General features: G+C 39.6%; 2 protein-coding genes across 2 annotated transcripts; both read right to left on the reverse strand.

Annotated features, from left to right (window-relative positions):
• Positions 1-8934: 8934 nt before the first annotated feature.
• Positions 8935-12455, reverse strand: LOC138146638 (kelch repeat and BTB domain-containing protein 7-like). The gene has a single exon (XM_069068642.1). It carries the CDS (start codon positions 12258-12260, stop codon positions 10290-10292), a length of 1971 nt encoding a protein of 656 aa, XP_068924743.1. The 5' UTR covers positions 12261-12455; the 3' UTR covers positions 8935-10289.
• Positions 12456-23504: 11049 nt separating this feature from the next.
• MTRF1 (mitochondrial translation release factor 1) lies at positions 23505-56651 on the reverse strand. Its single transcript, XM_069068644.1, has 10 exons — positions 56563-56651; positions 54134-54553; positions 48968-49059; positions 47259-47340; positions 44498-44605; positions 41672-41844; positions 31271-31388; positions 29099-29235; positions 27404-27502; positions 23505-23665 (listed from the first exon to the last, which is right to left on the reverse strand). The coding sequence occupies exons 2-10, from the start codon at positions 54543-54545 to the stop codon at positions 23552-23554; spliced, it is 1335 nt and encodes a 444-aa protein (XP_068924745.1). The 5' UTR covers positions 54546-54553; positions 56563-56651; the 3' UTR covers positions 23505-23551.
• Positions 56652-66253: the final 9602 nt, after the last annotated feature.

Below are 66253 nucleotides of genomic sequence, written 5' to 3' on the forward strand. Positions count from 1 at the left end.
TGAAGAACAGTCAGATTGGTAGGAGGAACAAATAGAAAATAATAAAACAATCTCTCTCTCCTCCTCCTCTCTCTCCCTCCCTCCCGCTCTCTCTCCCTGTCTCTCTCTCTCTCTCTCTCTTTTTCTCTCTCTCTCTCTCTCTCTCTCTCTCTCTCTCTCTCTCTCTCTCTGTCTCTGTCTCTGTCTCTGTCTCTGTCTCTGTCTCTGTCTCTGTCTCTGTCTCTCTCTCTCTCTCTCTCTCTCACACACACACACACACACACACACACACACCACCAAATCCAAACCCAAACCTAAAACCAAACCAAACAACTTAGAGGAGAGAACATACAGATATCCAGGAGAGTGTGGTCAATAACGTCATAAGAAGCTGAGACGTCTATAAAGAGGAAGATTGAGAATATCCCATTAGATCTGGCAATTAAGAAATTCCTGATTCTTTTTTCCTATGGCATCCATGTGTGAAGGACTCATTTACTCCTACCGTGTTTCCCCGATAATAACACACTGTCTTATTATTTTTTTGGACAGAAAAACACCAGAGGGCTTATTTTCAGGGGAGGGCTTATTTTAATGAACATTGACAGCAATTTTAATAAACAGGTAAATGTGAACAAAAAAATGTACCTTTATCCAATAAGCAAATCACTGGGGAAGAACAGGATGACGCGCTCACTGCTGCAGCTCTGATTGGATGCAGTTCGGAGCGCAGTGTGCATTTCCGGGGGGGGGGGGGAAGGGGGGAGACGGTGCATATAGAGGGTACCATAATGTAGCGTGTAGCGCAGGGGATCACCTTCACTACAGTAGCAATCTCAATAGGGCTTATTTTCAGGGGAGGGCTTATTTTAGAGTAATCTTACACAGTAAGGGGAGGGATTATTTTCGGGATAGGTCTTATTATTGGGGAAACACGATGGTAAACACATCACAAAGTCAGTAAGTGAAGAAGGGCCTGAGGGCCACCTTTCCTTCCCTTAGACTATGTGGTCACAGGAAATGGTCTTGGAATTTATTTTTTTTTTTTTAAGAACATACCAGGGTGAAGCCATTTATTTTTGTTGTTCTTGTTGTTTTACAAGGGGGAAGGGAGGGCAATTAAGGTTAAGTGACTTGCCCAAGGTCACACAGCTAGTAAGTGTTAAGTGTGTCTGAGGTCACATGTGAACTCATGTCCTCCTGATTCCAGGGTTGGTGCTCTATTCACTTTGCTACCTAGCTGCCCTGGTCTTAGAATTTAGATCTTGTTTTTTCCTTTTCAGGAATGGGGAATGAAATACCTGGCCTGGGAATTTGAGTAACTCAGACCTCAGAGCCAAGGATTCTGGACTGGATGTTGTAGCCAAACTAGCAATCCTTGAGAAGCCAGGGTGCCAGGAAGCAAACTCAGTTTGGGGGAGGAGGTCTTTGTATTTGGAGCTCTAAAAAACTAATGCTATATAAATCCAGAGCTAAACTATGAACCTAATCTCCCTTCCCTCCCCAAATACCTAGGTAAGAAGGGGATCAGAGGAAGGGGAATTTTACTTAATGACCTAAATGAGACAGAAAAAAAAGAAGAAAGATTAGATCATTTGATAAAAGGAAGAAATTAAAAGGAACTATTAGGTTAAGCAAAACTCAAAAACTAAGGAAAGGGATAGCAAATGGGAGCAAAGGAGTTTGAAGCTGAGGGTAACAGAGATGTTGGGAATAGGATTGCTTTAAAGTATATTTATCTAACATAAATGAAGAGACAAAGTGCTATCTTCAGAGAGGAAAAGAAAAAAAAAAACAAATAAAAAACACAATAGTGAGGGCAAATAGAAGAAAATACAAACCTAATTCTCATAACCTTAAATGTGAATGGATTAAACAGTCCAGTAAAATGTAAAACAGTGACAGACTGAAGAAAACAAATTTCCACAATGTGTTGCTTATAAGAAACAAATCCTAAAAACAAAGACATACAGAATAAAAATGAGGGACTGGAAAAACATTTACTATACATCAGATGAATCAAAAAAATCGGGAATTGCAATCTTGTTAGCAAAGCATAAACAAAAATTACCACCATAAAGAGACAAACGAGGAAACTACACCTGGTTCAAAGGAATCATAGACAACAAACCAGTAACAATATTAAACTTCTATATTCCAAATGCATTAGTATAAAAACTTATAAAGGAAAAATTATCTTAATTATAAGAAGACATAGTAATACAATCATAGCAGTAGATTTCAGTGTCTCAGTTTTGGACAAATTAAACAAAGATAAAAAGGGAACATAAATAATTAAACAAATTGCTAAAGGAACTATGTATGTGCTGGTAAATGCTTAACAACTAAGGGAAAGGAATATAATTTGGACACACTTTTAAGTTTTGTGCATTGTTAACACTTCGTAGCTTTTGCTGATTTCTGCAGGGTAAATGATCACACTAAAAATTTAACCATCAGATCTCTAGCTTTAGCACACTCCTGAAGGAGGGTAGTAAGGCAGTTACTTAGAGGAGTAGAAGAAGGTCAGGATGTGAAGGACTTTAAAAGCTGAACAAAAAGAAGATTTTATATTTGATCCTGGAGGTAATAAGGAGCCACTGTATTTTATTGAATAAGGGGTGACATGATTAAACCTGCTTTAGGAAGATCCCATTGATAGCTCAGTAGAGGACACACTGGAGTGGGAAGACTTCAGGTTGGGAGACCAACCAAAAACGTACAACAGCCCAACTGAAGTGATGAGGGACCACACTAGGGTAGGGGCAATGTCAAAGGAGAGAAGGAAGTTATAAAGGAGACATGAAACAACAGGCATTGGCAAGTGATTGAATATGGGCAGTGTGAGTGAGAAGATGAAGACAAATTTAGGAAGAGGGGTGAGATCTCTGGGAAAAGATAATGACTTCAGTTCATAGTTTTATGAATTCAATTAATGTTTCTTTCACTACAGATAGAAAATCATGATGGAAAAAAAAATCAGGAAAAAAACATCCATTCATGCATTACCACATACTCTGTAAGCAATACATTCGCTTTTTAATTGTTCTGGATTTTATTTTATGTGATCCTATATTAGCACGTGTAAAGAAGTGTCAGCTTATAACTCATCCGTCCAAAATGGAATGTATTTTATTTGTTTGACTTCCTAGGGAAGGATCTGTTGTGCCTCACCAATTAGTCAGCATTTTAAAACTGTGCATTCACTGTTAATAAGTTCCATGAAAAAGTTACAAAATTACTTTGCAATGTTATGGTTTGCCTTGTCTCCAGTTCTGGAACTATGAGCAAATAAACTCTAACACAGATTCTACATAAAGTGTGTCATTTTTCCCTCTCCCTCCAGCCTCCTCCTTTCCTTTCCCTCTCCTACCTCCACCCCCCACGATCTCACTTTCCTTCCCAGTAGCTTTTATTTTTGTTACAATTCAAATTCTGAACTGTCTCCTTTCCTCTCTCCCCACCCCAAACTAGGGAAGACCACAATTTGACACAGTACAGTACTCTGTGTGTGTGTGTGTGTGTGTGTGTGTGGTGTTTGTCTTTTGTTCTCAGAGAGGACCATGACATCAGGGAGATGATATGACTTGCAATTGACTGTGATTTGAGTGAGGGAGGGCTGTGCAAAGTCACCAGCCTCATTTTCTCCTCCAGAGACATCTGGAACCAGTGTCCAGTAACATTATAAAGCAGAGTGCCCCATCCTGGTCATCACTATCCAAATTTGGTTTTCCCCACTATTTTAGAATGACAGCTTGAGGGCAGAACTTATCTTACTTGCTGGAATTTATGTCCCCAGCTTGGTACAATGCCTGGCACTTAGTAGTAAATAAATGCTTTTTCCCCCCTTCTTGCATTCAAAAATTTGACCTTCTGATTTCATGTCTTACATCAAAAACCATAAAGCCACCCTTCTGTAAAATATTTTAGTAAATGGTATTTGCTTAAAAAAAAAAACAATAAATTTGCTTTTTCAATTAGCATTGGACCAGAGACAGGGACATTTTGGCCTTTTCTTTGAGAACTACACAGATTATTATCTAAGTATTATAATTTAGCCATGTGGGTTTTATAGATTTTCCAACTCTTTTGACTCAAAATCTGTCAAGAACTTGACCAGATAAAATCCCACCTTCTACAGGAAGAACGTCTACCTTAATTCTGGTCTTTTCCCTCCGATAATTATCTCTAATTCATCCTGTATATAGATAGTTTCTTTGTACATAGTGGTTTGCATGTTCTCTCCCCCATACAACTCTGAGCTCCTTGAGGGCAGGAACTGTCTTTTGCCTTTCCTTGTACTCCCCAGCACTTAGCCCAGAGCCTGGCACATACAGGTGCTTGATAAATATTTATTGACTGACTGACCAGTTGTCCTTCCTAAACCATAATTTGATACAAAGTTGACCAAGTAACATTGTACTGATTCATCAAAGTTTTCCTAGGCTCCTTTTCAATCTTCACCTCCATTTTCTCTTCTGAGGCTAACAATTTTCCTGTACCTCTCTCTATGACCCTTCACTAAAGAGGAGTTCTTATTATTTCACAGGCAGGAGGTAGCATGGTATAGTAGAACACCGTCCTCGGTCAAGAGGACCTGGGTTCAGATTTTGCATCAGCTATTAGCTATGTTACCTTGGAGAAGTCATTTGAAAATGAGGAGTTTGAACTTGGCCCCTAAAGTTTTCCCTTCTGTCTCTGACTCTATAGTCCTTCTATTTTTCTGTTTGCATTGTAACAACAAATTATAGTACTGTTCAATATGATGCTTTAGTTTTAATGCTTGTTTCTTTCCTTTCTCCTCTTTCAAATTTTTTTTTTTGAGGGCAGTTGGGGTTAAGCGACTTGCCCAAGGTCACATAGCTAGTAAGTGTTAAGGGTCTGAGGCTGGATTTGAACTCAGATCCTCCTGACTCTAGGGCCGGTGCTCTATTCACTGCACCACCTCATTGCCCCTCCTCTTTCAATCTCTAGTAGATTGTAAAGCAGTTGTGCTTTTGGGATTGTGCATATCCCTAGAGTAGGATTTCATGTCATGGACCCCTTTTCAGAATTTTTTTTTCAAGTTCATAACTGAAGGAAATGATACATTTTAGTGAGAAGTTAGTGAAAATAAATTTGCTTACTTATTTTTTGCCATCCAACCTCACAAACCCCGCCCCCTCCAAGTTCTATTTATAGATTCCTTTACTGGGCTGCATGAATACAGTCTGCCCTACCTCTAATCATACCCCACTGCAAAACTCCTCTGGTTCTGATGCTTTTTCCATTTACTTCCCACAGTCACCTATTTTTTACTGGTATATATCAGATCTTCTGTGCCTGCTACTTCTTGCCATCTCAACTACTGCCCCTACTTCTACTCTTGACCTTTCTCTCCTTTATCCCCCCATCTCTCTCCTTTCTTCCTCAATTCTCCATTGCATGGGGAGTTTGGCTTTCATAGCACTTGCCAACCAATAAGAATATTGGTTTTTTGGGGGTGGCTCGGTGGCCTAGTGAATAGAGCACCGGCCCTGGTGTCAGGAGGACCTGAGTTCAAATGTGACCTCAGATACTTAACACTTACTAGTCGTGTGACCTTGGGCAAGTCACTTAACCCCAATTGCCCTTCCAAAAAAAAGAATATTGGTTTTCATTTGGGGTGAAGGTTCATCAGCCAGTCCACAAGTCATACAGAATCTTTAGGCCTTATGCTTTCATCTGTCATTGTTTCTTGCTTAGACTCTTTTTGGTTTCTGTATTTAGCTATTCTATAGGATCAAAGTTGCCAGAAGCCTAGGCACCAAAAAGGTGGACCTTTTAATATACAGTAATCTCTTTGGGAAGAAAAGAAGCACCCCAGCCCACCTGCCCCAGAGATAAACAGCCTATATTGCTTTCATTCATTACTTGCTACACGATAGTGATGCTATCATTAGTTTGTATTTTTTGTCTGGTCTCATCAAAACTCTGTTTTGGATTAACAGATCTAGTTAATCTAATCTCTGTAAGAGTGATAAAAAGTGTGACTGCCAAAATTGCAGGGGAAGGAGTGACAAATGCCAATTTTTTTTAATGTACATAATATTTTTTTAATTTTTTTTTTTTGCAGGGGGTAAGGCTAGGCAATTGGGGTTAAGTGACTTGCCCAAGGTCACAGGGCCAGTAAGTGTTAAGTGTCTGAGGCCTGATTTGAACTCAGGTCCTCCTGCCTCCAGGGCTAGTGCTCTATTCACTTCGTCACCTAGCCACCCTATTTTACCTTTTCCAGTTACATGTAAAGACCACTTCTTTTTTTTAAGGAAGTAACATTCCACATATAACTATTTTCACATTAATTTTGAGTTAAGGAATAATGTTCCTATTTAATGGATAACATAACTTGATATAATCACTCACAAAAACAGGTCCTTGCAGGCCCATGATGGAGCACTGGTTGGATAGCATCTTTCTTTCCAAGTGTTGTAAGAATTTTATAAAAAATTTGTCTTGAGGTGCGGCTAGGTGGCACAGTGAGTAGGAGTGCCAGCCCCGGAGTCAGGAGGACCAGGATCCAGTTCAGGCCTCAGATACTTAACACCCACACAAGAATAACTGGCTCTGTAACCTTGGGCAAGTTACTTAACCCCAATTGCTTTAAAAAAAAAAAGTCTTGATAGGAAAAAGTGGAGCCATTATTACAATAATGTACTTAGATAAATTAGCAAAGACCTTTCATAGAGGTAAGTAATCCAGGTACTACTTAATTCCAAATTACAGATGATGACCTGGGGTCAGAGTTAACAGATTCTAAAGGAATGGCATTACCCCCTAAGGCTCAGACTTTTTCTTTTGCTGCCTTTAACAAGTCAGCAGATACAGAGATTCTTACAATCTAGAAACCACACAGTTATTCCTTTGGAAAATTCAATGCCCTTTATCTTCAGAGTTGAAAATTCTTGTTAGAAATTAAATTCTTTACCTCTTCAGACCAAACACATCACATACATCCATAGGACAATTAACATTGGATTAAATTCAAGGAATGGTGGCAATCACCATTCCTTAAGATCAGATGGGTCATATACCTGATCTGAAAGATGTCAATTTAATCTTACTACCTGGAAATTAGACCAAGGATGTTTTCCTGTCACCAAAAACCAAAAACAAACTCCTCTGCCAGTTTTGTTACTAAGTGAGCAAGAAGAAGGTTTTCAAACGGAATTTTGGATGGGGAATCAAGGAACTTGGGATCTACAAACAATTTTTATTAGTAAGCTTTTATTGTCTTTAGGCAAATCATGTTACTGTAAAATCTCTTATCTCAAGGGAATTTTAAAAATAAATTAATTTAAGCTTCTTTCAGAGAACTTCATTAAAAAATAAAGGTCTTAACCTTTATTTTTTTTAAATGGTGGGTATTGTGTATTTGTAAGGATTTTCCTCCAGGAACTGATATAGTTGCTCATTTATCCTTGCAAATAACTAAGCTGGGCACATAGGGGTCTGGTCATAATCACTATCTTTTGACTACACTGGCTTTTTAATTTTATGTTTCAACATTCAAAAACAAAGGCTAGACCTGGCTGGAAGCAAATTTCTTGCCAAAAATATACTTGCACTGCTGAAAAATCATTTCCTGTGGGAGTTTAATCTCAATTCAGTGGCAGACTTAACAAATAAAGGCTATAAGATTGGTGTGGTTGGTTGGTTGTCCTTCCTTCTTGAAGAGGAACTTGTGAGGTGAAATGGATTTGAGTAAGGAAGAGCTGCCCAAAGCCATCAATACCAGTACTGTGAACAATCTCCTTTACCAAGGGGCAGCCAGGTGGCGCAATGACCTGGGATCGAATCCATGCTCAGATACTTAGCACCACACCCAGAAATAACTGCAACCTTGTAAGCCATGTAACCTTGAGCAAGTTACTTAACCCCAATTGCTTATAAAAAAAAATCTTTAACTACAAATTTCTTTCAAAAAAGAGCATGTGGTAGAGTTGCCAAGATTTCAAATTCCATTTAGGATGCGGAAGTTTTTAACTTGGCTTTGGTGAACTGGTTTTTAAAAAGTATTCTGGGGGCATTTAGGTGGTGCAGTGAGTAGAGCACCGGCCCTGGAGTTAGAAAGACCTGAGTTCAAATCTGCCTTCAGACACTTAATACTTACTAGCTGTGTGACCTTGGGCAAGTTACTTAACACCAATTGCCCTGCCTCCCCCCCTCCAAAAAAGCAAAAAAAAAAATTCTGATACATCTATTTCATTATAATTGGCCTTTTTTGTAATCTTATGTATTTTACTTTAAGCATTTAAGAAGACATTAATCTAGGGCGGCCAGGTGGCTCAGTGAGTAAGAGCACCAGTCCCAGAGTTGGGATGACCTGGGATCAAATCCGGGCTCTGATACTTAGCATTACACCCATAAATAACTGGCCCTGTAACCTTGAGCAAGTTCCTCAACCCCAATTGCTTTAAAAAAAAAAAAAGACATTATTCTGATTATGGGTCCTTAAGTTTGGTTAAGAACCTCAGGTCAGGTCCTGGATCCAGGCAAAAGTTAGTATTACATTCTTACCTCAGGCAGGCAGAGAAACCAAAGACCACCCTAGGTCAAATACTACAATGTTTTTGAGAAGAGGGTAATTATTTATACGTAACATTTATTCAATGTATAATTTATATTAAAATGTTGTATCAACTAAATTAGAGAAAAGCCCTCAGAATACAAGTAGCAACTACACTTTGGTCGTCTATTCAGAAGAGGGAGTTTCTTGCAGTTCTGAAAGAAGTCTATCCTTTGGAGTTTCTCTTACATTATTGTTTCCAGAAGAATAAAAGAAGAAAGGGGTGCATGGTTCACAGAATTAACATAAAACAAGTCCATATGCTCTAATAAAAACCAAAACATGCAATCTTTGGGAGGTTAAACCTTGAGAGTCTGCAAGGGAATACTTAAATGGAAAAATATGGATCAAAAAAAACCCCCATCATCCAGTTTGTGTTCTTAAATTGTCAACTTTTAATAGAAAAATAGCTCATAGCTGATAATCAAGAACTTTTATAGTATTTTTACAAACTTGGTAGAGTATTTTTCTCAATGCTACACGAAAACAGGCCTTATACACAGCATTTTTAAAATGTTCATATTTGCTGGCACTTGATGTTATAGTCAATAGACACAATTACTACTAAATTCAATAAAATACTTAAGTTTATACACACCTTCACATTCAATATTCTCTGACATTAACCATAAAGTAACAATCCATCTCCCACTGAAAAGCTCTCTAAAACCATCACCAAAATTGTATATCCAAAGTCTCTTGGGGAAGTAATTCAAGAAATGACCACTGCAATAAAATTCAAAATAGCCTAAATATTGTCTTGTGAAAAAGTTGTTGATATGATTCGAATATATATATAGATATATATAAGTATAGCATATAGTTCAAAATATCAAGGTTTAACAAGGCAAATTAATTTTTGGTTTAGGAAGGTTTTTTTTTTTAAATGATCTCTTGACATTAATGGAAAGGAATGTCATTTTAAAGAAGGCAAGTGTCATTTGGCAAATTCACAAACTTTCACATTTCACAACTGATCCTTGAATTGCTTTTCAAACAAATAGTGGAGTCCTGATTTTTTCCTTAGGCTAGTAAGAGATCTATTCTAAACTTTGTGGCAAATAAAATCACCTTTTTGTAGCCTAAATTTTGGGGATTAATCTAAGATTTCAAATATTGTATTTCACTTTAAAATATGTAAGAAAAAATTACATTGGTACTTTGGATAATCCACTATTTTCATTATCTGAAGGAAAAAGTATACTTTTAAACATTTTTTCCATCAAATCCTATTTCCACCAAGTTCCTAATATAAAATCACAATTCAATCTTTCAAAAGTTACAATGCTTATGGCAATTCACAGTTTTAAAATGAACAGCAAGCTAAATTCAAGCTTATCAAAGCATAAACATACTAACAAAAATCTAATCAATCCGTCAGTGCAACGGATGATTAAATACTGAGAAAACAGAGAGCCTTTTTAAATTACCATCTAGCTTATTTTGCATAGCATTTTACTATTAAAGGTAAACCCTGGACTTCTTTCTTTAGCACAGTAAATTAGTAAATAGGTTGCATTTCTTTGATCTGTAATGTTCTTTAAATATTTATGCTTAAATCTTGTAATAATGCAATACATTAATATTTCCAAACACTGTTCCCTACTAAACCAAATCATCAGTTTCAACTTGTTTTTTAATTGGGCGGTAGAGGGAAAAAATGATGGGTGGGGGAACTATTGAAATACATTCCATACCAATAAACTATTCTTCCCAATCAACATCTTTATAATGAACCCTGCTGCATAAATGCATTCCCTCTGGGAGCCACTTGGACCCAGACTTCATCTTCTGAGAAGGAGCTGGAACTCCCTGATTCTGAGTCGAGTTCACTGAGTCCTTCTAAGTCCCAGTCGGCACTGGATTCACTGCGAACATCATCTTCCTCTGTGATGAAACTCTGTCCTGGCTCAAGGCAGGAGGGGTAGACCCGAGCAGAGAGGCAGATGAAGCCCGAGTCATACTGCAGAAGTCCCAGCATAGTCCCTATGTTGACCCAGCGGTCATCACTGGGTTCATATTCATGGACCGTGACCCTGTTCTTCTTCCACTGCGGGGTAGTGGAGGTGATGAGCAGTAACTTCTGCCCATGCCGGACAATCTGGTAGTTGTGGGTATCTGCATCCAGGGGAATGTTGCTGATGCGCCTCCACTCTCCCCGGGCTGGGTTGTAGACCTTCATGACCGGAATGTCACATATGCAGTAGATCTCCTCGTTGAAGACACAAGCCTCCTGGAAGTCGCTGCGCTTGAGGGAGGCACAGTTCAGCCACTGGTTGCGGCTGGGGTCATAGCAGAGCATCCGTTTGTTATTGACAGCGTACAGGTAGTCGTGAACCATGATTAGTTCAAAGGAATAGAAGGAATGTGGCACCGGGGCCACCAAAACCCACTGGTTCCTCTGGATACTGTAGCATTCTACTTCCTTCAATTTCACTCCTGTCACTGGGTCTCGACCTCCCAAGATGTAAATGTAGCCATTGAGGTAGGCTAAGTCCATGCCCTCTCGGCACATGAGGCGGTCAGCCAGCTGTTGCCAACTGTTCTGGGCCGGATTATAGACCCAGAGCTGCTTCTTGGGCTGGGCGGCCAGGTAGATGTCATTGTCTGGGGACACACAGACTGCTGAGGAAGTGATGGTCTTATTGTGAGCAAGACTGGTCAAAGGCGATGGCATGGTGTAGATGTCTCCCGAGTAAGGGTCATAGCACAAGAAGGGGTCCTTGGGGTGTCCGAAAAAGATGACCATCTCTTTAGCCATCATGCCTATTCGGCGGGCTGGGCTCTCGGCCACAGGGCCGGTGGCGCTGCTAGGGGCTGGCAGGGCGGGCTGTGGAGTCTTGACCATCGCATCCCCAAAGCGGGTGCGCAGCGCAGACTCGATGAGCCCTGGGCAGTAGCGCTTGACGAAGGGTTTGGAACGCAGCCCCTCCAGGTAGGCACGGTCGCGGTCTCCAAAGTGCAGCCAGCGCACGCAGCGCAGCACCTCAGGGGCGCTAGGGCCGCGCTCCAAGGGGGCAGCCTCCAGCCACTGCACAGCCACGGTGCACACGATGCGCTCGCTGTCCACGTCCAGGCTGTCCAAGCGCAGCACCTCCTGCAGCTGAGCCAGGCTCAGCTCTGCCAGGGACTCCTCACCGCCAGGGCGAGGCGCCCCACTGAGCTGGGAGAAATTGCGGGCCACAAAGGCCAAGGCCTTGGCGCGCAGCTGCGGGTGGTCGAATGCATCCGCGAACTTGAGGATGGAGGCACAGTTGGCCACGTCTAGGCGGCGGGCCAGGAAGGCAGCGCAGGCCTCACGCACATACTCGAGCTGCAGCATGTCCGCCGCAGCGTAGAGCCGCTGCACGTTGGTCTCGCTCACCGACACGCGACCTGTGTAGCAGTAGTCCAGCAGCAGCGCCAATGACTCAGCGTCCACGTCGTGCATGGTCACACGTGGTTGCTGGCTCTCGAACAGTCCTCCAGTGAACATGCTCTTAAAGTAGGGGCACGCGGCCGCCAGCACGTTGCGATTGCATGCGAAAAGCCGGCCGGCGCCAGGCCCCCCGCCGGGAGCAGCCACCTCGATGGTTACATCGCACAGCAGCCTGGCATCGTAAAAGGACTTGAGCTGGGCCAGCAGGGCTGGGGCGTGGGCCGCGTCCTCCAGCTCCTCGGGTCCCGAGAAGAAGGAAGAGACCGAGGGTCCGGCCATCTTCCTGGGCCGCCTTCCCCCGCGGGGGTTGGGCAGGCGGCGGGGGCGCGGAGGCTCCTCCCGGGACTGCGTGGTGGCGGTAGAGGAGGCGCGGGCGCCGGGCCGGAACTGGTGCTAGGGCTGGGACTGAATATGGGGGTTGTCTCCTTGCTCCGAAGCGGGCCGCCGCCACCGCGCTGGGCTGGCTGCAGCGCCCGCTCGAGTCCTGCCGCTGGCTCCGCGCCCTCGCTGAGCCGCCCTAGCCAGAAGAGCAGGTTTCTCTTCTCCGCGGGCTGCGTCTGGCTCGCGTCGCTCCGCTCTCTCCTCCCCCTCCTCCTCCTCTTCCTTTCCTCTCGGCAGCAGCAGCGGGCTGAGAAAGCTGCAGCTGCTGTCCTGGTGACGGGGGCGGCCCCGGGAGACTACAGTTCCCAGGTGCCTCTGGGAGGCGCAAGGCATGCTGGGGTCAAGGAAAGGTCAGGAGAGGAGGGTACGTCGGGAGTTTTCGTTTCATTGTGTTGAGGCGACGGGGTCGTTAGTGTTGAAGGAAGGTGCCGGCCACACTGGGCCTTTAATTTGGTTTTAAAGTCAATTAAAGCGTAGTTCCCCCCCCCCCCCTTGATGCAGAGGTGGGCAACTCCAGGTGTAGAATATTGCATATACTATCAGACGCTTGACTTTTTTTTCTCAAAAAAACATTTTCTTTTTAAAACAAGGGATGGTCCTGGGCGGGGGAGGGGGAGGGCTGGCATGAATATGACGTAACCATAGAGATTATCAACCAAAATTTTTTAAAAATCAGTGCCTAAGGATATACTCCAAAATTCTCATAGGACTCTTGGTAACTCTTTTTAATCTTAATCGCTCTCTGTTAAGCCACGTAATGATTCTTCCTGCTCTGGAGCCAAGGATGGCAATGATCCGCGGCTTTAATGGACCTTAGAAATGGCAGTGCAGCTTTAGTGACTTCTCCCGCCTCCTCCCAGAAGCAGCGCTTTAATGATTTCCTTGCATCCTGAAGATTTCTCCTAGTTTAATTAAAAAGTTTTTAGAATTATTATTTTTTTTTAATTCTGAACTCCACTGTGGGAAGCTAGTAAAATTCCCATGGAGAGCACATGTACAGTACTTAGAAACCAGCACTCATTTGTGATAAGAGATGGCTAAGAATGCCCATTTTAGTATAACCTTATTGACAGTTGAGGGAGTCTTTAACATGGGAAAGAGGTGATGAAAGCCTCAAAGGATTTTTTTAAATGCCCCCGAGCCCGCGCTCGCCTTCAATCCCCCTTTCATTTATTCACAGCTATAGACTCCTTTTGGAACCACAGAGTCAGGAAGAACAGTTCAAATTCAGTTTCAGACCCTTACTAGCTATGTGACCCTGGGCAAGTCATTTAACCTCTGTTCGCCTCAGTTCCCTCATCAATAAAATGGAGATAATAATATCCCCTATAGCCCAGGGTTGTTGAAATAATATTGTAAAGCACTTAAGCACAGTGCCTGGCACATAGCAGGCATTATATAAACATCAGCAATCCTTAATTATTGCTTCAGCTTCCAGTAGGATTGTTAGTTCCTTAATCCCCTTGAGTCTGGAGTCAACTGAGAAACCAGCATTCATAGCTGGCATGCCAGGAAAAAAAAAATGGTTGCTTTTTAAAAGATCACAATTCCTGTTTTTATATGATTTAGTTTTAGCTAAATTGCTTCTCAAACTGTCATGCACCTTTAAAAGTAGATCTTTTAGATAGCCTGTTCATACTGGCTAACTTTTTAGAAATTTATTCAAAAATATCAGTCATTCACGTTGTTTCATAGTTTGCTCGTCTTTTGTTACCAAAAACTTTCAAAGTTTGTTTTAAAAATAAAAACTTACTTCCACATGATATCTTGAAGGTTTTGCATTGTTTGTATGAAGTGTAGACTTTTAGAAATTTATTTTAATGTCTCCAATTTACATAAGTATCCTCCATCTGACAGGCATGGAAAAAAAGCCAGCCTAAAACTTTGTTGATTGAAAACCTAATATTTAGAGTTTTTCCAAGATTAAGCATGATAGAGACTTTCCTCTAAAATAAAGTAGAGCATAAAAAAAAATCCTTTTAGACAGAAATTTCAAAAGGTGTGTGTATAAATAGGAGAGGTATTATGGCATAGTGCTTAGAGAGTAGGCCTCCAATCCCCAACACACCTGGTTTCAAGTCCCTCCTCAGGCAGACATTGGCTCTGTGACCCTGGGTTAATCATAGTCTTTCAGTTTTCCAGGCAACCCTAAGATTGTAAATTGCAGAGAAAGTTCCTATCAGAATGTCTTCGAAAGAAATCATAGGCCCAGTCCCTATCCCTTGCAAATATTTGAAGTGGTAAATAAAAAAAATCATCAACATAATTTACAGGAACACAATTTCTTTAAAGCACTCAAAGAGATCAAATGATGTGACCATAGCTATAGAATCAATTCCACAGTTAAGTGTGGATACAGTGCCAGGATGGGAGGGATAATGTGCACCAGCACAGTATGAGGAAAATTGAAAAAGAAAGTGCTTGAATTAACAACTGGGAAGGAAGATAGGGGGTGGGGTGGGGCAGGAGGCATGGGTGGGAGGATGTGGCCAAAGAGGAGGGGACCTAACAGATGGGTTCAGAAAGTGGTAGGACCTGCAGGATGGAAGGAAGGAAGATGAGGATTCTGAGAAGTGGAGGTGAAGGGGAGTGTGTGACTACACAGAGTGGGGAGATTGGAACATTGAGTCTGGACAACAGTGACTAATCCAGTTTGAATGGAATGTAGAAGTCATGAAGGGCAGTAGTATGAAAGAACACTAAAAAGGTAATTCAGAACAAAATCATGAAAGACCTTAAATGCCAAGTTAAGGAGTTGGGGTTGGGTTTTTTACCCTCAAGGTTTTTGAGTAAGAGAGTGACACTTTAATTCAACAAACAGACATTTATTGAATGCTTTCTCTGTACAAGTCACTGTACTACCATGTTTCCCTGATAATAAGACCTATCCCGAAAATAAGCCCTCCCCTTACTGTGTAAGATTCCTCTAAAATAAGCCCTCCCCCGAAAATAAGCCCTATTAAGATTGCTACTGTAGTGAAGGTGGTCCCCTGCTCTACATGCAACATTACGGTACCCTCTATATGCACCGTCCCCCCCCACATCCAGTCAGAGCTGCAGCAGTGAGTGTGTCATCCTGTTCTTCCCCAGTGATTTGCTTATTGAATAAAGGTACATTTTTTTGTTCACATTTACCTGTTTATTAAAATTGCTATCAATGTTCATTAAAATAAGCCCTCCCCTGAAAATAAGCCCTGTGGTGTTTTTCTGTCCAAAAAAATAATAAGACAGTGTCTTATTATTGGGGAAACACGGTATACACTGGGCATACAAGGACAAAAATTTTAAAATATGGCCAGCTCTGTGCTTTAGAAAGTTAATTTTCTCAGTTGTGTGGAGACCAAAAAGACTGGAAGCAGGGAAAACAATCATTTATTTTTAATATTTGATATTCAGCATTTTGACATTTTACAAATCAATCTGTAGAAATTAATAAAGGCTAGCATTTATACAGCACCTACTATGTGCCAGGCATTGTGCTAAGTGTTTATAGAACTTCTTTTGAACCTTACAATAGTAGGAGGTAGGTACTATTATTATCCGAATTTTACAACTGAGGAAACTGAGACTAAGAGACTTGCCCAAGGCTACAGCTAGTAAGGGATTTATTTGAACTCCAGTGTTCCTGACTCCAGTACCAGTGCTTTATCTACCATACCACTTATCTGCCTCACAATAAGGCATTATCCCCATTTTACAGATGAGAAAGCTGAGACTTTGAATGGGAGAATATTGGTGTCCTCAACAGAAATAGGAAAATTTGTAGGAGGGGGAGAGTTAGATGGGGAAGACAAATTCCATTCTGGACCTACTGCATTTGAGGTATTTATAGGAAATTCAGAAGGAAGAATCTAGTAAGCAGTGACTGGAGTTGACGGAAGAAATTAGGCTAGATTTGTGGATTGGGGAGTCATCTGTCTGCAGATACTTGAATCCATGGAAACTAATAAGATTTCTAAGGTCAAAGCAGAGGGGAAAGGACCTATTTATACAAAAATATAGCAGCTCTTTTTTGTGGTGGCAAAGAATTGGAAATTGAAAGGATGCCCATTAATTGAAGAATAGCTGAACAAGTTATAGTTTATGTTTGTGATGCAATACTATTGTACTGTAAGAAATGTTGGGGAGAGGATTCTGGGAAGATGGCAGAGTAGGTCAGAAAATTCCAAGCTCCCAAGATTTTCCCCCACAAGAGTCAGAATAGCACCTTAGGGTGAGCTGCATCTGTGGATGCAGATAAATAAGAACAGGGGCACAACAGGGATCTTCATGGGACAGTTTGAGAAGATTTGAAGAAAAATCCCAGGACAAGATTTGGTCTGGTGAAAAGTAAACACCTCCTGGCTAGGTTCCGTTTTAACAAGCAGCAAGTCCTGGGTTGGTTGGTTTGAGAGGCTGCCTTAGCCCCAGCCACAGGAACTTTTACCCAGGGAATAGTGAGGGGAGTAGGGCAGTTGAGCCCTGGAAGATGAGAATGAACCTCTGCTGACCAGGAACACCAGACCCAGCTGTGCTGCAAAAAGCAGTGGAGGTGAGAAGGAACCAGCACATGCTGGTGGGTGCAGAGGCAGTGGGGCAGAAAGCCCCTGGCTGCAGGCAGTTACAAGAGGTTGGAGATTTGACTGGTTCCAGGCTAGAGGGAAGAACTGAAGATCTGGGGCAAAAGGCAACATTTCCCATACCCCAAAGTTAGAGGTGATTACAAAAATTAAGCTATTACCACAAAAAATGTACAGGTAAAGGAGAAAGAATCCAACCATAGAAAGCTATTATGGGAATGGAGGTGACTGACGTTCATCTTCAGAGGAGGATATTGAAATAAAGAAAACCCTATTAAATGTTCACCTGCCCAACAAGAATTCATAGAAAATCTTTAAAAAGGCTTTAAAAATCGAATGACAGAGATGGAGGAAAAACTTTTTTTTAAAGAATAATCCAAGAAAAACAAGAAGGTTATGAAAGGAAAAAGAAATTCAGAATCTTAAGGAAGAAAATGACACCTTGAAAATTAGAATTGGGCAAAGTGAAGCCAGTGAAATTAGAAGAGATTGAGAAATAAACAAAATGTGAATAATGAAAAAATAGAAGAGTGTATGGGAAAGGTAAAAATGTGGTTTCTCAGAGACTGTTTGTTATAGTAAGTAGGTCCTTAGGCCTTAGGCCTAAGTTTCCATTTTTCTAGAAATTATGTGATTTTGAAACCTTAAAAATCTTTCTATATAGTTGCCCTATTCTAGTCAGCTCCCCCGCGCCACCCCCTCCCCTTCACCTAGCTTGCCATAAAAGAGTTAAGTTTCTATAGAACTGCAAGAATTGCTGAACAAGACTACTGGTAAGAGGGAGATAGGCAGTATCCTTGGGAAGAAGCTCAGACCCTGGTTCTCAGACAAAAACTCCTAGATAATACTAAAAATAATGAAGAATGGAAGGAGCTGGCAGCAGCAGGTAGATATGACCAATCAAGGAATAGACAGTAGCCTTGAGACCCTCAAGTCCAGATAAGAATGTATCAAGTAGACTGAAAAGGGGTCCAGTATTCTAAGGTTGTTACTGCACTTGCGTAATAGACTTCATGTATTATGTATATTATTCAACAAGATAAGAGCCTCATTAGTAATAATTATGTTAATGTTTGTAACCCTTGCTTATTTAACCCAGCTTTAGCTTCTGTACGGCGGCCTCTGAGAAGTGCTGTCCTGGAGACTGGACTGCTCGCTTCTCGCGAGATTCTAATAAAGCTTTCTGTCTTCACTTTGAGAGGTCTCTGAGTAGTCAATTTGGGTTAGGGTCTCCGTACCCCACACAAGAGGAAGTGAAACATAAGAAAAACAATAGATTTGGAGAATACATCAAGAGAAATATAAAAATAATCAGACTAACTGATAGTTATGATCAAAAGAAGAATCTTGATAGAATAATAAGAAAATAATTAAAGAAAATTGCCCTGAAGTATTAGAACAAGGGGAGAAAGTAGAAATAGAAAAAAAAAAATCTATCAATCACCACTTAAAAGAGATCCTATGAGGAAAACTCATAGGAATATCAGAGTCAAATTCAAAAACCCCCAGCTCAAGGATAAAATGTTAAAAGCATCAAGATTAAAACAATTTAAATATGATGCTGCCCAATTAGACTCACACAACACCTAGCAGCAGAGACATTAAAGGACCTCAGGTCTTGGAATATAACATATTGAAGAGCAAAAGAACTGGGACTCCAGCTAAAAATATCATACCCTGCAAAGTTAAGTATTATCCTGAAGAAAAAAAAAATGGATATTTGATAAACTCTCTGATTTTCAAGACTTTGTTAAAAAAAATCCTGAACTTGGGACAGCTAGGTGGTGCACTGGCCCTGGAGTCAGGAGGACCTAAGTTCAAATCCAGCCTCAGACACTTAATACTTACTAGCCACGTGACCTTGGGCAAGTCACTTAACCCCAATTGTCCCCCTCTGAAAAGCAATAAATAAATAAGTCCTGAACTCAGAAGATTTGACATACAAGAACCAATGGAAATATAAGGTACATATGAAAGACTGATTAGAAGGGATTTATAAGGACAGACTGTTTATTTTTTATATATGTAAAATGTATATCTGAGATTCTTATTAATATTTGGGCAGCTCTTAAGAAAGATTGGGGTAAACCTGAGTATGATATGAATTTAAAAAGTAAAACCATTTAGGAACAGCTAGAGAGAGTAATTATCTTATACAAATGAGGTACAAGAGGAAGAATCGATACAGAGGAATTAGATGGGGGAGGAGGGCTGGTAGTTCTGGTAACCTACTTTCATTGGGAATGGACTTAAGAGGGAACAATATATATATATATATATATACATATATATATATATATATATATATATGAATATAAAAATCTAAATTCTGAAGAAATAAAACATTAGGGGTAAAAGGAGGGGGGAGAGGACAAGGGAAGGATTTTAGAGGGGAGGGAAAAGGAATAGGTAAAAGGGGGATGTAGAAGGGTATTTAGATTTATGGGAATGGGAGAATAGGGGAGGGATCCTCGGAGGGGGATAGGCAAGCAACAGGAGGGCAAGCTAGTGGGTAGAGGAGGCAGGAGGGATAGGAAACGAGAGATATGCACAAACACAAAAACAAAGATCAGGAGTAGAGTGTGTTTGGGACAGTATATGTCTATATATGTATATGTGTATGTATATATTTATACCTATAGAGAAATGTATCTAAACTTTATTGTAGCCTTGGGGGGTGTAATGGGAATGTAAATTTTAAAGATCTTCCCTGCCCCTAGGCTAAAGTGCACCTGGAGCCTGGGCTGGGAGGCTTGTTTTTCAGTAGATACTTCTTGATTGGCCAGTGAGTCAATAAGGTTGTTACATTCTCTGAGCCAGGAGAAGGCTATATAAACCCTGATTTGAGGTTTTGTTTTGGGGCTCACTTTGAAAAGTGTTCTGTGATTTGATCGGATGAAACTCTGGAAAGCTGTTGTCCAGAGCCCCCCGGCTTTGAAAAACCCAGATGTTGAAACCCAGATGTTGATTAGGTATGGATGTAATGGTTGGACAGTTTGGAAATCTGTCTACTTGATCTGTTTCTGTCTTGATAATTCTGTCTGTATATTCTGAAGTTCGGGGTGCTGACCTCTTTCCCCTGAACTAGGTAAACGATACATGTTTGACTGATTAAAGTAAGTTTGTTAACCCATTTTGAGTTGCTTTCCTTTATCAAAGCAGATCTAAGAACCTGTGTGAGCATCCATCCTAGGGACGCCGGGGTGCTTGCCGCTACAGGGACGGAGGGAGGGAAAAAAAAGAACAAAGTAAAAAAGTATACAGCAGAGAACAAAAGAAAACTCACAAGGAAGCAAAGATGGACAATTCTCAATACAATGAGTATTATTCATAATACAGGCTTTCATTTTTTTTATTTTAATTTTTTGCTTTTTGGAGGGCAGTTGGGGTTGAGAGACTTGCCCAAGGTCACATGGCTAGTTTTTTGTGTGTGTGTTGTGTCTGAGGCTAGATCCGAACCCAGATCCTCCTGACTCCAGGGCCAGTGCTCTATTCACTGTGCCACCTAGCCACCCCCAATACAGGCTTTCTTGAAATGAAAATTTATTGCTACATATTTAGAATCCTCTTATGTTCTGCTATGCTTTGTTTCCCTTTCTAACTTTGTATTTAAGTTTATGATATGTTTTTGTTTTCTTTTCTCTGTTCTATATTTGTGTTCTGGTGTTTGAGTCTAAAATAAAATTTAAAAAAAATGATGAGCAGGATAGTTTCAGAAAAACCTGGAAGTCATACACAAACTGATGTAAAGTGAAGTGAGCAGAACCAGGAGAACATTGTACATAGAAACAGCAATATTTTAAGTATGATCAACTGTGAGTTATCTACTCTGATCAAAACAAAGATCCAATAGAGTTCTAAAGAATCTGTGGTGGGGGGCAGCTAAGTGGTGCAGTGAATAGAGCACGGGCCCTGGAGTCAGAAGGACCTGAGTTCAAATCCTCAAACACACTTACCACTTACTAGCCATGTGACCTTGGGCAAGTCACTTAACCCCAATTGCCCTGCCCTCCAAAAAAAAGCCGGAAAAAAAAAATCTGTGGTGAAAAATGCTATTCACCTCCAGAGAGAGAACTAATGAATTCTGAATGTAGATTGAAGCATATTTTTAAAAATTTGTCTTTATTGTTTTGTGTTTTCTTTTGCAACATGGCTAATACGGGAATGTTTTGTATGACCTCACACATGAAATCAAACTGCTTGTCTTCTGAAGGAGGGAAGAGGAAAGAGAATTTGGAACTCAAAATAAAAAAAAATGATTGTTAAAAGTTTTTACAGGTAATTGGGAAATATTTTTAAAAATAAATTTTTAAAAAGACCTTTAAGGGATTTTATATATACATATATACATATATTTATACATACACACATATACATACATATGTATATACACACACAGACAGTAAAGAGAGGAGGGTCTAGGCCAGAGCCTTGGAGAAACAGCTATGATAAGGAGGGAGGAGGTGGGCAATAATGCAGTAAGAGACAGAACATTAAGACAGGTAGGATGAGAAGAACCAGGAGAGAGCAGTGTCACAGAAGCCAAGGGTAGAGAGAAGAGCTAACTATATCAAAAACTGCAGAGATGAAGAAGGGTTGAGAAAAGATCATTGGTTTTAGCAGTTAAGAGATGGTGAATATGGAGAAAACAATTTCAGTATGGTGGTAGGGTTGGATGTCATATTGCAAAGGACTGAGAAGTAACTGGTAGGGAAGAAGTAGAGGTAGTGAGTGTATTGGATTCTTTCTAGGAGTCTATGAAAAGAGGAAGAGATAGAGGATGATAGATTAAGGAATTTTGAAGGACAAGGAAAGACCTGTGCAGTAGAGAAAAAGCTGATCAGAGAAATGAAAATGAAGGCACAGTGCTTTGCACATAATAAGTTTTTTTTTTTAAATGTTTTTGTCTTTATTAATTTATTTGTTTACTTTTAGTTTACAAGATTCAGTTTTACAATCCCTTGAGTTTCAAATTTTCTCCCCCTGTCTCCCCTCACCCCCCATGGCGGCATGCAGCCAAGTATAGAATCTGCAATTAGTTTCACATTAGTCAGGTTATAAAGAAGGATTTTAACAGATGGAATGAACAATGGGAAAGAGGAAGCAAAACCAAACAAGAAAAAGAAAGAGAGCAGGTAATTTGCTTCAATCTGCATTCAAACTCTGTCCTTTCTATGAATGTAGACATCTCTCTCCATCATGAGTCTTTTGGAGTTGTATTATAACCCTGCATTGCTGAGAAGCATCCAGACTATCAAAGTTGGTCATCACACATACGCTGTGTCTGTAATTGTGTACAGATTTCTCCTGGTTCTGCTCTTCTCACTCAGCATCAGTTCATATCAACCTCTCCAGGTAAATATGTAGTCCATCTACTCCTCATTTCTCATAGCACAATAGTATACCATTACATTCATATACCACAACTTAGCCATTCCCTAATTGATGGGCATCCCCTTAATTTCCAATTCTTTGCCACCACAAAAAGAGCTGCTATAAATATTTTTGTACATATGGGTCTTCCTCCCACTTCTATGATATCTTTGGGATACAATGCTAGAAGTGGTATTGTTGGGGTGGCCAGGTGGTGCAGTGAGTAAGAGTGCCAGCCCCGGAGTCGGGAGACCCAGGATCGGTTCTGGCCTCAGATACTTAACACCCATACAAAATAACTGGCCGTGTAACCTTGAGCAAGTTACTTAACCCCAATTGCTTAAAAAAAAAAATGGTATTGCTGGGTCAAAGGGTATGAAATTATTTATAGCCCTTTAGGCGTAGCTCCAGATTGCTCTTCAGAATGGTTGAATCAGTTCACAACTCCACCAACAATGCATTAGTGTTCCAATTTTTCCACATTCTCTCCAGCACTTGTCATTTTCATATAATAAGTTTTTAATAAAATGTTTGTTGCATTGTTCAATTGTATGATTGATAGGTCAAACTCTCAGAAGACATGGGGGAGAGTGATGGGATCAAGGGTACAGGTAGAGGGGGAGGCCTTGGTATGGAGAAGAGGCACCAGCTCCTCAGAGACAGAAGTAAAATAAAGGTAATGCCCATTATTTGGTGTTTACCTCCTGTATTTCCTAGCATTGGTCTCAACATTTTTATCACCAGCTTAATAAAGATGTGTCAAATTGTATTAAAATGATTACTTAAAGACATAGATTAAGCTTTTTAGTAATTCTAGTGTCAAATGCAGGAAATAATTTCAAAGTGTAACCGGATCCAAAAAGAAAAAAAAAGACAGAAATAAAATGGCCTTTAAGGTTTATTTTTTCTGAACATTTCAGTGGGACTTGGCTATAGCAACCTACTACGGCAGCTAGGTGGCATAATAGATAGAGTGCCAGGTCTGGAGTCAGGAAGATGATTCCTCCTGAGTTCAAATGTGGCCTGAAACATTTACTAGCTCTGTGACCTTGAGCAAGTCACTCACCCCAGTTTGCCTCAGTTTCCTCATCTGTAAAATAAGCTGGAAAAGGAAATGACAATCCTCTTCAATAACTTTGCCAAGAAAACCTCAAATAGGGTCATAAAAAATTGTACATGACTGAAAAAAAATTGGACTGAACAAAGTGACCCAAGTTTCAGTCTTTTATTTTTTTTAAAGTGCCCATTTCACTTCCTTTATTCAGAAGATTTAATGTGATTATTCAAAATTTCAACAAGAGCTTCTTCATTTGCTGACACTAGAAGTCTTTGGATCAGCATATCCAGAGGTCTCCCACCACATAAAAATTCCTGACAAAAGAAATAAATATTAATTATTCTGGAAGATAGAGTTATTTACGAAGAGTTGGTTAACAGAAAAAGATAAAAATCATATTTGGTTCTTTTTTTACCTTTGTTGTCACATAAAATCAAGAAGAAATTATGAATAAAGTTGATTACAACTTTGTAAAATTACAGAAAGAAAACTAGTTCAAAAGTGCTTCAAAAAAAAAAAGCCCAATCTGAATTCTAAGTAGTTCTTAAATATTTTAAATTGACAGTCTAATTTATCAGTCAATTTTCCTTGTTGTTGGTTAGTCTATCAAGATTCCAGAGTCTTTAGTAAGTGGATAAAATAAAATGTAACTTGAAAAGCTGGGAATCAATTGCTGCTGGCTCAAAGGTGGGAGCCATAAGGCTCAGAACACTTGGGTTCTTTCTGTTTGTAATCACCTGTGTAACTTTGGACAAGTAATTTAACTTCCCTCGATCTTAGATTCCTTATCTAGAAAATGAACGACATGCTCTAGGCATATATCCAGCTTTTTAACATTCTATGATTCTGCCTCTGAATAAACTTAAACCTTTATACTCACTTCTACCAAAAATGTCTCTTCTATCTCAGATTTCTCAAGATTCATGTCCATTCTACCTCTTTTCTAAAAGGAGTAACCCTTCCCTCCCCATTGTTTGCAATCTCTCCTCAACCACACACCCACTTTTATCCCTAGTCATTTAACCTTTTTCCAGTGTAAATTACAACTAGTATTCTAAGAGACCATTGTCCATAATCTAAATTCAGATACATAAGCATATAATAATAAAATCTTATGGTTTGTGGTACTCTTTTTTTTTTTTTTGGATTTTTCTTTTTGGAGGGGGGAAGGTAGGGCAATTGGAGTTAAGTGACTAGCCCAAGGTCACACAACTAGTTTTGTGTTAAGTGTCTGAGCCAGATTTGAACTCAGGTCCTTCTGACTCCATGGCCAGTGCTGTATTCACTACGCCACCTAGCTGCCCCAAGTTTGTGATACTCTTTACATACATTATTTCATTTGGTTCTCCCAACAACTCTGTGAATACACATCTGTTGTACATAATAGACACTTAATTTTTTATAAACTGGATTTTTAAAACCATTTGTATGGTTTGTTTCAATCAGAAGATTTCAAAATTATTTTGTAAACCTTCTCTGATCGCTGAATTTAAGAATGGGTTGGAAGACAGAGGCCAAGTCTCTGATTCCAAGAGCATTTACTATTTAATGAATGACCTTAAACAAGTCACAGATTTGTTGTAAGAATTTCCTGTGATCTCATTGGCTAATGCCCAGATAGGCCATCATGGGATGCACACAGACAGGTAAACTGCAGTTTCTTCACTCAAGAGTACCATCAGCAGGAGATGACCATGTGTACCTCAAATTTCCACTGATCACACACACACACACACACACACACACACACACACACGTATATCTCCTGAGCAGAGAAAGTCACAAAAGAAAAAATATGTTTCTTACAAATCATTTTTGGTAAGGGCAGGTACAGCAGAGTAGTGAAAAAGGTACTTATGAAAACAAAAAGAGGATAGTTAAATTGTTACAAGGAAAGAATGTATCCTTGTTAGCCTATTGTAATTGTAAGGGAATCTGAATACCTTCCCTGCTCCCTAATAGGCCTAGGGAATTTGAAGATCTTTCCTGCCCCCTAATGGGCCTCAAGTGGAACCCAACAGGAGGGGCTGGATTGGGGGGAGGCTTGTTTTTCAGGAATGCCCAAACTTTTGTTACTTTGTAATTAGGCAGTGGGTCATAAAGGTTATGATATCCTCTCACCCTAAAGAAGGGTATATATACTCTGAGGTGAGGTTTTCCTTTGGGGCTCACTTATGGGAAAAGTTGTGTGATTTGGCCTGATGTGACTCTGGGTAGCCCTTGAGCCCCCAGTTTTGAAAACCCAGATGTTGGTGCTTCTCTCTCTGGTAACTAACTATGTATGTACGTAATGGTCAGACAGCTAGAAGCCCTGTCTGTTGGTCTGTTGAAATGTGTTATTTTCTCTGTCTATATTTGTTGTCTGCTTATAATTTCTGTAGTCCAGTGTGCTAACTTTTTCCCCAAACTAAGTGAATGATACATATATATGTTTGATTAAAGTAAGATTGTTAACCCTTTCTGAGATGCTTTCCTTTGGAAAAGCAGATCAAAGAACCTGTGCTAGAAGCCATCCTGCGTATGCTAGGGTGCTATTCATCTGCCCCCCTCTTTCTGTCTTTCTTTTTTTTAATTTTAATTTATTTACTTATAGTTTACAACATTCAGTTCCACAATCTTCTGAGCTCCAAATTTTCTCCCCCTTCTTCTCCCCCCTTACCCCCCCCCCACCATGGTGGCCAGCAATCAGATATAAGTTCTACAGATACCTTCACATTAAATATTAGTCAAGCTATAAAGAAGAATGATAACCAATGGAGTGAATGAGAAAGAAGGAACCACACAAAACACAGAAGAGAGAGAGCAAGTAGTTTGCTTCAGTCTGCATTCAGACTCTGTGGTTCTTTCTCTGGATGTGGACATCCCTTTCCATCATGGGTCTTCTGAAATTGTCTTCTCCCCTTGCATTGCTGAGGGGAGCCCAGTCTATCAAAGTTAGTTGTCACAGATATGATGTATATGTAATTGTGTACAAAGTTCTCCTGGCTCTGCTCTCCTCACTTGGCATCAGTTTATATATGTCTCTCCAGGTTGTTATGAAGTTCATCTGCTCCTCATTTCTTATAGTATGATAGTATTCCATTACATTCATATACTACAGCTTGTTTAGCCATTCCCCAGTTGATGGGCATCCCCTTGATTGCAATTCTTTGCCACCACAAAATGAGCTGCTATAAATATTTTTGTACAAATGGAACCTTTTCCCACTTTTATGATCTCTTTGCTGTCCCCTCTTTCAAGAGTCACTTTATTAGTCCACTCAGCAGACAAAGAAAACTATCTATGCATCACAATTTTTATCTGAGTATCTAGGATGCTTTCTAGAGGAGATCTCTTTAGCCTTGAGTTCTAATTATACTGTTAGAATCTTTTAAGACCTGTACTGTTCAGCATTAGTACAGCATCTGAGTAAAGATTCACACACGCTTCCATTCTCATATTGGACAGGAAAGAAGTATAAACAAAGATGACCTGACTACATACCAACATACAATGTCAACAAACAGATTTTTTAAACAAGCACTGATACTTTAAAATGAGGCACCTAGCCAGATATGGTGGTGCACATTTGTAATTCCTACTGCTGCCGCCAGAGGCTATCTAGTGAATCCCGTGAGGTCAGGTGTCCAGAACTAACAGAGTGACCCATAGGGAACAGAGGACCACCTAGATGTCTAAGAAGAGGTGAACTGGGCCAGGTCAGAAAAAGGGGGCAGGTCAAAACTTCCTAACTAATCAGCATTGAGGAGGCCAGTGAATGGTCACTGCACTTGTAATCTGGGTGAGATGGGAGACCCAGTCTCAGACCAAAAAAAAGGCATCTATGTAAGTTTTGACTGAGACTCCTGACATCTCCAAAGAAAGGCTTCTAAGTCCGAATGGTAGGATTATTCTTCGGCTAAGGAAAGCATTTACAAATTTTGGGGGACTGACAAATACAAACTAGCATATTGACTCCAGATTGTTTGTTAACATTTAGAATACAGCCAAATGAAATTATTTGTTTCTTAATTGGAAATGAAGAATAGATAAAGCAAGGTCAGAGGCAATACCTTAATATCGCGAGCTTCATAAGAGATTCTATGGTCAGTGACTCTGTCCTGGGTGAAGTTATATGTTCGAATTCTTTCTGACTGTGCTCTTGTTCCTACCTGTGTAACAACAAGCAGTAATCAATGTCTCAATTATATTGTTTTACAGCATTTTCACCTACATATGCTGCAACTTGGCTAGTCCTTGTAATTGATTTTCAATTTCAAAGAGTTTAAATTACTCTCAAACAGGTACATTAAAACCCCAAATCTTAAATCTTGAATGGACCTTAGAAATCACCTAATTCAACCTATTAATTTTACACATGAAGAAATTGAGTCTTAGTGAGGGTAAATCATTTACCCAAGGTCATACACACATAGCAAAGTTGTGACAGAACTGGAATTAAAACCTAGCTCTACAAACAACCTTTCCCCCCTACGTGACAAAACAAGGAATAGGCAGCAACTTTTTAAAAATTAGAAAATAATTTCAATTAATTTTGCAAAAATATTTGCAGAAATTTCCATGTAAATACTTCAAGAAACATATGATTTCATCAGCAGGGGCACTCCTCTCTACTAATCATCAACCCCTCTACAGCTTCAAAAATCTTTAAGTCATTGTGCCAGAAAAAAATTCATCCTCTGGTCGTAAAAGCTTCATCTTAAGAAGGGAAAAATCAGTTTGAGAAAGTAGCCAGCTTACTTCTGCTACTGTGAGAGGTGCATTGGGTTGAAGATCTGCCCAATAATGAAACTAACTAGCAGAAATATAGGTATAACTCTGGATAGCTAAGGAATAACCTAGGTCAGAAAAAGGCAACACAGTCTAGATGAAAACAAGTATTTAGCAAAGAAGCACACTTTATCTCCTTTGGATAAAAGCAGAGCTTTCAATCCTAGGCAAAATTGAGGGGTTTGTTTTTGTTCAGACATTTCAGTAATGTCCAACTCTGTGTGACCCCCTTTGGGGTTTCCTTGGCAGAAATCCTGAAGTGGTTTGCATTTCCTTTTCCAGCTCATTTTACAGATGAGAAAACTTGAGGCAAACAAGGTTAAGTGACTTGCCCAGGGTCACACAACTAGTAAGTATCTGAGGCCAGAACTCAGGTCCTCTTGACTTCAGGCCTGATATTGTATCCATTGTGCCACCTAGCTGCCCACACAGAAATGCTAGCTGTTATTATTACATATGATTTGTATATTATACAATATGCCATATATTATATAATATTTATGTAATATACAATAATAATAATTATACTATTTGGCCTATTTATAAATGGACAATTTTACTTTATTATTTTATTTTTATTAGCCTTTATTATTGTTATTATTATTATATATTATTGTTGTAAAATACAATGTACCACATATAAAACATTTATGTAGTATAATATATGATAATTATTATTATTATCCATTTAGCCTATTTACAAATGGACAATTTCCTGTTAACAGAGCATGACATTAACATTTAATATGGGAAAAGTATTACGTTTGATAAAATATTTAATCTTGGGGGGAAGGCAAGGCAATTGGGGCTAGGTGACTTGCCCAGGGTCACATAGTAAGTGTGTCAAGTGTCTGAGCCCGAATTTGAACTCAGGTCCTCCTGACTCCTGGGCCGGTGCTCTATTCACTGCATCACCTAGCCACCCCAAAGTGCTTAATTTTTATGCAGTAGGAAGAAATGCATTACCTATATCTTACCTGTAGTTTTCGAACACTCTGCCTTTTACTTTGTTCTCTCTCAACAGTCTGCTGGTAGAGTTTAGCTCTTAACACACGCAAAGCTGTATCTTTATTTTGGATCTGTGACCGTTCTTGCTGGCATTCAACTACTAGTCCTGAAAAATCAGAGACCCTGGAAGTGAACAATGGTCACATGAACTCATATTAAGCATGCTCTATTACTTGCATTGCTGAGGGAAGCCCAGTCTATCAAAGTTAGTCATCACAGATACGATGTACATGTAATTATGTACAAAGTTTTGGTAGGTACCGGACTAGAAAATTCTGGAATGGAAAGTATAATTCAAATTAAAGGACCTGATTTCCAGTCCTGGCTCCATTTTATTTTACCTGAGCAACTCTGGGGCAAGTCAGTTTACCTTTATGGGCACAGAATTCCTCATATATAAAATGAAGTAATTAGATTAGATGATCTCTAAGGAGCCTTTCCAGCTCTAAATCCTCTTACCTCTGGGATCCTTTCCAACTTCTAGAAACCTCCAAAGCCAGAAATCCTTTCTACAGAATGCCTCACAAATGAGCATCCAACTTCAATGAAAAGACCTCCAGTGACAGGGAACCTGTTACCTCCTCAGAGAGCCTACCCTACTTTCAGATAGCTCCTATTGTTAGAAAGTGTTTCCTTCTACAGGACTGAAATCTGTCCCTTTGCCAGCTTCTAGCCATTTCTCTTAGTTCTGTCTTCTGGGGCCAATGTGAACAAATCTCTAAGACTCTAAAAAAATTTAAAAAAAAAGAAAAGGGGAAAAAAAGACATATGGTTGGAATCAACATGTAGATAAAAATCACTCAGCTGCTCAATGGAAACAGAAAGAGACAAGCAAGAGTCAAATCACAGAATCTCCATGCAGGAACGGGAAGACACTTATACCTACATTTTCACATTCAGTGTTCCACTTGTTGGATGCTTTCCCCACACTGATTGAACACCAGGGACTCTCTCATATCTTATGGTCTCTCCTACCAATGCAATAAAAACCTTCTAGCAAAGAATGGAAAGCAAAGTAGATACCCATCACCTGGGTAATGCCTAAGTGAACTGAGGCACATGAATGTGTGGGAGTAATTACTATACTGTAAGAAATGATGATTGTGATGACTATAGAGATCTCCATAAACTAATGCAGAGTGAAGTAAGCAGAGTCAAGATAACAACACACACAATGGCTACAACAATGGACATGGAAAAATCACCATCACAAGACAATCAAAGGGAATGTTGGAAAATTACAAGGAACAAGAATGGCTCCAAAGAAGAGAAATATACCTCCTCAACCTCCCTGCAGAGGTGGGAGGTCCACAGCTGTGGAACACTGCATATAGCTTCAGATTTTTAAAAATGTGCTGATTTTATTTGAGACATTTTCTCTGATCATGACCATTCAAACCTTGAAACAGTAATTATGCACCAAAGATTTTATTTGCTGATTTTTTTCTTCTCTTCTATTTTTTTTTAAAGCAATTGGGGTTAAGTAACTTGCTCAAGGTTACACGGCCACTTATTTTTGTGTGGGTGTTAAGTATCTGAGCCCGGCACCGATCTTTATTTTCACTAACTTTTGGTCTCCTTTGGAATCCTATGTACCTTATTGTCTGCATTTAAAAACATCATTCTGAAAAGGGGTCCATTGGTTTCACCAGACCTCTAAAGGTGTCTTATGACACAAAAAGGTTAAGAACCCTGCACTAATCCTTAGTAAGGAGTCCTAGGATGGTTACCAGGAAGTCTAAAGTTTAGGGACGGGGTCAGAGGACAGGTACAGAAGAGGCATTTGATGCCAAGTCAAGCAGCCATGGCAAGAGATGCTCCAGTAATTACCAGAAAGATTCATCTGCCTTTTAAGTTGCAACTTAGGCTGCCAACCTTTTCATTCCTAGTTGCCTGGTCAATCCTTCTAGATTAAAGGGCCTTTGTTTGTCTCTGGCATCCATCCTGTCTGTGTTCTCTGGTAAAGGTATTCCTCCTAGTTGGATAGTGTCGAGTACCATGCCTTGACCATAGCTGGTTAATAATTATTTGTTGAATTCAATTAATAGGAGAGACCTTCAAGAAGCCCAAATACCTTGGGAGTTCACTGGATTCTAACTGGGAAGGAAGTAAAACATCCAAAAGAAAAAAGATACACTTACCTGTGGGAATATGAACAATTCGGACAGCACTGTCTGTTGTATTAACATGTTGCCCTCCTGCTCCTTTGGCTCGAAATGTATCTATACGCAAATCCTTGGGTTCCACTTTAACATCTACCTAAGATCAAAGGCATTTATAAGTGTTGCCCTTAGTGAAAATTCTATTTAATAATAACAATGGTAATAATTTTACACTGAAATCTTTTCAATAAATCATCTGTTGGGCAATAATGTAATTTATTACTACTACCCAAGACTGATAAGAAAAATTTCATAAAAAATCATTACCATAAACATTGTGTTCAAAATTGCTTGCTATTTAGTGATGCTAATTTTGAATGTTATCAAGTGATAGGTAATCTAATATTTTATAAGCTTTTACTTCTCTATCACTCACAGAGTTATAAAGGAGAAGAATGCTACATCATCAGAGTATTTTTTGGCATATCGATATTCTTGTAGAGATATTATTACAGTATCTAAAATGTACAGTAGGCACTTAATAAATGCTTGCTTCTTTCCTTTCTTGCTTGCTGCCTTCTCTTCCACCCCCTACATTCCTTCTTCTCCCTCCTTTCCTTCCTTCCAAAGAACTGAAGCTAAGGAAAACCCAAAAGGTAATAAAGAGGTGACGTGATCCTGAGCAGTTTGCAACACGTTACAAATACAAACACAGAAGAAGCAGTGTAAATAATGTGGTACAGTGGAAATAGTGCTGGATTTAGAGTCAGAAGACCTGGGTTCAAACTCTGTCTCTCCTACTTACTGCCTACATGAAGGTTATTTCTCCTCTCTGGGTCTCAGCTATCTTATAAAATGAAAGAGTCATTAGTTGGCCTCTCAGGTCCCCTTCAGATCTAAATATATGATTCTATGATCCCAGAAAAAAAAGTAGGACAACAAGAGTAAGGAATAACCAATGGAGTGTCAACAGGATTAATTAGTATCTATGCAATGCCAAGAGAATAAGAAGGCAGCCCCCAGGATACTGGGGAGACTCCTATGGTGGGTTTACAGGAGGGGATGGGCAAGAATGGCAGAGGAGATGGACAAGAATGTCATAAGATGGGCAGATAACGGCTTCCACAGATGAACAGTCTGCAATCTGCTTTTGATGCTCCTGTTGCATTCAACGTTTTTACCTACCTTTCCTTCCATACTCTCTACACATCTTTTCACAATATGAATTTGTCAACAAGTTCCCTATATATGCAAACCTGTCTTTTCAACCAGTTCCCTGTTTTTATCTGCAGAGAAATTATTTCTGCCTGTCTTTGGAATTTAATAATTGGATGGTTTTCTATGCTTTTTCAGCCAACTTCCCCTGAAAAATATTATACCACTGGCCTCCACTTAGTTTTTCTAGGAGCCCTTTGGAATTGGCTCTGCTAATATCTTGGGAACACAAGACTACGCCCAGCTCCCTCTCTTTCTTAATCAATAACTCTATGAGGGAATGCTCATGTGCCCCCATAATATCATTCTTAAATCAATAATGGGTATCTTTTTGTTAGTCAGGATTAAGCCTAGTGTGGCAGTTTTCATGTCACTTCTTCCATCTTTTTTGGAGGGGGGAAAGCAGGGCAATTGGGGTTAAGTGACTTGCCCAAGGTCACATGGCTAGTTAAGTGTTAAGTGTCTGAGGCTGGATTTGAACTCAGGTCCTCCTGACTCCAGGGCTGGTGCTTTACTCACTGCGCCACCTCGCCGCCCCAACTTCTTCCATTTTTTGAAAGATGAATTTATCATAAAGGTAAGTCACAAATTTCTTAGTTCCTCTGTTTTTTGGCAGAGAGAACACCAACAGATGCCTGTAGTCGAATTTCTCCATCACTACAATATTGTGTTTCCAGTTCAAATTTATAATCTCATTACATTCTCTCCTTCTGTCAGCCAGTCTATAGTACACCCCTGCGATGACAGTGTTTTTGTTGCTACCTCTGTTAACCTTCACCCAAATGTTTTCCATGCTTCTTCTCTCAGGTTCTAAGATGTCTTCTAAGGAAGGGATAGTCGTAATATATCATGCTACTAACCCATCTCTTGTATCTATTCTATATCTTTTGGATAAAGTATATATAATACATATACACACACATATATACATGCATTACATATGCATGTATACATGTATTTTATATATGTATGTACACATGTATTTTATATATGTATACATGTATTTTATATATGTATATAAAATTTTATACATATACACACACACACATATATATGTATATAAGCTTCCAGAGCCAAATTATAGTAATAAATTCCGTCCACCAAGTCTCAGTGATACTTATGAGGTCAAGTATCCTTCCTTCCATTAGATTAACTAGGTCATTGTGTTTCTATAATCATACACTTCTATTTTTTTTAAAGGTCATTATTTGCTTCATTTTTATTAAGCCTTAATCACTGAATGAGTACTGCCTCAGTCAAACTGAGACCTGTTAAAGACCTTAGCTTGAAAAGATCAACGTCCTTCACCTGGGCCATCTCCAGTTGTCCTGATCTATATCTGGCCACTGGACCTAGATGGCTCTAGAGGAGAAAGTGTGGCTGGTGACTTTGCACAGCCCTCCCTCACTTAAATCCAGTTCACTTGCATGTCATGGCATTACCTCCCTGATGTCATGGTCCTCTTCAAGGACAGACAGCAACATACACTTGCATATAGACAAGTGTGTAAGTCACAGAAGGGATAGAATCATTGTTCAGGCTGGATGGAATACCAGAGAGAAAAGGCAGAACTATATAAATTTTATTTTACTTGCTTTCTATATAAAGGAGAATGTTTTTTCAGACTGAGCATAGAGCAAAATTAGGTAACAGGAAATTCGTATTAAAGAGATGAGATTTGTGGATAGATAAAATCTTGACTTGCCTTACTTAATGATACTTTCCTTCTTGAAAAGTTAGAGAAAGAGAGAAAAGGAATGGCTGTTATACCTGAATCTAGCCAACAAGGAGAAATGGGTTGCTAAAGGAGAAAGGAAGGGAAACTTTAAAATGATGGGCTAGTAAACTGAGTGATTAATGCACTGATTAATCTTGATCTTGAAAAACAGCTGATGAAATAGACCTTGCCCAGTGGAAAGGTGGGAGACTATGGGTATGGAATATTGTATACAAGGAGTGTTTGATGAGTGGAGCAGGAAGACATATTTGGTAATAACTGTGATGTAAAAGGAGAGGAGGACACAAGGGAACAAGCATTTATTACGTGCCTAATATGTGCTAAGCTCTATAAATATTATCTCATTTGTTCCTCACAACAACTCTGGCAGGTACACACTATTATTATCCCCATTTTATAGTTGAGGAAATTGAGGCAGGCAGAGGTTAAGTAACTTGCACAGAGCAACACAGCTAGTGAGTATCTGAATTTGAATATTTAAACTCAGGGTCTTCCTGACTCCAGACTTAGCACTTCATCTACTGTACCACCCAGCTTCCTCTAAAAAAAGCCTCTAGACTAGAATTAGAGAAATGCAAATTAAATCAACTTAAAGGTTCCACCTCACACCCAACAGATTGACAAAGAAAGGAAAATATTGAAGGAGCTAAGGGAAAACTGACATAATCATACACCATTGGTGGAACTTTTCCTTCATAAAATCAATACTTTTTTCCCTGGAAAGCAATTTGGAATTATGTCATAAAAAGTAATCTGCATATCCTTAATAAAAAGCTCTGCCACTACTCCTATACCCCAAAGAGAGCAAAGAAAGAAGAAAAGGACATACATATACAAAAATATTTATAACAGTTCTTTTCATAGTAGATCCAAATTGGAAACTAAGGGGTGCCCACTTGGGGAATGGCCACACAAATTATGGTATGTGAATGTAAAGGAGTATTATTGTGCCATAAGAAATTACAAAATGGACAGTTTCAGAGGAAACTAGGAAGACCTCTGTAAACTGATGCAGTGACGTGAATAGAGCTAGGGAGAGCAGGTTCTATGATGGCAACATAATATAAAAAAAACATTAAAGCTCTGATGAATGCAATGATAAACTATCCATCTCTTGCCAGGGCTTTAAAATAAAGAATGAAACATCTTTAGATATAGCTGATGTGGGACTTTGTTTTGCTGAATTATGCATATTTCTTAAGGATTTTCTCTTTTTAAAAAATTGTTCAATTGGGGAGATACAGTTTAAGGGAGAAATAATGAGTACTTACAAATTTAAAAAAAAATTCTATTATCCTAAAAAAGGTGGATGGAACTAGGCTCTAGGCCCAATCTTCCTGATATGGAAGTAACCCCAAATCTGTTGACAAAAGACTTAATATAATTTAGTTTAAAGCAACATTAATAGAAATATAATCACCAAAACAAGGTAGAGAACAGGTCTATTTTATTTGCATTGGTTATAACATTGTGAGTATCATGTCTCTTTTTTGACTGAGAAATTAATGAGTTGCTATAGGAGGGCAGCTAAAATATCATGAAGTCTAAGAACCATGTCATACAAAGAAGAATTGATTATGTTTAACCTAGAGTAGAGAAAATTTAAAGAAGACCTAGTCATTGTCTTAAAATAATCAAAGGTCTATTATAAAAAAGCAGTCTTTGGGCAGTTGGAGTCAAGATGGCGGAGTAGAAGCAGGACCTCCTCTGGGCTCCGGTTTCCACCTTCCCCAATTCATGTTAAAAGGGGACTCTAAACAAACTTTGGAGTGGCAGAACCCACAAAATGACACAGAGAAGCTAACCTCCCATAGAGGACAGCCCAGCAGGCCGGCAGGAATCAGCCAGCACAATGCTCTGGGAGCCAAGCCCAGCCCCATGCTGAGGCTTTAGCCCCAGGGCAGGCCTGACCAGCCGCTGGCCTGAGGGACTCCAGATCAGCAGCAGCTATGGCTGTCTCCAGAATTATCAACACATAGATGCGAAGGACAAAGTGAGAGGTCAGTGCAGTCTGAAATTTGGGACCCAGTAAGTGGGAGTGCGTGGCTTTTGCCCCCAGGGTGAGCAGCCGCTGAGAGGCCAGTACAGCCAGGTCCTGGCCTGCAGAGTGTAGGGGTACCAAGCACCAGTCTGAGGAGTAATCACTCTTGCTTTAACCTGCTTGGATCTGGATTGCAGTCTAGGGTGGAGGTCCTGGGGTGTGTGTACAGCTTGCCAGAGCGTGTGGAGACCTCAGAGAGGGCACCCATCTAATACTTCTGGCAGCTGAGAAAACCCCTGCGTTTGGGACGAAAGCTCCCCTGTCTGGTGGCAGAGTCCTACTGTGGCAAAAAGCTTAGGGCTCAAGTGACTGAGGGGTGACATGACCAGACAAAGGAAGCAAAACAAACAGAAGACTACAATATTAGACTCCTATTTTGGGGACACAAAGGAGCAAAGCATGGAACGGGAGGAAGACAGTGAAGTCAGAACTCCTGCACCAAAAGCTTCAAAGGAAAATATGATCTGGTTACAGGCCATAGAGGACCTTAAGAAGCAGATAAGAGAAGTGGAGGACAAATTGGGAAGAGAAATGAGAACGATGCAAGAAAATTATGAAATGAGAGTCAACAACCTGACTGAAGAAAATAACACCTTAAAGAATAGACTAACTCAAATGGCAAAAGAGGCTCAAAAAGGCAATGAGGACAGGAATGCCTTAAAAAGGCGAATTTGCCAGATGGAAGAAGAATCTCAAAAGCTCAATGAGGAGAATCATTCCCTCAGATTTAGAATGGATTGAAGGAAAGCTAGTGACTTGATGAGAGATCAAGATGCTACCAAACAGATCCAAACAAATGAAAGAATAGAAGGCAATGTGAAATATCTCATGGGAAAAACCACTGACCTGGAAAATAGATCCAGGAGAGAGAATTTAAAAATTATTGGTCTACCTGAAAGCCATGATCAAAGTAAGAACCTAGAAATCATCCTCCAGGAAGTTCTCAAAGAAAACTGTCCTGATGTTTTAGAACCAGAGGGCAAAATAGAGGTTGAAAGAATCTACTGATCGCCTCCTGAAAAAGATCCCAAAAAGAAAACTCCTAGGAATATTATAGCCAGGTTCCGGAATTCCCAGATGAAGGAGAGAATATTACAAGCAGCCAGGAAGAAACAATTTGAATATTGTGGAAACACAATCAGGATAACCCAGGATCTGGCAGCTTCTACACTGAGGGATCGCAGGGCTTGGAATATGATATTCTGGAGGTCAAAGGAGCTGGGATTAAAACCAAGAGTCACCTACCCAGCAAAATTGAGTATCATGTTTCAGGGGAAAATATGGTCATTCAGTGGAATAGAGGACTTTCAAGCATTCTTGTTGAAAAAAACCAGAGTTGAATAGAAAATTTGACATTCAGATACAAGAAGCAAGAGAAGCATGAGAAGGTAAACAGGGAAAAGGAATCATAAGGAACTTATCAAAGTTGAATTATTAACATTCCTACATGGAAAAACAATAATTTTAACTTATGAAACTTTTCTCAGTAGTTGAAGGGAATAGAAATATATATGTATATATATATGTCTATATATGAAGGGATAGGGGCATATGAATACATATGTGAATGTGTGTATATATGTTTACAGGTATACATAGAGGGCACAGAACCAATTTAACAGGAAGGGATGATACTTAAAAGGTGAAATGAAGAGGTGAGAGAGGAATACAATGAGAGGAGATGGGAGGAGACAGAATGGGGTAAACTATCTCATATAGTAGAGGCAAGGGAAAATGGTTACAATGGAGGGAAAGAATAGGAAGGCAAAAGGGAATGGGTCAACCTCATTCCCATTGAATTTGGCTTGAGGAGGGAATGAAATACACACTAAACAGGGTATCTCACCCTCCAGGAGAGTAGGGGGGGAAGAGAATGAGACAGGGGATGTTGGAAGGGAGGGCAGACTGGGGGGAAGGAAGTTGGAAGCACTCACTTTTGAAAAGGGATGGGATCAAAGTAGAGAATAGAACTAGTGGGAGGTGGGATAGGAGGGAGGGAAATATAGTCATTCTTTTACAATATATCTACTACATTATTGTTTTGCATTAGCCACACATGTACAACCTATACTGAACTGCTTGTCTTCCCAGTAAGGGTGGGTGACAAGGAAGGAAGGGAATGAATCTGGAATTCAAAGTTTTAAAATCAAATATATATACTATTATTAACACTATTTTACATGTAATTGGGAAATAAGATATACAGGCACTGGGGCATAGAGATCCACTGGAAAAGTCGAAAGGGATATGGGAGAAAATAAGGGAGAGAACAGATTGAAGGAGGGGTTATCCTGTGGGACTGCTATTTTGGGGTGATGGGCAGGGGAAAAATGGGTAGAAAATTTGTAACTCAAAATCTGGAGGAAATGAATGATGTAAATCAGAAAAAAAATTATATAAATAAAAGCAGTCTTGCTTCTCATTGCTCTACATGAAGGACAATGATCCCTCAGTGAACCAGTGAGAAGGTTTTGGTTCAGTACAAAGTTGTCCAACAAGAGAACCATCTCTCTCCTGAGGTAAGTGTATTTCCCATCTCTAAAATTGAAGTGGAGATATTAAGTCTGACTACCTGTCAGCAGTCAGGAAATTGACTTATAGTTTTCTTTCTGTTTTAACTCTCTCTGGGTTAGATATCAAGACCATATCTGTGTCATAGAAGGAATTTGTAAGGTCGATTTCTTTTCCCTTTTTCCCTCCAACAGTTTATGATATCATAGGAATTAGTTGTTCTTTCAATGTTTGATAGAAATATCTTGTAAATCTATCTGGTTCTGGTTTATTTTTTTTCCTTCTGGGAATTCATTTATGTTTTATTCAATTTATTTTTCTGATTAGGTTATTTTAGTCCTTTATTTCTTCTTCAATTGATAGGGAATTTTGTATTTTTGTAAATATTCATCCACTTAATTTAGTTGTCAATTTTATTGGTATATAACTGGGCAAAATAATTCTTAATAATTTCTTTTGTTTCTTTATTAGCTGTCAATTCACTTTTTGCTTTTGATTTCTCCCCTCCTACCTCCCCCCCAAAAAAACCACACCAAAAAACCTGGTTCCTAGTTTATTAATTGATTGGGGACTCTTTTTGTTTCAATTTTGTTAGGCTTGCCTTTGGTTTTTCACGATTTCTGTTTTATTGTTTAATAAGACATTTGGCGGGGGAGGGGGGCGTAGATTTCTAGGTTTTTTCAATTGTGTGTTTAGTTTGTTATCTACTCTTTCATTAATAAAAAGTGTTTGGAAATACAAAAAAAATTATTAAAAAAGCCTCTAAAATACTTCTAAAAAACTTTTCAAAAACTAAATTAAATGATGTGCCCAAAATAAAAGGATGAAATTTGCATCAATGCTTAAAATAATCCTGTGATTTCACTGATGTGGAATTCTCTTCCACATCCTACCAGATCACAACTCTATAGTTTAACAGATAGTATTATTAGTTGCTATGGATATCTTCTTCACCTCGTGGATCAACTTTTGTGGGTGAACCTCCCTGAATTTTGCTCAACTGGTCCATTGCTGGACCTCTCCATAGTCTTTCCAACCTTTCAGGGCTTATATAGAGCCTGGTATATAAAGGCTGGTATGGAGCCTTTGAAAGAGAGTCACCTCTTACTGCAATGAGGCATCTAAGCAGGACTTCAATGGAAGATAAATGTAAAAGTCTCACACCTGGGTTAAGAGAATCAGTAGCACCAGCACAGGCTAGGGGAGGCATCACCAGAGCACATTTTATATGAAAAGACGCTGGGGTTTTAGTGGACTGAAAGCCTAAAAGGAAACAAGAATATAACATGGCAGTCAAATGGCTAACCAAGGGTAGGCAGCATTAATAGAAGTGTAGTATCCAGAGTGAATGAGAATGATACTCCCACTCCACTCTGGCACATTTACAGTATTGCGTTAAGTTCTGGGAGCCATAATTTAGGAAAGACATTGATAAGCTAAAGGGAGAAGATAGAAGAGGGAGTGACTGGAAAAGTCAGGGAACTTTAAATCCTGCTCTAGCCAAATCTTTTGAGAAACAAGTAATGTTTACCCTGGAGGAAAGAAGCCTTAGGGAAACATGACAGCTGTCTTCAGGTATCGGATAGGTTGTCACATGGAAGAGGTTTTGGCTTATTTGCCCCCAGAGGGTGGAACTAGAAACAACAGCAAAAGTACAGAAAAGCAGATTCAGTCTTGACATAAATATAAACTTCTTCTTGTAGAATGGTCTGCCTCCGGTAATACTGAGCTCCCTGTCATTGGGGGTTTTCAAGTAGTGCCCACTTGGGCTGGCATTTCATAGAGAGCTACCTAGTCAAAACTAGGTGCTTTTACAAATATCACCTCATTTGATGCTCAACAACCCTGGGAAGTAAGGGCTACTATTATCCCCATTTTACAGTTAAGGAAACTGAAGCAAACAGGATTAAGTGGCTTGCCTGGGGTCACATAGCTAGTAAATATCTGAGGCTGCATTTGAACTCAGCTCTTCCTGATTCTAGACCCAACATTCTATCCATTGTACCACTTAGCTGCCCCATGCAAAGGAAACCACTTAAATTATAGTATGAAAAAAAATGTTTTTAAGTTCATAGACTCAAGTTCAAGACCACATACTCTTTTTTTTTTAATCTTTTGGAGGAGATCAGGGTTAAGTGACTTGCCCAGGGTCACACAGCTAGTGTCTGAGGCTAGATTTGAACTCAGGTCCTCTTGATTCCAGGGCTAGTGTTCTACCTATTGTATCACCTAGCTACCCCAAGGCTACACACTCTGAAGATCCAACAAACGTTGGCTCCTTGCTGTTCATCACACATAACACTCCATCTCCAATTCTATCCCTATTCACTAGCTCTCCCCTGTGCCTGGAATACTCTCCCTCCTTACCTCTGCCACTTAGCTTCCCTGACTTCCACACTCAGGTCAAGTCCCACCTTTTTTTTTTTTTTTGCCTTTTGGAGGGCAATTGGGGTTAAGTAACTTGCCCAAGGTTACATGGCTAGTTGTTTTTTTTGTGTGAGACTGAAACCAAACTCGGGTCCTCCTGACTCCAGGGCCGGTGCTTTACTCACTGCGCCACCTAGCCGCCCCCCACCTTCTTGTATAGGGCTTTTCCCATCCTCTCCACTACAGTACCTTCCCTCTGAGATCACCTCCAATTTACACTGACTACATCCAATACATATGTGTTTGTTTACCTCCCCCATTAGAATGTGAGTTCCCTGAAGACAGGGATCCTGTTTCTGCCTTTCCTTGTATCCCAAGAACTTTGCACAGTGCCTCACATACATAAGGGTTTCTTGGCTCACTGATAATATCCTTCACACTGGGAAAAGCTGAAGGCTCCCACTTTGGGTTATGGACACATTTTGAGATCATCAAAACAACCGATTCTTCCAGAAAGGGAAAATCTTGTACATCATGCCCATTTGGACTGGCTGTTTGGTGAGGTTACCTCATCTGGCTGAGGAAGAACAATAACGGACATTGTTCCTGTGTGAATCCGCTGCATTCTTGAGGAGAGGCCAACCTCAGGAATTCTCTGAACTCGGTGAATCCCACCTTCATACTTCAAATACTTGTAGACACTGTCACCAGAAATTCGAGCGGCTGCATGGTGCAACCCACCTTCAAATACAAAGAAATACAGAGGTTACACATATATTAAATTCCATATATTAAATTCAAGGCCTTGATGGCTCTTACTTAAGGTCTAGTTTAGTGTGTGGCAAACCCTTAAAAACTAGAGCTGTTCACCATCTTGGGGTGGGAGGTAGGGGAAAGATGGGGAGAAAATTTGTAACTCCCAATCTTGTGGAAATGAATGTTGAAAACTAAAAATAAATAAATTGGGGGAAAAACTAAAAAAACAAAAACAAACCCCCCCCCAAAAAACAGAGCTGTGTCCAGATTGAGGCGCTCTGTGGACTGGGGGCTTCCACGCAAGAAGGATGCTCGGCCAAGTTATTTGATAATGTTGACTAATCTAATAAGTCTTGAAGTTCTTAAACGAACTATGGTAAAATCAACTCCTGACTATTTCTAGGTAGATCATCAATAGAAAATTTAACAGCATTTAGCTAGGGCTGACTTCTTGTAAATACAAGAGGGATCCCAGCACCTCCTTCTATGTTCAGTTTCAGCTTGTGCCAAGCATTGATTCAAACATAATAGTAATGATGATGATAACAGGCATCTACATAGTGCTTTAAGGTTTGTGAAATACATGATAAATATCATCTCATTTTATCTTTATAACAACCCTAGGAAGTAGGTGCTATATATCATGTAATGGGAATGTAAATTTTGAAGATCTTCCCTGCCCCTAGGCTAAAGTGCACCTGGAGCCTGGGCTGGGAGGCTTGTTTTTCAGTAGCTACTTCTTGATTGGCCAGTGAGTCAATAAGGTTGTTACATTCTCTGAGCCAGGAGAAGGCTATATAAGCCCTGATGTGTAGCTTTGTTTTGGGGCTCACTTTGAGAAGTGTTCTGTGATTTGATCTGGATTCTGGGAAGCCGTTGTTGAGAGCCCCCCCTCGGCTTTGAAAACCCAGATGTTGAAACCCAGATGTTGTTTGGTATGGATGTAATGGTTGGACAGTTTGGAAATCTACTTGATCTGTTTCTGTCTTGATAATTCTGTTTGTATATTCTGAAGTTCGGGGTACTGACCTTTTTCCCCTGAACTAGGTAAACGATACATATTTGACTGATTAAAGTAAGCTTGTTAACCCATTTTGAGTTGCTTTCCTTTATCAAAGCAAATCCAAGCACCTGTATGGGCAGCCACCCTGAGGACGCTTGGGGCGCTTGCTGCTACACCCCATTTTACAGATAAGGAAACTGAGGCAAACAGAGGGTGGCAGTTAGTAAATGTCTGAAATCAAATTTTAACTCAAGTCTTCCTGCTATCATTTCATATATACAATTTAGCACATAGGTTATATTACGTCCAAGATTGTTCACCATGGTTTCATGGTTTAAGTTTTTTTTTTTTTAATTTCTCACGTCGGTATTTCTTTTTTTTTTATTAAATTTTATGTTTGTTTTTAGTTTATATCATTCATTTCCACAAGATTTTGGGTTACAAATTTTCTCCCCATCCCTCCCCTACCCACCACCCCAAACCAGCAATCCCACTGTATACCCCCTCCCCCAATCTGCTCTCGCCTATATCATGGTTTAGTTTTATTTTTCAGAAATAAAACAAAGGACAGGGACAGGAATGGAAGCTGTGATTTTAGCTAGGTGGTGTAGTGGACAGAACACTAGGCCTGTAGTCAGGAAGACCTGAATTCAAATCCATCCTCAGACACTTACTAGCTGTGTGACCTTGGGCAAGTCATTTAACCTCTTTTTGCTTCACTTTCCCCAGAGCTATTGTGAGGATCAAAAGAGATAAAGTTTATAAAGTACCTAGAATAGTGCCTGTCATACTGCAGACCCTATATAAATGCTTGCTATTATTATTATGATTTCATTAGTCCTGTGAGTTCCACTATCAGTATCTTCTCTGAGATTACTAAATGCTAAGCAGTGTGCAAAGAGCCAGGGATATAAATGCATTAAGCAATACAGTCCCTGTCTTTGGGAAGCTTGCATTCTAGTTGGGGAAGACAATGCATACTGGGGAGTGACATTACCAGGGAAATTGTTTTGTTCTGGGGGAGGCATGGATGGGTATACAGGTAGCAGACAGGCAGATGGTGAGATAACCTGGGTGCACAACTGGGTGGGAAATGATGCTGAAATCCAGTCTGATGTCTAGAACCAGCTCGTAGACACAGGGGCATAAGTGGCCAATACTCAGAGTTTCCTAGAGTTTTGAGAGGTGAGTGACTTGTCCAAAGTCACACAGTCAGAAAAATGTCAGACAAAGGATTTGAACCCAGGTTTTCCTGGCTTGGAGGTCAGCTCTCTTTTACTAAGCCACAATTCCTGTCAATAGAACCTAGTAAGTACTTAATCAATACTTTCTTATTTTAATTGAATTTTAAGTTTCTAGAGGAAAGGGACCAGACTGTACATACATTCCTTATCTCCACAGCCTTTGGCACAATGCTGAACACATAATGAACATTCAATTCATACTTATTCAATATCTTTCCCAGTCAAATTACAAACTCTTTGAAGGTAAGAACCATGTTTTTTCCTTGTTCTGTAAAGTGTCATATATAACTCCCCTGCTAGTTCAAAAACTATTCCAGTCATGGCAATGATAAAAATCAGAGAGAGGACAGGCAGATTTCAAAGAACGGCAGAATACTCTGAGTGTTCATACCGTAGTCAGCTGTGGTGTAGTTCAGAATCTCAAAGTTCCAACCCTTGTAACATGAATAGCTCTGGTACATTTCAAATATTTCTCTGGTAAACTGTTGGCATATATCACCTAAAAAAAAAGAATATTTAGTTGGCACCAGCTTTTTAGAAAAAACAAAAACCTTTTTATGTCTTTCTCCTCTGAAGTCAGCAGGGCCCCTCACTTAACTGAAAGAACCCAATGTTTTGCTGGTGTGAATACTTAGTCTACTTATGTGGATTACATCCTCTATAATAGCTTTAATAGATGACCTTTGCAAGATGCCATGGCTAAAAAACTCACCATTCTGTGGCCAAACTGATAAGAGTTTCTCCAAAGAGAGCTAGACTGGTCCTTAGTCACCAAGTCAAGTCAAGTCAACAAGTATTTCTGAGGTGCCTACTATGTGCACTCTGCTAAGCTCTGGATGCCAGACACAAAGTACATTACTGGGCCTGGCCTGGAAGTCTTTACAAATGGGTTGGACCTTCTAGAACCTGTGCACTGTCAGGTATAGGTAGGGGTAAAAGAACTTAGCACAGTGTCTGGCACACAGTAGGTGCTATATAAATGCTAGCTATTGTTATTACTGTTGTTGATATTTAGCTTTTGTACCTGTTAGCTTTTCCCTGTGATTCAACAGGCAGAGATCAAAGAGGGAGTTCATAGGGGAGGGTTTTTGAAATACAACTGAGATTTCAATTGAAAGGGGAAGGTTTTTGAAATGCAATTGAGACTTACTCAGCCAGGAAGGCAGAGTAAGCCATGAATCACTGTAGCTCTCCCATATTCACCTCCAAATAATCATAAATAGCACCCCAGAACAAATCCTGGAACAGCAGAGCCAGTGGAAAGATGGGGTGGAGCAGTCTTTTAGCCCTGGAGACTTGGAGGATTGGCAAGGAATACAATTGAAAGTTTTAGAAATTTTATTTGAGAAAAAAGATAGAATCAGAAACACTGAGGGCATCATGCTTTAGAAGGGAGCATGCCTCATTTTCTCAGGAAAAAGGTGGTAGACGGGGCGTCCAGGTAGCACAGCGAGTAAGAGCACTGGCTCCAGTGTCGGGATGACCTGGGGATCGAATCCAGGCTCAGACACTTAGCACCCACCCAGAAACACCTGGCCGTGTAACCTTGAGCAAGTTACTTAACCCAGATTGTTTCAAAAAAGAAAAAGGTGGTGGACTATGGGTATAGAATGGAGCATGTGTCATCAGACATGGCCAGTGTGTTTTTGCCTCTTTGTTGCATGGGGGTGGTTACTGGGAAGTGAAAGCAATGTTCCCCCCAAATCATTAACACAGCTTTTTTTTTGAGGGGGAAAAAGGTAAGTGATGGGGAAACCTATGAAAGGGGTGCCCTTAAGGTTCCTTTTGCTCCTGTGAGAAGTATTGTTAGGTGTGCTTAAGATAGGAAAACTGTGCACTTCCCCCTGCTCCATCACTGGTGAAGCAAAGCAAGGCAGTAGAGCATTTGGGGGAGGGATGGAAGGGAAGACTTAAGCGTCTGTTGCAGGTAGTCAGCTGGGAAACTGCTGCTGCCCTCTTCCCCAGACCAACCTCTCCCCCCTTTTAGTTCATCCTCTTTCTCCTTGGAAAAAAAGTCCCATAAATTAGGTCATATATTTAAGCCCATTCTTTTAAATGAGGATTCAATTTAAATTTTAATGCATATTAAATTTGGAGTGCTTTTAAAAAACACAAATAAACACTTTTTTAAAAAGAAGAATTGGAGGAAAGCTTAGTGTGCTACAGGTTTGAAGAAAAATTCGGTCAGTGTTACTCAGGACCATGTAAAGGGAGACAGTTACCCTGGCTGGCTGACTATTCAAAGTACCAAAGGGTTTCCTGAGGCTGTCAGCATAGTTAATAACTACTTTTCTCATTCTGCCCTCAAATGAAAACTTAAACTCAAAAACAATGGCATTAGTAGAAATCTAACCCATACAACTTAGAATGAGATACCAAAAATTAGCTATAGTGTTCCTACATTCTCCGTTTATCCCTGACTGAATACAGAAAAATAGTCATCTGCTATTACATATTATAACCATTAGACATATTATTGATAGGGACTTTGTTCCTAGACATTTTACGTAAGCACAGTTCTATATGTATCATTTCAGCTTCTTAACTTTCCCAAAATGATGGCAAAGTTTGGTATTTCCCTAAGGTACAACTTCAGCTGGCCAATTCTGCAGATTTATGCCTACATCCTTCAGACATTCCTCCCCTTCAGTTTTCTTCAGGTCAGCTATAGCAAGTATCTGGTTACAGCTTCTGAACTCCAGTTCCTGCGCATATTCCAACAGAGCTCAAGAGAAAGCAGATGGCACTACCTTTCCTTGTTCCCCATGTACCTTTCAGGCTTCCCCTTTATCATAAAAGTGCTCTAAAAACAACAAGGCACTAAACCACTATATGGCATTATTTTTCTTGTTCTGTCTTCAAAGATGCCCTTTGTGTTCATCTTAAACTGCTTTCAAGTACATTAAAATGTTGGAATGTAGGAAGAAACCATACAGTGTAATTCATATCAGTTTTCACAAGTGTTATATTGCCTTGATTTGTGTCCATTAGTTTTTTTAAACTTTCAAAACACGTATTTGGTTTTTTTAAAGTTTATCTTTCTTCAAAGAGATATTTGAAAAATCCGAGTGAAGGCAAATGAAAGAAAGAAAAATAAAATCGATACTTGGGAAAATCAATTTGGATTTTCTCCATGAAATGATTTTACTGACCTCCAGTCGTTCTCCCAGTTGTTACTTCTAAAATAACATCACTCTTATCATCTTTCTCCTTTGGCACTAGAGCCTGGAAAAGCTGAAAGAGGGAGAAAACACATTCTAATTTTTATGTGCTATGATTATATGTCCATTTTTCCTCATTCACTTTGAATAATACTTGTACCTGACTAAGAGATGTGATACAAAAATCTCAAAGTACTTAATGAAGGTTCGTGATCTCTAAGTGCCATACAGACTGTGATAAGGATGATACTGGATGTGAAATAAGTGGTCATTTCACATGAACAATTCATTGACAATGAATTTGGGAGATTCAATTTCCCTGTTATCGTTTTATCTTTTATCTTAATTTTGACCATTGGCTCAAAGGACAAAGTCTTCTATTCAACTTCCCTCAGTTTGGGTTTATTATAATTATTTCCAAAACACTAGTTTCATTCATCCAAAGGAAAAAAAATTCAAGCTTTGAAAACCCTTCCTTGGGAGAAGATAAAGGCTTTTGTGGCATGACAGTTCATTCTTTCTGCCTCTGGGTGAGAGCAGGGACACCATGTCCTGCCTTGACTTCTCCTCACAGTCACTCTCTGTTTGAAGAGTTCTTTTGGAATCTACCCTCAGACAAAAAGACACAAATGGAGAATTTCTGAGGCACAACTAGAAATGGAGATTTCCTAATAAAAATATAACCCAGCAAAGAAGGGAAAACATTTCACAGCTGCCCAAACACCTTTCCAAATGAAACTAATAGGTGCTACCAAGACTGAGATTCTCCCAACTATCTCTTCTGAGATACAGAGTTCAAGTTGTAAACTATGTTGTCTATTAGGAAGAATACTGACTGTACTGAAAGTCAGGAGTCTTGGCTCTGTCTTTATGTTGTAACCTCATTTTTAAGTTTGTGGTAATAATAAACTAACTCTGCCACATCTGCTTCATCCCACCTCTCTACCCCATTTGCAGGATTTCTAGTTTGGTGGGAAATAAAAGCAGGTTGGTGGGTACTGGGCACCAGAACATGTTCTCTCCTCTGGTTTCTTTGCCAAGTCAGCTTTTGAAAAAGAAGGGATTCATTATTGCATTATAAATTGGTAGATTCAGGAGAGATCCTGGAATTGATCTGGTCTAATCTCTTTGATTTACAGTTGAGGAAATGGAGGCCCAGAACAGGGAGTGTGAATTAGCTGAGGTCACACAAGTGGTAAGTGCAACAGTCAGGATTCAAGTCAAGGTCTTCCAACCCAAAATCCATTGCTGTTTCCACTAGACCATACTAAAACCACCCCCACTGCCCTATTTGTATTCTCCTATTCAGTAAACTGCATGTGGAGTCTGTCAGATCTAAGTTTAAATCCTTCCTCACACATTAAGTAGCCGTGTGACCCTGGCCAAGTAACTTAACCTCTCTATCTGCCTCAGTTTTCCCAAATGTAAAATGGTGTTAGTAAAAGGACCTACCTCCCAGGGCTGTTGTGGACATAAAATGAGACATTTGTAAAGCACTTTGTAAACCTGCAAATACTATATAAATACGACCAATCATTGTTATTGTTATTACTTACAACAACAATAATGGTAATGATAAATCATTCGGTGTCTATAAGACTTATAATGAAGTAGTATCTAGAAAGTAATGTGAACTCCAAAGCCAAGAGCTCTCAGTAAAACCATTGATCTGTTTGATGTCTAAGAAGATTAGAGATTACCTCTCTGCATAACCTGTTGATATTTTGATCAATGGCTTCTCTTTCTTCTAAAGCAAGTTCAAGTAGCTGTTTCTCTTCTTGTCTGTCCAAACCTAAAAAGCAACAACAGAAATGTTGGTTGCAACTTTTATTTTGCTTGAAGAAGCCATAAAAGGGCTAATTTCACCTGTTAGACTCTTTCTATTTCAGTGGTTGTAGAAAAGGATTCAACATTAAGTAGCTATTATATGTTAGACCTCATGTAAATTTACATTTTCTTCAGAGATCCAATGCACTTGTGTGTCATGGCATCACCTCCCTGATGACATGGTCCTCTTCCAGGATGAAGGACAAACACCAACAGCAAGGGCTAAAGACACAAAGACAACAAAGGAAAATAATCCTGCCCCTCAAGGGGCTTACATTCTACTAGAGACATCTTCAGGTCACGATTTCTTTGACTTTGGATGGATTTCTTTGGTCACAGCCTTGGATATGCCAGGCACTATGCTAAGTGCTTTTACAATTATTATTTAATTTTATCCTCACAATAGCAGGGGGTGGGGTGGGATAAAGGTTTGTTTCCTTTTTTCCATTTATAATTCCCTACAAAACTTAACACAGTCCCATGAACACAAGGGGTGGTCAGTAAATTCAGCTAATAACTCCCATTTAAATGTTTAAATTCTTATTACAATCAAATATTTTTTCTCATAAGAACATAGATTATGACAAAAATCCAATCTAATGCATTTGATCACATCATGTAATAGGACCTAGATGTGTGATATCTGTTATGGGGTACTCCTGGAAGAGGGAATCCCTTCTACCTATGCAGGTTGGCACCTTCTCTGCAAAACTTAGCCTTAGAGAATTCAAGGGGTTAAGTGACTGGTCCTGGGTCACAAAGGCAGTAGGTGTGGGGCCCAAGATTTGACCCCAAGTCTTTCTGGATCTGAGCCCAGTTCTATTAACTATGTTACTTCCTGTCACCTAATTCAATGTGGGATATAAAATATTGTAAGAAGCCTTTTCAAATCCTGGAAGAGGGTCAAGTTTAAACTTTTGTTTGAGATGTGAAGGCAGTGTTAGATGCTTTACCTTGAAAATCTTTATTGTCAAACTTAATATACTTACATCCTGACTTTAAAATGTTCTGGACCTGACAGCCAGGAGGACCTAGTTTGCCAGAAGACCTCAAAATGAAGGCCTTGTCCAACTTAAGCAGTTATATACAGAGGCTCACAGTGACACACACAGAAAAATGCTCACATATATTATGCATTGATTATGATGATAACCAAGATGCCTATAGTTGTAAAAATCTCTAAGAGTTTTTTTTTAAACTTGGCAAATTTTTAAATCTAGCAAATATAAAGGATTTTTAAACTAGCTAAAATTCTAAGTAGCATAAAATTATAACTAGTATAAAATACAGAAAACCTAATAAAGCCTCTGAAAATTTCAGTATTAAGTTGAGCAGACCCGAGATAAGAATTCTCTACCCATTCACTTAGCACCAGTAGTATGCTGCTAGCTGGAAAAAAAAAGTGCACCCCCCAAATTTAAACACTTTTAAGTTTAATCTTCCTTATTAATAGTATTCCCATCGTTTTCTTAAGTCTAAAAATCCACAAAACAATAAAGAAACAATAAAGTAAGCCCTCATTTATCGCATTTGCAGATTTCCAAAGTAGCAGTTCTCACACTGAAAATAAAAGGTTTGTACTGGCTGCAACACGGTTCTGCCTAGTAATATCCTATTGCCTACCTTGATTGGATGAATCACAATTGGTTCATCCCCATACTCTCCATTCGAGGAGTACTCATGCTAAACATGCTCACTTCAAACTCAATTCAAACATGGATCAGTTCATGATTTTCCAAACTACTTCTCCACCCTGTTCCCTTGCTTCCTTTTCTGGGAGATCTTCTCACATTAGAATTTGTGTCCTTGAAGGCAGGGATTGTCTTTTGGCATGTATTTGTATTACCAGGGCTTAGCACAGTGACAGATAGAGTTTAATAAGTGCTTTGACTGAATTAAAATCCAGCTTTAGACACTTACTAGCTGTATGAACCTGGGCAATTCACTTAATCATGGTTTCCCTCAGTTTCCTTAACTGTAAAATGGGGATCATAATAGTATCTGCCTCTCAGGGTTGTTAGGGGATCAAATGAGATATTTGTAAAGTGTGTAGCACATAGTAGGTGCTTAATAAATGTTTATTCTCAGGAGGACCTGAGTTCAAATCCAATCAGACACTTGACATATTTACTAGCTGTGTGACCTTGGGCAAGTCACTTAACCCCAAATGCCTTGCCTTTCCCCCTCAAAAAAAATGTTTATTCTCTTCTCTTTCCCCTCTCTATATTAAAATGTTTAAGTGACCCAATGCCAATAACTGCAACAAGATTATAGGCATACAGTGACTTTCAACTAATAATCCCCAAAGGATTTATGATAATTATATCAAATCTCAAAAAATGCTTTTTTTGTAAGGATTATTTTTCCATGTGCCCAATGACCTAGTGATAAATACACAAGAAATAAATGCTCAGTTTACATTAACAATGAATTTCTATTTCAGATCAGCTCGGCTGGCTATTATTGCATCACATTTTTAATTACCTCAGACACACACATTATGGCCAAAATTCCCTTGGAAGGGCAAAATACTATTAATGATACTCTTAAAAAAAGGTTCCAGGTATCTTAAATGTGAAGTTTTAGATATGGGACACCTATCCTGTAACCTCCTGAAAGGAAGGCGGAAGCATGGTGCTGTAGTGATAAAAGAGCCCAAGAGGGAATCAGAAACATGGTGCAGTGGAAAGCATGTGATCAACATGGCGCCAGATCTTCCATCAAAGAAGCTCCGACAAGGGAGGCAGGGTAGGGTTCAAATCCCATGTTGGACACTTATTCATTGTGTGATCCTGGGCAAGTCATTGACCTCTCTGGGCCTTAGGTTCCACATCTGTAACATGAGGAATTTGGACTTGACTTCTAGGGTCCCTTCTAGCACTAAATCTGTTCTGGTTCCAATCTTGGGTCTGCCTTTTCCTACCTGGATTTTGGGCAAGTTCCTAATCCTCTCTAGGTCTCAGTATACTCATCTATAAAATAAAGAGGCTCGACCTGGAAAGGCCCTTTTATTTCTCAGTCTATGAGCCTATCAGCTTCAGTTCTAATTCCAGTTTGGCTGCTAGCTCACTGTGAAAACTTTGCAAACAATTTCACCTTCTGAGGCTCCAGTCTCCTTATCTACACATAACAAAAAGAGTTTGGACTAGAGACCATGGGGTCAAACTCAAACAGAAACCCAAGGCACACTGATTTAGAAAACCACAAATTAACATTAACCATGCTGTATTGTATTTTTACTTATTTTGTTCAATGTTTCCCAATTACTCATTAATCTGGTTTGGACCACATGATTTTGGGACAAACTCATCTTTGGCCAGATGAGTTCTAAAGTCCTTTCTAGCTCCCACATTCTATGAAACATGTAATTAGAAACGACTGTCAACACGGATAAGTGATCCCCCTTGCCCCCTTCTCCCCCCAGAAAAGCTGTTAGAGATAATAAGCATGTTAGAGATGCTGGCCAGGTTGAACTAAAATAATGATAGAGATTCGACTATTGCACTTGGTTTGAGATGGTCTCCTAAGGCAGCTTTTAAAGTGTGGGGGCAGGGAGAATCCAAGAAGAAAGTGACATTCAGCTTTCTGTGTGTCAGCTCTAATTGTGATTTTTGGGTTGAGCTTCCTCTTTTTGGAAGGACCTAAAGAAGAAAACATTATAACTGCCCATATTCTTTTGTAGCTTTGTTTTTTTTTTCTGAGGACTTACCCCAAATCACAAAGTGGGCACTAAGCAAAACCTAGGTCTCCTACCTTCTAATCTAGCACCATTTTTGCTAAATCATGCCATCACAGCTATTATCAGTTCCCTAACTTCCATTCCTTACCATTATCTAAACTCTTAGCAACTGTACTTTGTCATTTCTATGTATGGGCCACGAATTAACATTTTTAAACTCTCCACAATATTCCATCTCTTTATTCTGTACATTTTCCATGGTTGTCCATTATGCCCAGAATTCTCACCCTTCTCATATCTACTTCCTGGCTTCCTTTAGGTCCCAGCTAAAATCCCACTTTTTGCAATAAGCTTTTCCCATGCTTCTTAATACTAATGCCTTCCAAGATTATCTCCAGTTTATTCTGTATATAGCTTGTTTTTACATAGTTGTTTGCATGCTGTCTCCCCCATTAGACTGTTGAGATCTTTGACACTAGGGACTGTTTTTTGACTTTTCTTTGCATCCCTGGGATTTAGCAGTAATTAGCATATAGCAGGCCCTTAAAAATGCTTTTTTAATTAATTTGGCTTGATTAAGACACAGAGTCAATCAAAGGAACTGACCAGTTGACCACAAAGTATGCAACATTCATGTAGTTCTGTATCTTGGTAAATATGATAGAGTTTGGCTTTCCCAGGTTATGATGCCTTAAGTCCAAATGGCAAAGCTGGGAAAATTTATGATTCTACCACAGTAATCATCAACACCTTCATCAGGTAGTACAGAATATATATGCTGTGATGGACAACGTGTTGTTGTTGTTGAGTAACGTCTAACACTTAGTGACCCTGTGGATCATAGTATGCCAATACTGTCCATGAGTTTTCTTTGTAAAGATACTGGAGTGGTTTGCCATTTCCTTCTCCAGTGGATTAAGGAAAACAGGTCACATTTGAACTCAGGTCTTCTGACTCCTATGAGCCACAGCATATTATTAATATACTAATCGGAAAACACTCACTTTCTTTACTATCAGAATTTACATTCTTTCCACTTGTTTTAACTCGAAAGCTTTTAACAATTTCGGTACTTTGAGGCATTAATATTTTTTACATTTGACTATACAAGACAACAGTGGATAGAATGCTGTACTTGAAGTCAGGAAGACCAGTTCAAATTTGTATTCTGACACCAGCTATGGCAAGTCACTAGGCAAATCACTTAAACTGTCTGCCTTAGATTCCTCAATTGTAAAACAGGGATAAAATAAGCCTTGTAAAGTGCTTTACAAACATTAAAGCTCTCTATAAATGCTAACTAATATATATATATATATATATATATATATATATATATATATATATATATTTTACTTACTTTTACACATTGATTCTAATTCTTCAATTGCTTTTTCAGACTCTTGAATTTCTTTATAGATGGCAGTAAACTGAGCCAACTCAGCATGTCTTCTGCTCATGGTCCTTCGATCACTTTCACTCACAGAGACATGATGCAACAATCCATCAAGTCTCTGATATTCTCCACTCAGCTCCTCCACATATTTCTGTACTGCTTTATGTTTCCACAGTATCCTGGTGTCTTGCTGACAATATCTTCTTGACCAATTTCTATGTAATGGAGAATAATAAATGTGATTCCAGATTGGCCTAAAAATACATCGCTTTGGATCAAGTCTGTTCCTTCTGGATAGATGAGGAAGAAGGTGGTAGAAGTGACATTGCTGGTAATAATTAACTGAAAGGATCCAAACGCTCAGGTAACGACTCATCTCAGCATCTGAAATTTTATAAACACAATTGTTGAAACAAAAACCTATTTCTTCTATTACATTAGCAAGAGAGTTATACAGCCAGATGTACCTCAGAAATCCTGTTTAGTCTCCATACCCACTGAAAGTCTTAATATTTACCAACCCATAAAATAATCCCTTCATGCTTCTTCAAGTAGTAAAATGGGGATAACAAACTGATTGAAAGCAACATCATTTTCTCTCTGCCCAACCTAGGTAAATGATTAAGGCTTCTGATATGAGGAGAAGAAGAAAAACAGAGATCATTTATATAGAGCTGTGAGGTGTATATATAGCACTTTCTGTATAGCAACCTTCACTAACAAACTTCTAAGCAGAAAAGGTCAGAAACAGTCACTTTAAAATCACCTTTAAACTCTTAAGCCTGGATCTTACTGTGTTGGTGAACACGTGGAAAGTATTTGACACACAGCATAATGTATAAAACAATTATCCAAAGCTATGGTCACAGAATTTTAGAGCTCTAAGAAACCTTTGAGATGAACTGATATAATCCAAGTTCAGAGCTCTTTCCCCTCTATTATAATGATTTTCTGCTTCTTTAATTTCTCCCATTCTGTCACCCATTCCATGATAAGAGTTCTCTTGTTCCTTAGTTCTTATGCTGAAAGTAGTCAGAAAGGAAGAAAATTCCAGAAAACAGTCCTGGTAGAGGATCTGTTGAGAGTAGGGAGTGAAACTATTTGTTTAAAAATGAAGTTTGAGGATTATCTGTGTAGTATGACTATCACTTATTACCATAATAGCTAACTAGTATATAACATATAGTAGTTTCATAGGACAAGGGAATACAATTTGATAGAAATGGGTAATATAAGAAAAATGTATCATATCTGGAACCCAGTTCCTATTTGATGGAGTTAACAGACATAATCAGATTGATTTGAATCACAGGAAAAATAGAATTCAGAAATAAAAAGTTAACCAGAAACCAACTTGTAGGGCCCTGTGATTAGCAATTAACTCTTATTTATATGATATCTTATGTATAATTTATGTAATGACATAAAATATATTAAATAATATGTGATTTATATAATTTATCTATTATACAGTAATAAACATAATAATAATTTTTAATAAACTGATTCATTGATCAGATATTTGACTATTACAATAATTCTTTGGGGTAGGTAGAACTATTATTATTTTTTTTTGTTTGGTTGGGTTTTTTGGGGTTTTTTTTGCTTTTTGGAGGGGGGAAAGTAGGGCAGTTGGGGTTAAATGACTTGCCCAAGGTCACATGGCTAGTTTTTTGTGTTGTGTCTGAGGCCACATTTGAACTGAGGCCAGCACTCTATTTACTGAGCCACTTAGCTTCCCCAGAACTATTATTTTAAAGATGAGGAAACTGAGCTTCAGAAAACCTAAAGTGCCAAGACTCAAATTCAGGCTGTCTGATTCTAAGCCCGGAGCTCTCCTGACACGCTAAGCATAAACCCTTCACGTGTGCAGGAGGAGCGAGGCGTCATCCCACGAAAGGCTCACGTGTGATCTAGCTGTCCTGAGGCACAAGAGCCATACATTTTCCCGAGGAGGAGAAATCACTCAATATTTCAGGCTCACGTATGATGTAACTTTCCTTCTGGAGCCTGAAAAGGTGAAGCATTAATAATGCAACCTCTGCAAAGTTTTCCGGGTCCTTCACATTAACAAGGGAAATGAAAAAGCCGGGCAGCTCAGGAACGTGGCAAACGTCCCAGGCTTTTCGAGTGACAGCTGACCTCGCCATCCTCCTAGATAGCCCTCTTACGCTGCAGACCCAGGCACGCCTCCCTAAGGGTCACTTTCATTTCTGCGGGGCCCTCCCAAAGACCCTCTTTGAGGACTTCATCTCCACCCGTTTTGGGGCTACTGGGTTAGAAATCTGGGGTCCTTTGGGCAGTTCGTTCCCCAAGAGGGAGCAGAGGGAGCCCCAAAGGATTATAAACGACCAGGACAAAAGAAGAAACGCAACTGATATCGCACACTGTACCTGGATATGAGCGCAGCCATTGAAAAGGAAAGGGGAGGTGGGAGAGGTAAACTACAACTCCCAGAATTCCTGCTGCTGAGACATGAACTACAATCCCAGCATGCTGTAAGAGGAAGGGAGAAAGGGAGACTGAAATCGATAAGGGCGCAGTGTCTAAGTGTAAACAAAAGCTGTCCGTAGTTTTAGAGGAGGTAACTTAGTTTTTAGATGGTGCATATATTTAGGGTTAGTAAATACTGTAATATCAGGAAACTCCATGTTACTTGGAATATGTTTTTAAAATTTTGTGCCATTTAACCTAAATTTTTGCATCTGAGAATTGGAAAGGTTATCCTTTGCTATTAATATCAACAGGATTTCTTTCTCTATATAGAAACATTTAAAGAGAAAAAAGAATTTTCTTATTTTCTGTAAGTAGATAGGGACTGGCTCTGTGAATGCATAGCACAACCTTAAGTGCTTAGTAAATGTGTGACTGACTGATTTCACTGGTATATGGAACTCCCAGGTAGAGACTTACCAACACAGGTCAGGCACCTTCTCTGTGATTTAGTCTAAGAGAGTGTTGCGGTTCATTCATTTCAGTTGGGTTAAACTCGTCTTGACCCCATTTAGGGTTTTCTTGGCAAAGATGCTGTTTCTGAATAATTAAGTACAAAATAATTTTTTTCCCAGAAATATCCAAATAATCAGATCATCTTTTCTTGACTTATCTAGCAAATTCCCTCAGTTCTTCATTTCATTTTATATATGTGATCCTATAAGTAAGGTGGATTTTAGTGTGTAAAGTGAGTATTTGTTATTATTTCTTAGAGTTCAATTTCCCAGGATCCATAGCCATTACAATCTTTTGTTCCTAGGTATTAGATAGGAGTTCCCACAATTTTGGTTCAAAACATCTCTACCATGCTTGTGCAACATTATATAATGATAAATAATACAAACATCCACTGCGTCTGTGCAGTGAGATACAGGGATGGGGTGATGTAAACTTGTGAGGCTATTGTTGGCAAGATGCCTTCTTTGTCCATTGCCCCTATAAAGCAGATGGGCATTGGTCAGTGAATGAGGAACCTTAGGGTTGAATGTACAAATGCTGCGTGTGCTTAGATTTGCCTCCATCAAGGCATGGGGGGAACCTTAGGAAGGTGATGTCTTGACTTGCAAGTGAATTGGATTTAAGTGAGGGAAGGGCTGTGCAAATCATCAGCTTCATTCTCTCCTCCAGTCATCTGGGTCTAGTGGCAAGATATAGATTAGGATGACTGGAGATGACCCCAGATGCAGTGGGAGACCTTCGGCTTTTTAAGTTAAGGTCTGTCCTAGGTCTCAGTTTGACAGAGGTAATGCCCATTCAGTGATTAAGACTAGGTAAGAAATGAGGCAAAGAATGGTTTCTTTTATCTAGTAAAAAAAAAAATCAATCAGTGAGGGGAAGACCCTCAGGGTTTCTGAACAAAACAGAAACAATTGCTATTTACATTCAGTCAGAGCCATCTGAGCACAAACAATTGATGGAATCCTAATAAATAACTGCCCCAAGCTCCAATATTCTAACTTTATTACAGGCCTGTCCCCGCTGGACAGCAGGCCCACCACTGTGCCTATCCACCCCCCCCCCCCCAATGTCCTAACTTCTTTGTATATGCCTCGCTGCTCACTAGGACAACAGGTGTGTCCCTGAACTCTTAGTTCCCACAGAAATAGTAGGTGTGATGGGAACCTAGCTACTGCCTCTACCTGGTCACTGCCCCCAGACTGATTCCCACAGAAACATGTGTGTTCTTGTATTCAATCAAAATCACATCATCCATTTTGACCAGACAAGACCACAATAGCTAGCCAGTTGGAGGGCAGAATGACCAGATTGTATAACCACTGAACCATAGATGGGACTCCTCCTCCATTACCTAAACTCTTAACAAACTCCTCCTGCCTTTTTAATATTAATGATATTTCTCTACTCTATGTACATTTCTGTTATGTAATTGCATCTTTACCCTATAAAAGTTGCTTTCTTCTTCTCAAATTATCTTGTTTTCTCTAAAGTTGCTGGTTCCTCTTAGAACTTAGCCCGCTTCATGAGAGGCGACAATCTCAATAAATGCCTATACTTGGATTAGAGGTGGTCTGACAATGAATTATTTGAGACTGTTCCACCATATTATGAAACCACAACAGTTTTGGAGTGGGCAGAGCCCCCACCTCCACAGCTTTTTGGTGTCCCTGGGTTTAAACCACAACACAATGACCTAGTGAGGCTTGGGCTAGGACCTATTGTTGGCCAATCAATGAGAGCCAGAGTGTTTTGGGTTTAAGGCATGGTCCTTAAAAAAGAGATCTAGCCTGTAAACCTCAAGATATATCATAAACCCCAAGATATCTCTTATGAGGTTATAATGATCAATATATATATTTCTTTGGGCAGAGCACCTATGGGTAAGGGTATGATTTGTACAGAGGATGAGGAGGGAGAGAGGGAGAAGGGAGAAGGGAGGGAAGGAGAGGAAAAGGAGGGAGGAAGAAAGGAAGCTGCATTGTCCAACTGGAAGTGGCCAATTGGGTCACCATTAGGCAAGTACCACTACTCACAGGAGCAGGTAAGCTATTTGGGAAGAGGGGCTCTATGGCTATTGTATTTGTATCCCCAGGGCCTATCACAGTGCCTTGTTCAATAAAGGTTTGCTGTGTTAAAAACCCAGAAAAACTATTGACATTATTGATTTGACAAATGCAAAGATAAAAACTTTCAGACACAGTGGTTGAAGCAAGTCCATTTAGGATAGAAGTGGCATTTTGATTAAATTAGCAGGACTGCTCCAAAGCATTTACTCTCAGATGTGAGAATTGAATAGTTGAATGTCTACAATTCTTTTGTTGAATCAGTTTCTTTAAATACACATTTTATTTTTGACATCCTTTATGGAGTACTGATATGGCCTTCATGCAGTTTGGGCTTTCTGGGAACCCTGGAATGTCAGAGTATGGGGCAGAGTCTGCCTGAATGAATTCATGTACCAAACCTTTTTCCAGTCAAATGATAAGGTTTATTGTAATACTAATAGTAGGTCTAGTGAACCTAGTGAACCCTCAGCTTAATGGGGGTGAGACTGATGTTTTTATACAAAAAGGACAGTGAAAGGATCTACATGGGATTAAGGAGTGCTAAGTAGTCTGGGGTAGGCCAGGTACACAGTGAAAGTGATGTCAAGTAAGCTAATTAGGTGATCTAGTTGCCCTAGGCTATGCCAGTTGCTTTGGACCTTGGGCCAAATCAATGATTTGTACTGCTGAAATGTATGGGAAAATTCAGTGACCAGGTTGCTTTCAAAGATATGGTCTTTTCCTTTTAGGGGTCCAGATCCCATCACCCCGTCAGCCTCTCTCTCTTTTTAAATTGAGTTTAAATTGTAACAAAAAGCATTAAATTATACAGTTCCACATAAATTCAGACAAGAAGAGTGGGCTTTAAGTGGACATCACATATTCAAATAAACATTTATTAAGCTTCTGCTATGTGCCAGGCACTGTGCCAAGTACTGAGGATACAAAAAAGGCAAAAGACAGTGTCTGTTCTCCAGGAGTTCATAATCTAATGGGGGAGACAACACATAAGAAACTATGTACAAAATTATTTGGGTATATGTTAACTCATTGGCTACTCACAACTACTCTTTGATGTAGGTGTTATTATTTTCCCCTGTATTAAAAGTGAGGAAACTGAAGCATGTTATGGGCCTGGGTCAAAGAAATCATAAGTGTCTAAGGCCCATCTGTATTGGCAAGCAAAGAAGTAGTTAACACCTTGTTTTAGCTATTTAGTTGACACCTTGTTTCAGTTCTTGCCCATGATTATATCAAGTCTTTTGATGAGAAGCAGAACTTGTGAACCCCACAACTTGTGAAACCTAGAACTTGTGAATTCCTGTTGGAAGGGGAGGAGCTAATGACCATATATAAGGAGAGGCCCAGGATAGAGAGAGCAGAATTGAGAACAGAACTTGTAGTGGCAGAACTGAGAAAAACTGAGAACTGAGGAGAAAGCAGAACTGAGAAGAACTGAGAAGAGGACTCTTGTGGTGGCAGAGTTGAGAAGGGGAAAACTGGTGGTATCCCGGCACACTATGTTTGTCTGTTTTGTCTGTGTTGATGTTTGTTTGTGATACTTTGTACAGAAGCCCTGAGACCTTACTGAAAGAGGATTTTCTGGTTGTCTGTTTACAGAAGGCCTTGGAGGAGGGATTCAGAGGTCCAGTGACTGTACTGATGATTTGTGTTGAGTTTTCAGACCTTATTTGTGGGTCTGTGTTGATTTCTATGTTGATGATTTGTGTTGACCTCTTGGACCTTGTTTGTGAGTCTGTGTTGATTTCACAGGTAGAAAGTGAATTGATGATGGTGCCAGCAATGTGCATGAATGTTGTTTTGGCTCTGTTAAGCTTTGTCTTCTGACAAACAGAAACTGTGAAGGACTTGAGGTGGATTAGACACTGTGAACTTCAATATGGAACAGGAACTGGATGAGGAGCTGGACAAAGAGCCGGGAGCTGCCTGCCTTTAAACCCAGGTGACCATGGAAAAGGAACCATGGAATCTGAAAGCCAGACTCAAGTAAAGATGAAAGAAGACTTTACTCGGATACTGTGTATTGATTGAGAAGATCATGATTTACTGTGACCTAGGGGTGGAGAACTTTGACCTTTGTACTTTGTGTCCATTAAGGAAGCCTGCTCCTTAAGGATGAAGGACTTACTGAATGGTATCTTTTGCTTAAAAATATGTGGCCACTTTGGTGAAAACTATATGGCCACTTTAGTGATAACATGCTATAACATGAATGCTGTACTTTGGTTTCTGTCAATGTTTTGTCTTAGTTTGTTACTGAATAGAGAGTTCAGTATACTATGTAATCAGAACCTTAAAGCTGTTCACAGCAGCAGTACTCTGGAAAGCTGCTTGTGCTTGGCTTTACATCATCCAAACTCAGGTCTTGAGTTCTATCCATTCTGCCCCAGGCAGGGCATTTCTCAGCCTAGAGATTCTAAGATTCTCCAGGAGAACAATTCCTCCCACATAGGTATGTTTAACTTATCAATAAGTCAAGAGGCTAGGCTTAGAAGATAAAAAGTTTAATTAGTATTGGCTTATGGGCTGTTGCAATTCTCTCAAACAAAAGGAAATAAACACACACATACACACATACATACATACACAGATCCATGATTTCACACAGCTTTAAGACAAAAGGCATCTATCAGGTAGGGCTGCTCAATTCATGTGGGAAAAAGGCAGTTGTTGCTTTTGCATAAAAATCAAGTTGCAAAATAAGATGCAGGTGCTTATGAGGCAGCAGCAAATTATTTTTAAAAATGAGGGGAAGAGGGCAGCTAGGTGGCACAGTGAGTAAAGTGCCAGCCCCAGAGTCAGGAGGACCTGGGTTCAGATCCAGCCTCAGACACTTAACACACACACACACACACACACACACACACACACACACAAAACCAAACTGTGTAACCTTGGGCAAGTTACTTAACCCTAATTACCCTCCAAAAGGCCAAAAAAAAAATGAGTGGAAGGAGGCAGGGTAATGGGAGATGTGAATGGGGGTGGAGAATCACTTGGGTTTGTGTTCCCAATAGGCTTCAAACCCTTTGGTACCCAGCCAATAGGGAAACAGGGAAGGAAAATATTAATTGGGAATAGAGAATAAAAAACCGTGTATTTGTCTCAACAGGTGTGTCTACGTGTTAGGGACCTGCTCTTGCAAGAAGTTAAATAAAAGTCCTTCTTGACTCACCAGCACTTAGTGGAGTTCTTGGTAAGACTTGTTTCTTACACTCACATTTTTTTTTTTAAAGCAATCAGGGTTAAGAAACTTGCTCAAGTTTACAGGCCAGTTACCGTGTTTCCCCGATAATAAGACACTGTCTTATTAATTTTTTTGGAAAGAAAAACACCAGAGGGCTTATTTTCAGGGGAAGGCTTATGTTGTCCTGCCTCAGCTCTCCTCCGCAGCACTGCACTCAATAGCGCCAGCAAGCAAATCACTGGGGAAGAACAGGATGACGCGCTCACTGCTGCAGCTCTGATTGGATGCAGCTTGGAGCGCGGTGTGCGTTTCACCCGGGGGGGGACGGTGCATACAGAGGGTACCATAATGTAGCGTGTAGCGCAGGGGATCACCTTCACTACAGTAGCAATCTCAATAGGGCTTATTTTCGGGGGAGGGCTTATTTTAGAGGAATCTTACACAGTAAGGGGAGGGCTTATTTTCGGGATAGGTCTTATTATTGGGGAAACATGGTATTTCTGGGTGTGGTGCTAAGTATCTAAGCCAGATTCGATCCCCAGGTCATCCCGAAACACTGGATGTTCTTACTCTCTGTGCTACCTGGCCGCTCCTACACTCACGTTTCTTATTAGGGAGGTTAAGTAATAGAGACAAGTTGTCAGATGATTTGGGAAGGGATGTCAACTGTGGAGAGGTCTTGGTGTCAGTTCCAGGTAGGATAAGGGTGTTTCTCTGGAGTTAATCTCAAGACCTTCAGAAATTTTAGGTTGGACCTGAGGTCCTAGACAGTGAAGTCCTTCCTTTGAGATAGAAGCACATTGAGAATGCCTTTATTTACATAACTGTGCAGACTACATTTCTTTGACTTCTTTTTTTTTTTAATTTAAATTTATTTATTTACTTTTAGTCTACAACATTCAGTTCCACAATCCCTTGAGTTTCAAATTTTCTCCTCCTCTCTCTTCTCCCTCCTCCCTGCCATGGTGGCATGTAATCAAATCTAGGTTCTACAGATACCTTCACTTTTAACATTAGTCAAGTTGTAAGGAAGGATTATAACCAATGGAGTGAATAATGAGAAAGAAGGGACAAAACAAAACACAAAAGAGAACAAGTAGTTTGCTTCAATCTGCATTCAGATTCCCTAAATCTCTGGATGTGGATATTCCTTTCCATCACGAGTCTTTTGTAGTTGTCTTCTAACCCTTGTATTGCTGAGAGGAGCCCAGTCTATCAAAGTTAGTCATCACAATTTCTTTGACTTCTAAGGCTACTATTTCTTGGGAGGTGTTCCACCCTAGCCCCCACGCTCCAACACACAACACACAGGTTTTTGTCCATGTTCTCCTCACCATCAAGGGAAGGGAATAAACATTTATTAAGTACTATTATGTGGCAAGCACCGTGCTACAAATATTATCTCATTTAATTGGGAGATGGGTGATATTATGATCCCCATTCTACAACAGAGGAAGAAACTGAGTCAGACAGTGGGACTGGCCCAAAGTCACATAGCTATCCATTGTGCCACCTAGATGCCTAAGTGCAAAGAGAAAACTTTTGTTGGGGATTTCTCTGGGCAAATGAGTCAGGAACAATGAAAAGTGTAGCTGTACATCTGCCATTACCATTTCCTGGTTTGAAAAGAAACCACTTGTGCCAAGGGAGTGGCTAGATAGCAAGTCACACCCCAGGGAGAGGAAAAGCTAGATCTGCAAAAAGGAAGGGGAGAAAGCTCAGGTGACTGACAGCCCAGCCTGTCTGCTTTTCAGTTCAGCATTCAGCCAGTAGCTCCCATAGCTAAATGTCAAATGAGATTGTTGTACTTAATGATCTCTGAGGTCTCTTTCAGTTCTAAATCTATTAGATTTACTATGAAGCTAAAACAAAAGTCCAGCGAAAAGGAAAGGTCTAGTCACTTATCTATCTTGGTTGGTTCAAATTGAGATACAATTTTCACAGAAAGAAAACTTATTTCCATTCTTCCTATTGACTTTTATTAAAACTAGGGCAGTCGCACAATAAGATGTTGACAGATTAACAGACTCTTAGAGACATTGAAAAATAATCTGTCCTTCTTTGTATGGTTCAATTATTTCCCTGATATGAAGACCAGGAGGGATAAACTAAAGAATCCCAGAAGATCCCTCCATGGTTTTGATTTTTTTTGAACTATTATTGACTGATGTTATTTCTAATTTTGTTCATGGGGACAGCTACTGCTATGTCTTTTGCCAGTTAGTAACCATTATCCCTGTTTCAAATCACTCTAGAGATTCTCCTATGTGCTACTAATGTCATGTTTCTTGTTCTAGACTTAGAATTACAAATTTCAATATATGAAATTTTATCTCTTCACTACTGTTTTGAACTTTCAAGAATTTTCATTTTTTCTCCTTCTTTTTTCCCCAATTTAGTATAGTTCAAATGCAGTCCTAGACTGACTTCTGACTTAGGTCCTAGTAAGCCAATTAACTTCTTTTTATTAATTGTCTCCCCAGTACTTAGCATAGTGCCTACCTAGCACACAAGAAGTCCTTCCTAAATGTTTATTGGATTGGAGTGAAATCCTAAGGTGGGGAGAGTTGAAAAATAATATGCATCCAGTGGTTTGATGGCAAATGTTTAACAGCCAACTCCAGAAAAAATGCATGCAGGATACACTTTAAAATTGTAATCTCCATAATTAACATTTCCTCCATCACTTGGGGCAGGAAACTTGCTCAGTGGTTAGGGTACTGGGCCTGGAGTCAGAAGGACCAGAGTTCAAATCCAATTTCAGAAGCTTACTAACTGTTACCCTGGGTAAGCCTGTTAACCTCTCTTTGCCTCAGTTTCCTAATCTATAAAATAGGGATAATAAAAGCATCTAACTCCCAAAAATGTTGTAAGGATCAAATGAGATAATATATGTAAAGTGCCTGATATATAATAGGTACTATATAAATGTTAGCTACTATTAACCAACAAAACAAGAAACCAAGCCCTGAATTGTAGGGCTTGCTGATTTCCAAGTTGTAAATTCTTACACTGATAATTTAACCAGTGTCCTACTCTGAAAGAGTTTCTGCAGAAAATTTATATACACAAAAATTATCAGAATGAAAACATCAATTTCCAAAGGAGGACAATTAATAACATGTAGAATAAAAAATGAAATATTAGAACTGAAGGGGGTTTTAACCATCATGGAAGCTACTCTCCTCCTTCTGAAGAAGAGGAAGATTAAGGGAAGGGAGACTAAGTGACTTAGTCAAAGGTCAAAGAACTAGATAGTATTAGAGGCAGGACTAAAATTTGGGTTTCCTGACTCCAGTCCTTTTTTGGCTACATCCCACACTGTTGTACTGTATCTTAAAAAAAAAAAAATAGGACTTTGATTGGGAAATCAGTGTAATTCAAAAACTCAATTGAGCAATTTTTTTTTAAAGCAATTGGGGTTAAGTAACTTGCTCAAGGTTACACGGCCAGTTATTTCTGGGTGTGGTGCTAAGTATCCGAGCCTGGATTCCATGCCCCAGGTCATTCCAACACTGGGGCTAGTGCTCTTACTCACTGAGCCACCTGGCTGCCCCTAAGCAATTGGGGTTAAGTAACTGGCTCAAGGTTACACGGCCAGGTGTTTCTGGGTGGGTGCTAAGTGTCTGAGCCCAGATTCGATTCCCCAGGTCATCCCTGGACACTGGGGCTGGTGCTCTTATTCGCTGTGCTACCTGGCCGCCCTAATTGAGCAATTTTTAAAACAAAGAACTAGTGACCCAGAAGCCTGGATTTTCCAAATTCTGTTCCAAATTTTTCCCTTAGTGCATTGGACAAGGTTTTAACTCTTCATCTCTATTATAGCATCTAGCACAGCCCCAGGCACATAGTAGGTGCTTTTAAGATTCTTTTTTTTTT

This window comes from Petaurus breviceps, unplaced genomic scaffold (assembly GCF_028583685.1).
Source record: "Petaurus breviceps papuanus isolate PSGF00001 unplaced genomic scaffold, PetGlider_PUasm1.0 90769, whole genome shotgun sequence".
NCBI lineage: Eukaryota > Metazoa > Chordata > Mammalia > Diprotodontia > Petauridae > Petaurus > Petaurus breviceps.

Bases quoted from the DNA above. Each gene is read 5' to 3' on its own strand.
- LOC138146638 (XM_069068642.1), bottom strand. From the start codon at position 12,260: ATGGCCGGACCCTCGGTCTCTTCCTTCTTCTCGGGACCCGAGGAGCTG.
- MTRF1 (XM_069068644.1), bottom strand. From the start codon at position 54,545: ATGAGTCGTTACCTGAGCGTTTGGATCCTTTCAGTTAATTATTACCAG. The intron at 27,503-29,098 runs GTAAGATATAGG...GTTGTTACACAG, and splicing joins AGAGTGTTCGAAAACTACAG to GTAGGAACAAGAGCACAGTC. The intron at 23,666-27,403 runs GTATTGCCTCTG...TTCTTTTGTCAG, and splicing joins ATGAAGCTCGCGATATTAAG to GAATTTTTATGTGGTGGGAG.